This window comes from Dromiciops gliroides, chromosome 6, assembly GCF_019393635.1.
Source record: "Dromiciops gliroides isolate mDroGli1 chromosome 6, mDroGli1.pri, whole genome shotgun sequence".
In the NCBI taxonomy this organism is placed as follows: Eukaryota; Metazoa; Chordata; class Mammalia; order Microbiotheria; family Microbiotheriidae; genus Dromiciops; species Dromiciops gliroides.
The window spans coordinates 16921658-16993746 of NC_057866.1; the positions used below are offsets into that span (position 1 = coordinate 16921658).

At 39.0% G+C, this 72089-nt stretch overlaps 5 protein-coding genes across 5 annotated transcripts in view; 3 read left to right on the plus strand and 2 right to left on the minus strand.

Moving 5' to 3' along the window:
- Positions 1 to 9097: 9097 nt before the first annotated feature.
- On the plus strand, positions 9098 to 11841 carry LOC122732513 (olfactory receptor 1S1-like). Its single transcript, XM_043972717.1, has 2 exons — positions 9098 to 10024; positions 11824 to 11841. The coding sequence occupies exons 1-2, from the start codon at positions 9101 to 9103 to the stop codon at positions 11839 to 11841; spliced, it is 942 nt and encodes a 313-aa protein (XP_043828652.1). The 5' UTR covers positions 9098 to 9100.
- Positions 11842 to 18533: 6692 nt separating this feature from the next.
- LOC122732689 (olfactory receptor 9I1-like) lies at positions 18534 to 19523 on the plus strand. The gene has a single exon (XM_043973004.1). The coding sequence runs from the start codon at positions 18537 to 18539 to the stop codon at positions 19521 to 19523; it is 987 nt and encodes a 328-aa protein (XP_043828939.1). The 5' UTR covers positions 18534 to 18536.
- A 14728-nt stretch (positions 19524 to 34251) lies between these two features.
- Positions 34252 to 35238, minus strand: LOC122732521 (olfactory receptor 9I1-like). The gene has a single exon (XM_043972733.1). The coding sequence runs from the start codon at positions 35236 to 35238 to the stop codon at positions 34252 to 34254; it is 987 nt and encodes a 328-aa protein (XP_043828668.1).
- A 22044-nt stretch (positions 35239 to 57282) lies between these two features.
- Positions 57283 to 58224, plus strand: LOC122732461 (olfactory receptor 1S1-like). Its single transcript, XM_043972625.1, has one exon. The coding sequence runs from the start codon at positions 57286 to 57288 to the stop codon at positions 58222 to 58224; it is 939 nt and encodes a 312-aa protein (XP_043828560.1). The 5' UTR covers positions 57283 to 57285.
- A 13308-nt stretch (positions 58225 to 71532) lies between these two features.
- The window catches only part of LOC122732433 (olfactory receptor 9Q1-like), a 951-nt gene continuing 394 nt past the window's right edge, over positions 71533 to 72089 (minus strand). The window contains exon 1 of the mRNA XM_043972569.1: positions 71533 to 72089. This exon is cut by the window's right edge and continues 394 nt beyond it. Within this exon, the coding sequence (XP_043828504.1) occupies positions 71533 to 72089 (557 nt within the window).

Consider the following 72089-nt stretch of genomic DNA (forward strand, 5'->3'; position numbering starts at 1 on the left):
AAAGGGAAATTATAATACCTGAAAAAATACCACCGCCCAGGAATCAGCTGAAAATACGCAGCGGAAGGCCTGTAGCTTTCCAGCTTCCACCTAGAATGCCCGATTCTCCTCCCCCAAACCTAGAAACACCCCACACAACCCCAGCCAATGGGATGACCACTCTGACAGTCACATGACTGCCCTCACTAGGTTTCCAATCATATAATTTTGCCAGGCCCATGTAGGCATCAGTGAGTTGTGATGTCGTGAGGTGCCAGAGCCCTGGCAAGGGCTACGACCAGTGGGTGGAGCACCGTGCATTTTGCGGAGCCCCAGGCCAGTTTGTGCCATAAAAACCTCAAATAACAATTAATTCTTTACATTACAAAATTGTGTGATAAGGGGCAGCTAGGTGGCGCAGTGAATAGAGCACCGGCCCTGGAGTCAGGAGGACCAGAGTTCCAATCCGGCCTCAGACACTAAACACTTACTAGCTGCGTGACCCTGGGCAAGTCACTTAACTCCAATTGCCTCACCAAAAAAAAAGTGTGATAAGAAGGACAGAAGATAAAGTGTTTCTATATTATTGTAAACTATCCTGGCTTTTTCATGCCAAAATACTTTGGAGAATGTTTGAACTAAAATAATAAATTGACTTTTTCTTGCTAATAATAATAAAAAAGAAGCAAATTCATTTATAACAAAACTTTTCTTCTGAAACTTGCATAGTGGATGAATATTTCTTTAACTGAGTAGGTTAAATACATTAATGCAATGTCCTCAAAATTATACTCTGATCCAGAGACATAAAATAACTATATTAAAGAAAAAGAACTATAGATAACAAATTTTAAAAGTTAACACTTTAATATGTTTCTCAATTCTAAATATGCCTCATGAATAAAATTAAAGAAAAGTAATTACCTTATCATGAATCACTTGGCCAATCTATAGAAGCAATTCTTATATTGTTTTTTAAATGTAGCTATTTCTAAAAGAATGTAGCATGGTTGTGTGGACAGATCCAAGAATGAAAAGCCCAAGTGTGATACCAGTACCCATGGAATGTTAAAAGTCCTGGAGAAAAGCCTCTAGCTCATTGTACACGTGATACTTTATGTGTGGTTTATAGAAAGACATAGATGAAAACTAGACAAGATGATATAGTATGGAGAAGCTGCAATCTGCCCCAGTACTTTCTTTTTTTGTTGTTGTTTTGTTTTGTTTTTTAGTGAGGCAATTGGGGTTAAGTGACTTGCCCAGGGTCACACAGTTAGTAAGTGTTAAGTATCTGAGGCCGGATTTGAACTCAGGTACTCCTGACTCCAGGGCCGGTGCTCTATCCACTGCTCCATTTAGCTGCCCCTGCCCCAGTACTTTCAAAAGGCACAATGAGTTCACTGAAGTATCATAAACTGACCTGGGTTTCCACATACACTCTTAGGGTGTATCCATCTATACCACAATTCAGCCTGATTTTGATAGAACCCACATTTTACTACATATCTGTGGGATGAATAATGGCTGTCAGTGGAAGTGGAAAAGAGACATATTTGTCTCCACATAAGAGAAGATTTCCTAACAATTGGGGCATTTCTGAAGTGGAATCAACTGTTTCAAGTGTCAGTTCACTCCTCACACTGTAGGTCTTCCAGCAGGTGATGAATGACCATTTTAAGTAGATGGCTGTAGATGGGATCCTTCATCGGGTACAGCCTCTGAAGCCTCTACCATCTCTGAGATTGTCTTTTGCCCCAAAGGGCAAGGCACACCATCTCTGGATTTCTTCATCTATAAACTATGGGAATCAGACCAAATAAGGAATTCCCATTGCCTTGGGCCCAAAAGGATAGAACCAAAACCAAAGGACACCTATTTCAAAGAGGCAGATTTAGGGGCAGCTAGGTGGCACAGTGGATAAAACATTGGTCCTGGATTCAGGAGGACTTGAGTTCAAATCCAGTTTCAGACACTTACTGGCTGTGTGATCCTGGGCAAGTCACTTAACCCTCATTGCCTCATGCAAAAAAAAAAAATCTTTGGGGGGCAGCTAGGTGGCACAGTGGATAAAGTTCAAATCTGGCCTCAGACACTTGACACTTACTAGCTGTGTGACCTTGGTCAAGTCACTTAACCCTCATTGCCCTGCCCCCCCCCAAAAAGGAGGAAGATTTAAACATGATTGAAGGATCAACCCCAGGAATAACAGCTCCCCAGAAGTACAATAGGCTGCTCAGGCTCCCCCCTCACTATATTTCTTCTAGCATTACATCCTCTTACATCTTTTGTCAGGGAGGCAGAAGGGATCCTTGCTCATCTGCAGTCCTTTCCAGCTCTGACATTCTGAAATAGTGAGGTGTTTTGTAAAGCCTTGGGAACATTTCTAAGCTCCTCTTCTTTCCAGGACTGTCCAGCCAGAGGAGCCTCAGTCCTATTTGATGCTGTTCCTGAGGTTCCCTGAATTTTGTCTCTAACCTCCCAACCACTCTGCTCCTTCCCCAAACAATTGAATCCCTTCTAGCCAACCCTGAGAAGAGGAAAGCAATTGCAGATAAGAGGCCCATTTGTGTACGTGTTTAAAGAGGTGGGGGTGCAATCTGGCCACCAGGTGGTGCCAGCCACCAACTTGATGCTATTCAATAGGAAGGCTACAGAACTAGGTGATTCCCATACTCAACCTGACAGTTATGGCTATCCGCCCTGCTGCATGGAAATCTGGGAGAAATGCCAAGCTCTCTATGGATCTTGGAAGACTGATGATCTGCACCCCATCTCCACCTCTCTCTCAGTGGCCACATCAAGCAACAGCTTGTTTTTTACAGCAGGGCTTCATAAACTTTTTCCACTTGCCACCCCTTCTCGCCTTAGAAATTTTTATGATAGTTATATAAAATAGGTACACATAACCTCTTACTGTTGCCAAATTTTTCATGACCCCTACATTTAGTCATGTGACCCTATTGGGGGTCACAATCCACAGTTTAAGAAGCTGGGATCTAGAGCATATTGATTATTGAATCAGAATCAGCTCTCAGCTCCTACCTCTGGAAAACCCCATCTCTTCCCTATTGAAGTTGCAATAATTGAATTAGTCCAAGTTACAAAACCCTGGCATAATGGAATCTCTCTCCCACAGAAACAGAAAATGAATGTTCATCTGTATATGTTCAGTTTTACTCTTATTAAAAGATTATGTAATTATTGACTTTCATAGAGTCAATAAAAAGCAATACATGATGTACAATAAGCAGAAATCACATAGCCATATGTCCATAGGCCCTTCTAGAGCCAGGAATCACCAGGAAATATGTAAATTGCTTAGAAGCCAAGTTCTAGAAAATACACAGCTCAATTTAGTTGAGGGTCTCCCTTCAGGCCCATCACTGGTCTGGAAACCCAACTCCTGCTTCCCTTACAACTGGAGTTTCAAGTCTGACTCTCTTGTCCCACCACCATCCCTAGCACATACTACCCCCTTTTCTTCAAGCCTGGCCTCCATCACTTTGCTAAGCAACAGATACCTTTGAGTTCTGACATCATCCAATTTAGCTCCTGTTGACCTTTATCTTCCAACACCCTGACCCAAAGCATTCTCCTTCCTGGTGCAATGAGTTCAGTGCCAGACTCATGTGAAGTCTTTCTTTCCTTCCCATCTCCTGCCTTCCTACCAGAGGCCTACTATTGGGTTCTCTCTTCAATACTGTAATTTCTCAGTCAATCCAATTCTCTTGGTCACCTTTCTTCATGCCACATGACTTACACAAAGAGACGTCCATATTCTTCATCTTTCCATCATCCATAAGTGTTCCACTTCCTCCTTCATGAACTCTGAAGTTCTTTGTTACAAAAGAGGATTCTATGATGGGTCATGATATAATAAGAAATTACTTTCATTTGGGAAAACATAATTCAATTCCATTGAAACAACGAGAATAGATTAAGCAACTGTTGTATGCATGACCCATGAGCATGCACAGTCCTGTGATGGGTGCTGGGAATACAAAGGCAAAAAAATGAATCCATCCCTACCTACAAGAAGCTTACATTCTACTGTTCATACAGAAATGGTACCACCTCCACCTCAAAAAAAAATCTAAACCCCATGTAGCCCCTCCTTCAAGTTTCTAGGTACCAATGAGTTAACTGGGGAATTTTGTGAGCCTGATCCTCTTGTTATAAAGAGATTTGTTTCCATAATCTGCAGACATGTCATTACTTGAGTTCAGAGTCTGCATGAGGAGATAGTACTGAGGGGTCCTGATCACCTACACTACATTCTGGTTGAGAGGTTAAAAGACCTTTCTGGGAGCTATCAAGTCATAGTTTCATTTTATAACTGGTCCTATCTAGAACTTGAACATTTGAATTTAAGGCTCACTTCGATATTTCATTGGAACAATTCTATATCCAAGGATGTAAACTAAGGTCTTCTAAATGAAATTTTACTTCGTTTACTTGAAGAGGAGGGGACAGCTAGGTGGGACTAGAGATGAAAGTCTCACCTCCAAGCCAGCCAAGTAAGCATTGTTCTCAAGGATTTCAGTCAATACACATTTATTAAGCATCTGCTATGTTCTAGGCACCATGCTGAGTGCTTAGGATACAAAAAGAGGACTAACACACCTGTGCCCTCAAGGAGCTAACAATCTAATGAATTCCAACTTGGATATTGTCTGATTAGAAAGGGAAAAGTGATACCTAATGTTAGTGATACCTAATGATACACTTGAATTACTTAAATTCTATAAGAGGCATCAATACTGGATTTGAGGCTAGAAGACCCTGGCTTTAATACCATATACACTGTATAGTTGGTTGGTTGTTATTATCCTTCATTTTCAAAGGGCACCAAAATAACATCACTTTATCAGAGTCAATTTGCAATATGTCTGATTGTGGCTGATGAGACCAATGTGAGCTCTACCATAGGCCAGGCAGAAATAGTCCATGGGAACATTTGGGGTAGATTCTCTAAATTCACACATCTTGCATTTCTTGTGAGCTACTTTAATTCTGCTTTGCTTACAGAGCACAGCACCTTCTTTGACACAAATATTACATGCAGTCCTTTGCCAGCATCTCCCATGTCATGCAATCAATTCCAAAGTTCTTCAGAGACATCTAAAGAATATCCTCACACATCTGCTGTATATTAGCTGGGTGACCTCATGGAAGATACTTCCTGTCTCTGGAAGACAACTTTCTCATGTATCAAAAGGCAAAGTTTATACTAGACAATTTCTAGGTTCCCTTCAATCTCCAAGTTCTGTGACTTTCTATGAGTCCAGGATTCTGAGGACACTATGAAAAGATAGCACAATCCTCTTGGGGAAGCTTACAAGGTAATTCTTTGCCCCTTTCGCATCATAGTTCTATTAAGAAGAGATCTAGGGGGCAGCTAGGTGGCGCAGTGGATAGAGCACCGGCCCTGGATTCAGGAGGACCTGAGTTCAAATCCGGCCTCAGACACTTGACACTTACTAGCTGTGTGACCTTGGGCAAGTCACTTAACCCCCATTGCCCCACAAAACAAAAAACAAAAGAAGAGATCTACATGTAGAAATAGCAATAGTAGGTAATTGGTGGTATACCCCATGTGAATGGCACAGATAATAAATGTTATAAAAGAGGTTCATAGAAGGGAACCATCCCCAATAGTAGAAATTAGGCACCAGAACCACCTGAAAACTATCCATCCCACCAGAGAATATGACTCAGGAGGACTAGGGATGGGAGTATTTCTGAGTTTTCCTTTAATGAGATGTTACAGGGATCTATTCCCAGAAGTCTGAGAGCCCAATGAATAAACCAGACATGTTCTTCCATGTTCATCCACTCTCCTACACCCAGTGACTGAAGAATTAAGCTATTCTAGGTTTGCTCAAGGATTCTCACAGCTACTGACTTCACTTCTACTATGTTGCATTCAGGAAAAACCCTGGGTCTATAGATAGGGCCTTGCTAAGAATGGCTCATCATTTAACGGTAAGGTGTTTCTACATTTTCTATCAGCTTTGACCATCAGACAGAAAAGATAACTCTCCTCAAGGACAACTGGAGATATGCTTCAGGGTGGGAGGAGAGATAGGAGATTCTCACTCAAAGATGCATGCAATTGCTTCCCAGGCCAGTCCAAACTGGGCTCAATCCAAATCACAATCTTGCTCTACTGGACTATGAAAGTACCTCTTTGTCTTTGGTTCCCTCAATCTGTAAAATCATTCATTCACTAGCTAATCAAACATTTTAACTAAATTCTGAAAGAAACAGTGGGACATAATAAATAGTATTGGATTCAGAGTCAGGAAGCTCAAATACTTACTAGTTGTATGACCAAGATAAGTCATTTCATCGCTCCAGGTTCAGCATCCTCATAAATAAAACAGGAGTGATAATAACCTCTCCAGTCAACCAGTCACCACCTTAGTTACCTCTTACCTAGACTACTGAGGTGACCTCTATATTTTACATTGGTTTTCTCCATCAACTTCTTAAGATTCCATATCCTGCAATCCTTTCTTCCCATTTTTTTCTATTCTACCTCCTTATTCCAATTTTCTTCTAATCCTTCTATTTCTACTGCTTCCACATTTCTCTTGCCATGTTTCCTCAGATGCCAATTCCCCATATTTTATTCTCTATGCCCCTCTTCAGCTTTTCTTTCTCATAGAGCCTCTTTTGAAAAATTCAATTATACTTGATTATTAGCAGAAACAGTCCTGTTGAATTCATTGCTGTACTTTCTTCAGAGATGGAAGAAATCCTTGTAAGTAGCTGAGTAACCTCTTAATAGTGATGTTGTAGAGGAGATTGCTGCCCAACAATGGGTTGGATTAGCTGGCCTCTGAAGTCCCTTCCAGCCCTGAAAGACTCTTCCTTGCCAATCAGTAACAGCATGACCTGGGGCAAGTCACTTCCCATCAGTTGGTCTCAGCTTCTTCTTGTGTAAAAAGGGTGGGTAAAATTATCCTTGTAATGAAGAAATGATTTATAAACTATAAAGTCCCATAGAAATATGAGCAAGGATGTAGCCTCTTACATCTGTCCTCCACTGTCCCTTGGCCTTCTGTATTAGGGTCTTACCCTCCACTGCCCAAAATGATGTCTTCTGCTCCTGGAAGATACCATCTCCTTTGTCTTAACATTCATTAAGAGTGGGGATCGGGGGTGGCTAGGTGGTGCAGTGGATAGAGCACCGGCCCTGGATTTAGGAGTACCTGAGTTCAAATCTGGCCTCAGACACTTGACAGTTACTGGCTGTGTGACCCTAGGCAAGTCACTTAACCCCAACTGCCTCACTAAAAAGAAAAAAAAAAGTTTAATGGGGCGGCTAGGTGGCGCAGTGGATAAAGCACCGGCCTTGGATTCAGGAGTACCTGAGTTCAAATTTGGCCTCGGACACTTGACACTTACTAGCTGTGTGACCCTGGGCAAGTCACTTAACCCCCATTGCCCCACAAAAAAAAAAGAGTGGGGATCATGGGGCAGCTAGGTGGCACAGTGGATAGAGCACCAGTCCTGGATTCAGGAGGACCTGAGTTCGAATCCAGCTGTAGACCCTGGATACTTACTAGCTATGTGACCCTGGGCAAGTTACTTAACCCCAATTGCCTCACCAAAAATAAATTTTTTTTAAAAAAATTTTTAAAAGAGTGGGGATCATGATAGATCTTTTTTATATGCAATAGTTCAACCCAATAATAACAATGACATAATAATTGCAATTATAAGTGACTTACTAACAAATGTTAAATAGAAGGGGCAAATTTTAAACAGAACATAGAATGTTTGGGATGAGAGAAAGCATTTACTTTTTTAAAAACATAGAACATCAGGAAGGATGTTTGAAAAAATATATAGACTCTCAGGGCTGGGAGGCATCTTAAAGCAAAGAATATAGAATGCCTAGAATGAAAAGGATATTAAAACAAAGAACATAGAATATTGGAGCTAGGAGGGAACTTAAAGCAAAGAATATGCCATATCTAGGATGGAAGAGACATTAGAACAAGAAAGAAGATCAGATCTAGGAAAAACCTTAGAGCATTTTTGTTGTTGTCCAGTCATTTCAGTCATATCTGACTCTGACCCTATTTGGGGATTTCTTGGCAAAGTTGTTGAAGTGGTTTGCCATTTCCTTTTCCAGCACATTTTAGAGTTGAGAAAACTAAGGCAAAAAGGGTTAAGTGGCTTTCCCAGGATCACACAGCTAGTGTCTGAGGCATATTTGAACTCAGGAAGAATCTTCCTAGCTCCAAGCTCTATCCACTGTGCCATCTAGCTGCTTTAGGACATAGAACTTGAAATACCAGATCTGTACAGGACATTAGATCAAACACAGACCATCAGAGGTGGAAAAGACATGAGAGCACTGAAGATACAATGTCAGCTTAAAGAAACTTTAGACCATAGAACATAGAATACCAGAGCTCTAAAGGACCCTAGCAAAGAATAGAGAACTTCAGAGGTGGAAGGGACCCTGGAACTTTTTTTTTTTTCAGCTACTCAGAGTATGAGTAGACCACAGAGATCACCTAATCCCAACATCATCATTACAAATGAGGCAACAAAAGCTTACATTTGTTTTTAAAGAGGCATTCTAATATAGGCTAGGATAACTTTGAGAGGGAAAAAAGGTTATCTCACTGGAATAATGGGCTATGATCTCTAACTACTCCACAAATACCATACTACCCAGGTCCCCCATCTGGCTGGTATAAAGATCCTAGTCACTAGCATCAGCATGAAATAAGAGGCAAAGAAAACAGGAAATATTTATTGAATCCCTACTATGTGCCAAGCAGTGAGCTACAAATAACTGATTTGATCCTCACAACAACACTAGGAGGCAGGTACTGTTATTATGCCCACTTTGCAGTTGAGGAAACTGAGGCAGAGAGGTGTTAAGTGAATTTCTCAGGGTTCCCCCAGCTAACAAGTGTCTGAGGATGGATTTGAACTCAGGTCTTCCTCACTCTAGGCTTAATGCTGTATTTACTGCAGCACCAAGCTGTCTAAAGCATTAACCCTATACATCCAAGCCTATCAAATGATAGAAAACATCCAGTGGTTTTCTTTGTCAATCCATGTTCCTTCCCTCAGGCCTAGGACTATCAGAGACATGAACCAAGGAAACCAAACCAGGGTCTCTGAATTCTTCCTTCTGGGACTTTCAGAACAGCCTGAGCATCAGCAGCTTCTCTTTGTCCTCTTCCTGGGTATGTACTTGGTGACAATGGTCGGGAATATGCTCATCATCCTGGCCATCAGTCTGGACTCTTACCTTCACACCCCCATGTATATTTTCCTTGCCAACTTGTCCTTGGCTGATGTTTCCTCCATCTCCACCTCGGTCCCCAAGATGCTGGTGAACATCCAGACCAAGAGCCAATCCATCTCCTTTGGGGAGTGTGTCACCCAGATGTATTTTTCCATTGTGTTTGTTGTCATTGATAATTTCCTCTTGGGGGTGATGGCCTATGACCGCTTTGTGGCCATCTGTTACCCTTTGAACTATGTCACAGTCATGAGACCCAGACTCTGTACTCTACTGATGGCCACCTCCTGGCTTCTCAGCAACCTTGTTGCCCTGACTCACACCCTTCTGCTGGTCCAGTTGACCTTCTGTGATGCCAACACCATCCCTCACTTTTTCTGTGACTTGGCCCCTCTGCTCAACCTCTCCTGCTCAGACACAGTCATCAATCAGCTAGTCATGTTCTTCCTAGGTTCATCTGTTATTGCAGTTCCTTTTGGGCTTATCCTCTTTTCTTATGTCTGCATTGTCTTCACTGTCCTGAAAATCTCATCTGCTGAAGGAAAATGGAAAGCCTTCTCCACTTGTGGCTCCCACCTTTCAGTGGTGACACTCTTCTATGGGACAATCGTTGGAGTCTATTTCCTACCCTCCTCTGCCCAGTCAGACAACAATGAGAAGTTTGGGGCTGTGCTCTTCACTGTGGTGACCCCCATGGTCAACCCCTTTATTTACAGCTTAAGGAATAAGGACATAAAAGGAGCCCTAAAGAAAATCACCAGCAAGAAAATGTTCTCTCTGTGAGGGCCCTGAGAACTGGATTCTCCTCTCCCCACTGCCCTTACCAGTGACTCTGTGCATGCCATTCAGGAGGTGCGTGGGGCCCACCTGCTACCTGGATGAAATCTCTTCAACCTTCTCTTCTATCACTCCATGTCTGAGGGGTCTTTTTCATTTCTGTCTCTTTGTGTGCATCACCCTTCTCTTCACTCATCTTTCCTACCCAAGGCCTCTTAGTGGTGAAAAGAGGCCCAGATCAATTAAGTATGAAAACAAATACAGCAAACATTCATAAATCAATTACTGTGTGCAGACTATTGTTCTTCATGCTGTGGGAGGAGGCAATGTAGGCCAGTAAAAAGAGTGATGGAATTAGAATCAGAAAAATGAGCCCTGGGTTTGAATCTCATCTCTGAAACTTATCAACTGTATAACTTTAGGCAAGTGACTTATCTTCTCTGAGCCTCAGTTTCTTCATCTGTAAAATTGGTATGATTTACCTCAAGTAATTATTGCACAGCATCGTAGTAGAAATCAAAATGAGATAATATGTTTAAAGAGCTCTGTAGACCATAGAGCCTACATCAGTCAGTGATTATAATACAATTTTTGAAAAGTCATGGCCTATGAGTTCAATGAAATTTCATTCTAGATGGGAATGGGGAATGGCAGGGATAATTATAATGCATAACTTTACAGGATAGGGACATTTGGGAGGAGCAAGACAGGGTGGTATGTGAGCTCCAAGGGAAATCTTATAGGACACCGGGGTTGAGAGTTAAAAGGGACTTCAATAATATTATCCTGTCTTCAGTCATTTAGAACTCAATCAAAATTTAAGACAGCCACTCTCCCAGGTAATTTGCATTTTGAGGTTCATTTCTGATCACTGAAAGAAGGGTTTAATATCATCTTGGTTACATGTCAGGCATCTGTCAGTAGGTGGGCAATTCTAGGGGGATCACATAAGGGACTCTGCAAAAACTACTACATAATGTTAACTAAAGACTAAAAGAGAGGTTTCTTTTCCTTTTTATTGTTCAATGGGGAAGAAAGGGAAGTGAGAGATGATAAATGTCTGCAAAAATAAGTACATGTTTAAGAGAAAACACCGTAAAGAAAATACTCTGTCATGTTCAAGTATTCATATGATCCTCCAAGAACCCCTTGCTCAATAATGATTTGCTTTGCAAGACCAAATTAAAATAACAGAATCAGCTCCCTAACATTAAATAACAATACTGTTTTTCTGCACATAAATGGTGAGGACTTAGTGGAGATATTTCTCTGGGAACAGCAAATTCAAAGAAAACAAAATGTTTTGAAGGAGAAAGTGGGGGATACCAAGGCATTCTGGTGGAGACCCAGGACACGAGAACAAATTGTACACATGTGCTAGCTATATTTATGTGATATCATTCTTTGTTAACTCAGAAAAGGGAGAGAGATTTAAGAGAAATTGATTTAGTACTAATTAACACTGGTTTATTTTTTAAATGTCCAAAGGAAAAAAAAATGAATGCATGTACACAATTTTTTTTCCAAAATTCATTCCCAAAACAAGAAAAATGTCTCTCCTGTTATATATCATCATTTGAATATTTAGGGGAAAGCACAGAATGACAGAAGTCAGTATTTGGAAAGTGACAGCTAGTCTAGCTGCTGATCACTTTGCATTTAATCAATGAAGAGCAAAGTTGTAACTAGGGAGGGGTAGTAGGGCTTTGCCGCTATAGGGTATAGGCTACACTGTTTGAAGGATAGGCTGTTCTTTTCCCTGGAATGCCCACATTCATAGTCACCAACACACAGCCCATAGCCAATGACTGCCTTTTATGCTGTCACTGCTGCTTACCCCTTTGCCAATTCATTTTGAAAATAAGGATCCCAGGAGCAATGTTGCTGGCCCATGTCTCATCTGGTTAGAATACTGTGGCAATGGTATATCTGAGAGAAGAGGTCTTAAAATGCCACAGGCCTGCTGTTCTACTCCAGCCTGCTTTGTCCCCCTAAGGCAACACCCGGGACTGGAAGGTTTCAAGTGCCTTGGGGGCAAGGATTGGGGCGTGGTTTTTGTTGTCATATCTTCAGAACTTAGCACAGAGCCTTTCATGTTATAAGCAATTGATAAATGTTTTTTGAATTTGAAGTATTTTTTTGAGGTTGCCCCAGGGGACTATAGGAAAGAAGAAAGAATGACACAGACGTTTATTGATCCAGATACTAAAACACCACTGTGTGTAACCTGCTAGGATTTACTAGGGCAATGGGCATATTAACTTTACACAAAGTTCAGGTACAACCCTGAGATCTTGGAACCAAGAATTGACAACTCCCCAATATTCCAGAAGTGGATCAAAACTATGGGATGGAGGATAGTGAGAGAGGTGTTGCTAGTCACTCAAAAGGCCTACTCTAATACCGCATCCAACTGGGCAAGGTGCGGTGGAAGAATAAAAAGAGCTTATGTGATCGGAGGCCCTGGATCAAAAGACTTAAGCAGGAAGAGATTATAGAAGTCAACCCCTCCATTTTACAATAAAGGAATTAAATGAGAAGAAGGTGAAGGATTTATTTGGTGTAAAGTTCAAGGCCAGAATTTGAAGCTAGCTCTTTTATTTATTTATTTTGGGTGGGTCAATGAGGGTTAAGTGACTTGCCCAGGGTCACACGCCTAGTAATTGTCAAGTGTCTGAGGTCAGATTTGAACTCACATCCTCCTGAATCCAGGGCCAGTGTTTTATTCACTGTGCTACCTAGCGGCCTTGAAGGCAGCTCTTTTAACTCTAAATCCAGAGGTTCAATTATGGGTTTATTGGTGATATTTATATGAAGAAAGATGCTATCTGCATCCAGAGAAATAACTAATAAATAGAAGTATGTATAGAATAATTTATATATGTGTGTATATACATACATATATACATGTATGTATATATGTATGTGTTGTATCTAATAGCCATCTTTAGGGTGGAGGAGAGCAAGAAAAAAAGGGAGGGGAAAGAAATGTACTTAATGATCTCTTCTATATTTAAAAGGAGTAGCAAGTTGTGCATAGTAGATTTGCAGTTTCATGTGCAATCGTCTTTTTTATCATATTATATTAAGAAAATGCTTGTTTTATTCTATCAATTAAAAATAAAATAAATTTTAAAATAAAAATAATTGAATTGAATTTATCAGACTAACAGCATTTCAATACTTTGATGTCTTTTGCATTTCGGTGGGCACTTATTCCAATGATGAAGATTGCAACCTACCCATCCCATCTCTACTCATCCCATGCATCACATATTCATGTCCTCCAATAAATCTTACACAGTCTACCCAATATGCTTTGGGCCTTCTGCTGTATCTCTTTTTATTGTGCAAATACCACCAGCGGATGTTCTGTAATTTATTGCCTATCCTTAAACACCTATCATTTATTCCTCATTCATGCTTTGGGCTACCTGCAGTATCTCTCAATGTTGTGCAAATACCACTGGGGGATGTCCTATAATTTATCACATATCCTTAAATACTTATCATTCATTCCTCATTCTTAGTACGTCTGGTTCATTTTCTCAGATAACATCCTGTATGCCACTTTTCCAGTGTGATTCTCTTTTAACATTGTGTTACAGCCTGCTCAGGCTCACCATGATCATATTATAACAGATCAAGAGCTTGAAGAATCTTCAAAGATTATCAACTCCAACTCCCACATTTATAGATGAGAAAACTAAAGCTTAGGGGTATAAGCCAAGATCACATAGATAAAAAACAGTAAGCTGTTTCAGGTAAAATTTCAACCCCTGACTTCTAACTCCAGAATCAGGGCTCTTTCCACTATAATATAGCACTTGTCAGTATAGTAGCCTCTCCACTGCCTTTTGGGTGGGCCTCTTTTGAAGAGTGTGGTATTGCACACTCACTGAATAATGTGATTGTTAAAAATATCAATCTTTGTTTTTAGGAGAGGTTTAGGCTCACTAAAAGGACTGAGAAATTTCCCAAGGACAAGCTAGCCTGCTTTTATCTTTCTGTACATATCTGGTCACCCCTTACTGTCTATTTATAGTGTCCACAGGAGATAGATGTACTAGTGGCCCAGCTCTATGAATTGTCCATCCAACTGCATATCACAGTTTGGACAATTAGAGATTCCTCTTGAAATAAAATCAGATAAAACAGAAATAACTGGCCTATTCCCCTCAGATTGTTACTATCAAATGAGACATTGAAACATGAAAATAAATGTTCATCAAAAGTAGTTGCCGGGGGGTGGCTAGGTGGTACAGTGGATAAAGCACTGGCCCTGGATTCAGAAGTACCTGAGTTCAAATCCGGCCTCAGACACTTGACACACACTAGCTGTGTGACCCTGGGCAAGTCACTTAACCCCCATTGCCCCGCAAAAAAAAAAAAAAAAGTAGTTGCCATTGTCATAAAGGAATTTTATCACAAAGATTACATGGTAGAAGGATTCCTGGTACATTCCTAGTGGATTCCTGGGTTCTTCCACTTGTTCTTGTTTACAGAAAACAATATGAAACCTGTATAAAGCCTCTAAAGATGGCAGGAACTCTGAAATAAAATTTATAATGAGGCAGAAAAATTTGTCCTGACACTCTACAGTAAAAAAAAAGTGAATGAAATAATTAAAAAATCATCTTTGGAGATAGATCTAGTATGTATGTATATACATATATATCAGTTCTTTTTGTGGTGGCAAAAAACTGGGAAGTGCAGGAATGTCTATCGTTGGGGGAATGGCTGAACAAGTTATGATATGATTGTGATGGAATGCTACTGTGCTATAAGGAATGATAAGCTAGATGATCTTAGAAAAACATGAAAAACTTACATGAAATAATGAAAGGTGAAATAAGCAGAACCAAGAGAACATTGTATACAGTAACAGCAATATTGCTTTAAGAACAACTTCAAGCAAATATGTCACTTTTACTATCATAAATACATAAATTAACTACAAAGAACATATGAAAGAAGATGCTGTCTGCATCCAGAGAAAGAACTGATAAATATATAGAATGAGTTTACATATATATATATATATATATATATATACATATATATTTGTGTGCAATGGTAGCCATTTTAAGGGTGAAGGAATAAAAGTAATTTCCATGATAACATTATTATGTATTTAAATGGAATAGCAAGGTATACAAAATAGGTTTGCAGTTTCATGTGCAATCTTATCTATTATACTGTTATGGAAATGATTGCTTTATCTCATAAATTAAAAAATAAATAAATAAAATTTTAAAAGAAACTTAAGCACAGAGAGGAGAAACTGAGTATTTTCAGTCATATGTTTAGTAAATGGCAAAGCCAAGACTCAAAACCAGATATTTTTACTCTAAACCTACTGCTGCATTGGTTCAGCCACTTCTTTTGATGTGTAGAAACTGAGGTTTAAGGTTATTAAGTATATAGTTATTGTATGCCCTTGGCCTCACTTATCCACAATGTCAAGAGCTCTGGACCTTATTTCTAATTCTAGTTCTTTCACTTATTACTTGTGTGACCTTTCTCAACTGACTTTATCCCTCTTTGACTCAGTTTCCTGACACAGAAAGTGCCTGACACAAAGCTGTAAGAGCACAAATATGTTGCCTTCAACTCCCTTGAGCCTCATGATTTCCCAAGATGTAGATTCCTTCCTCTGTTGTGGAGAGGAGGAGATAATGAATTCCTTCATGAATTGTGCCTTGAATCTGAGGTTCTGTTGGCTTTCCCCTTAAGATTGGAAGTCTGTCATATTTCATTGGGATTTAACAAAGGTTTGGGCTTCAAGCCACTTACCAACACTTATCATGAGAGACAATTACATCCTTTTGGTATATACAGCAAGACAAGCTGTCACTGCCACCCTGAATTTTACCTAGACCATTGAGGGGTTTATGTAAACATATACATTTTAATTCAGAGGGGGAAATCAGTCTAATTAGTTGTTTGAATAAACAATTTAGCCAAAGTTATTTACGAATCACCCCTTTGAGACATCAGATAAAATAATATCCATTTAAACTAACAGCCAGCTCTGGCCATCTCAGCCTCTAGCCTTGTGAAAAACCTCTATTTCAGTAATTAACAGAAAAGGGAGAATGAAAACTTATATCTCTTGTGACTTCCAATCCTTCATGGTATTGTTCTCCTTGGACAAGTGTGTCATTGAGATCAGAGAAAATACATGCAGTATCTTACAAAGGGATTCTTCCACCTTCCAGGAGCTGCAGAAAAGGCTGTTTCCCAACACAGGTACTATAAATCCTGCATAGATGCCAAAGGGATCATAAAATATGGGGAAGAGTCAATAAGTGAGGTGATTTGGGATTTTTATAATATTATTTGCACGTAATGTGAACATGAAGACAGACTTGCATACATGTGTCTGATCATGAGAATGCAAACTAATTGGGAGTAGGGACCATTTCCCCAGCATCTGGTCTTCTGTTGATGAACCTCTTTGCCAAGGTTGGTCCTTGGCAAACAGTCTATAGCCAGACTGTAATGCAAACCCATGACAGCTTATGCTCTCTTGTCAGAGCCCCAAGGAACATAGGATCACCATCATGCCATTGTGAGTGATGAGAGGATTTCCAAAATTATTAATAAATTGTACATAGTTAACTAACTCTCCTATTATTAGAATAACTAAATTATTTTCCAACTTTTTAACTTTTATTTGAACCAGTGAAACCTGAATAAGAAGTGGGGTAGGGTAAGACCAAGGTTGTCATTGCCCTCAATTTGCTGAGAAGTAAATTGAAACCCAAATTGAATGCTTTGCCTAAATTGACACCAGAACAGCAGAGAAGGGAAGAGTACAACTTGCTGCCTGAGGCTGTTGATATAACATCATAGAATGCATTGTAGACAGTGAGGATGGCTGGGAAAAGAGCAGTGGATTTGGGGCTAAAAGGGAGTTTGGAACTGTCCCACAGAGTACTTGAACCTCTGTCCGATGACTTAAGGGGATAACTTCAGTTATACCCTGTGTGTCTGTGTTTAAACAAGGATGTAACTGAGGTTAGTTATTCCACATTGTTACTGAGGAGCTGGGAAAATGGCTCAATATTTGTCATAGAGGTAACTTTAACCTTAAGTCAGGAAGTGTAAGGGCAGAAAAATGCCCTTCAAATGGAAGAATGAGAAGATCAGAGGGAGGATATGAAGGTAGACCAGGTAGTACTGAATTCAATAGTCAGTTAGACTGTTAATAATTCCTTATTAAGTACCTACAGTTTGCCAGAAACTGCTAAGTGCTGGGTAGACAAAGAAAGGCAAAATACACTCACTGCCCTCAAAGGGCTTGCCTCCTAAGTAAGCAGGCAGAGGAATGAAGTAAAGTGGTCTTCTCAATTGCATGTCTATGTAATAATGAAGCCCTCAGTGTCTGCATCCTTTTAGAATCATGCAGAATCTTAAGAGTTGGGACAGATTTCAAACATCATCGGATCCAATTCTTATGTGAACAGGGCTCTCCTCTTAGGTGGTCTCTCAGGATTTGATTTAGAGAAAACCAGTGATGGACCTCTCACATTTCTCAGGACACTTCAGGAGGGTCATAATTCTTGGAGCCTTTTCTTAAAAGGAATTGAAATCTTCCTCTCTTTAATCTCAATCCATTGCTCTTAGGATGATCTTCTAGGGGAAAATAGATCCCTTCTTTGTCCAAATTCATGTCCCTTTATGCAGCTCCTTTATCCAGCTCCTTTAACATGCTCCATAGTTTGCCTCTTGATTCTTTTCTGACTTTTCATCCTGAATGTTCCACTGCTGGTTCTAGTTTTCCTGACTATCTTAGCCCTTTACATTTTTGAGCACTAAATATGAACTGGTATTGCTGTGGTGGGAGGTCTGCAGTCATGAAGGCCTGAGTTAAAATCCACCCACAGACACTAGCTGTTTCACTTTGAGCACGTCACTTAACCTCTGTTTGCCTCTATATCTTCATCTGTAAAATGTTAATAATAACATGGACATTTTAGAGTTGTTATGATGATCAAATGAAATAGTGATTGTAAAGTACTTAGCAACATAACACATAGTAAGAGTTTTATAAATGCTAGTTGTTGATATTGGTGCTATTGCAATGTCATTGTCTGGGGGCAGCTAGGTGGCACAGTGGATAGAGCACTGGCCCTGGATTCAGGAAGACCTGAGTTCAAATGCGGCCTCAGACACTTAACACTTACTAGCTGTGTGACCCTGGGCAAGTCACTTAACCCCAATTGCTTCACCAAAAAAAAAAAAAAAAAAGCAATGTCATTGTCTGGTTTTGACTTGCCCATTTCCTAATTAAGAACCCTTCTCTCCTTATCCCCACTAGTATCATTCTTGCCTTCTCACACTCTATGCCAACATTTTGGCTAATCATTAATTCATTTTGGCCCTGCCTAGTATGGGGTGAGATAATTATCCTTTCCTTGAAGTGCCCTTTAACTCCTCATTGCATTTCCTTCATAATGTGCTTGATGGTCATATTATGCCAGGTCCGGGGTCCTTAATGCCATTCTCTCCCTCACACAATCAGGCAGTAGTGGAGTCAATGGCTGAGCAGAATCACACCACTGTGACAGAATTCATTCTCATTGGCTTCACTGACCAGCCCAAGTTGGGAGTTATTCTCTTCCTAGTGTTTCTCAGTTTCTACCTCATCACTGTGCTGGGCAACATGGGCATGATCCTACTGATCTGCTTGGATTCCCATCTCCACACCCCCATGTACTTCTTCCTGAGCCACCTCTCCCTCTTGGATGCCTGCTACTCTTCAGTCATTATTCCTCAGATCTTGGTCACCCTGGTTATTGGCAGGACAAGCATTTCCTATCACTCTTGTGCTGCTCAGTTCTTCTTTTTCACAGTCTGTGCAGCCACTGAATGTTTTATGCTAGCAGTGATGGCCTATGACCGTTATGTTGCCATTAGCAGTCCTCTACTGTACTCCTCAGCTATGACAGTGGGCACTCGTTGGGGCTTGGTGGCAGGAGCCTATGGTGGTGGCTTGTCAGGGGCTATCATCCGTACAGCCTGCACATTCACACTTTCCTTTTGTGGGCCCAATGAGATCAACTTCTACTTCTGTGATCTGCCACCTCTGCTGGACCTTTCATGCAGTGACACCACCACCAGCCAAATTCTGATTATCTTCTTTGGCGACTTTGTGATTTTGGCCAATGCTCTGGTGATTCTGGTATCCTACCTGTTCATCATCAGGGCCATCCTGCAGGTCAAGTCAGTTGGAGGCAGAGCCAAGACCTTTTCTACCTGTGCCTCCCACCTCATAGCTGTGATCCTCTTCTTTGGGACTCTCACATTCATGTATCTGCGCAGCAACTCAAGTAAATCAATTGAAGAGGATAAGGTGGTATCTGTCTTCTATACTGTGGTCATTCCCATGTTGAACCCTTTTATCTACAGCCTGAGGAACAAGGAGGTGAAAGCTGCCTTCATAAAAGTCATCAATAGACTGCAGGTCTCCCAAGAGATTTAGTTCTGGCTGATCCATTATTCATTGTGACTGTATTCTTCTCCAAATAATGGAAATAATAGCAAACATTTATAAAATTCTTTTTCATGGATGCTGTCTTAGGGTCTGAGAGGGATCATAGGGTCTAGAACTGGAAGGGACTTTAAATATCATCTAGTCTAGCTCCATTTGTATATGTAAAGCACACTTCCTACCCTCAAGGAGATTGTAGTGTAGTAAGGAAGAAATTAAGACCAGTGAACATGATGTAGGAGTATGAAAGGCCACTAAACTGTGAGGCAGAAGACTGAGCTATGTAACTAACTTGCTGTGTGACTTGCAAAATGTCACTTCCCCTCTCTTAGACTCAGTTTCCACCTTTACAAAATTGAGAATTGGGCATTAGCGTGCATAATATTCCTTCCAGCTTTATTATTCAATTATTTCTGGTCACAAATACTATATGGCAAGATGAGTAGTGGTAAGTGCACAAGAGAGGCAGGTGCAAGGCACTATTCACCAAAACAGCAGGCAGTATGTTGGTGACCCATGTACAAAAGGTTTCTTATACTTATTGGAGATAATATTTGAATGATCCACTTATTGTTCTTTGTAAACCCCAAATTCTATAAATGTTTGTTATAAGAGTGAAAACAGTGACAAATCACATTATTGTTATCTTCATATCATCCAAGTTGGACTTTAATTCTATTTTGACAAGTACTGTGGTGGAGAGGAATCAGTGTTCTGATTCCAGGCATTTTGCACATGGGGAACATAATACAAACCACTTAAAAATTGCACCATTAGATGGGAAGAGTACGAGGGAGAAGCTGACCTTGGCCCATCACCAATTGACCTAATTACCAGGTATTCCTAATTATATTTATTATGTGCTAATGATTAGAAATATGTGTCAGCACACTCCCAGTTGAGCATATTGGGCAAAGTCCCAATCATACCACACTGTTTATCACTGTAGAAAAGTGAATTGGATTTAGAGTGAAAGAAACTGGTTTCAAATCCTGTTTCTGCCACTTACTATTTTTGTGACTCGTGTGACCATGGGTCAGTCATTGCTCTGTGGGCCTCACTGCAAAATGATGGCCTTGGAGCAACTGCCCTCTATGTCTACATGCTATGATCTCTCTGAAGACATATATCATCATCTTCTGTATTGTCCGTGAAATTTCTGAGGCTTTCTTTTATAAATGCTCCCTATGTGCTACCAAACCTCTGCTCTTCTACTGCTATAAGCTTCTGCTGCCTGCCTTGGGTCAAGTGATTCACTTCTGGAAGGTGGCTTCTTTGGAAGAATATATCTGGGAGAAAAAGAGAAACTAAGTCTTCAGTACTCCCTATAATAGCTCAGTCGAGGACTTGGAAGAGAACTGAACATAAGCATGAAATGATATTAGAGGATAGTGACCTATGTAATAATTCCTTTACATAGCACACTCCTAGGAGTAACTGGAAGAGATTCGTATTTCTGGGAGACACACCAACTCCACGGAAGGTTGGTCCATCCCAGTTGTCTATTTAATATAATCAGAGTTATCCATTTTACACCTCACTTTCCTCCATAAGTCTGATAAGTAATATGTTCCATGTTCTAATTTTCATGCAATCTCTTCATCTCTATGTCATGTATCCATTTTGACCTTATCTTGGTAAATGGTGTAAGATATTGGCCTATGCCCAGTTTCTAACAGGCTGCTTTCCGGTTTTCCTCCAAAAAAATATTTTTACCAAATAATGAATTCTTATCCCCAAATATTGTCTTTACATTTGTCAAATACAAGGTTATTATGTTTATTTGCTGCTGTAAATTTTATTTCTACTGTATTCCATTCATCTACTTTTATATTTCTTAGCCAGTACCAGATAGTTTGATAATTACTGCTTTTAATAGAGTAGAAGATCTGCTAGTGCTAAATCACCTTCCTTTACATTTTTATTAGTTCCTTTGATATTCTTTACTTTTCGTTCTTAATGAATTTTGTTGTTATTTTTTCTAATTTGGTCATTTTTGGTAATTTAATTGTGATGGTGTTAAATACGTAAATTGCTTCAGGTAAAATTGTCGCTTTATTTTCATATTAGCCTTGAAAACCCATGAACAATTAATATTTCTCCAATTATTTGAATCTGATTTTATTTATATAAAAAGATTTTTTTGTAATTTTGTTTATATAGTTCCTGGGATTGTTTTGGCAAGCACACTCCCAGGTATTTTATGTTATCTAGAGTTATTGTAAATGAAATATCTCTTACTATTTCTTCTTGCAGGGCTTTGTAATGTATAAGAATGCTGATGATTTATGTGGATTTACTTTGTATCCTACAACTTTGTTAAAATTGTTAGTAATTTCAAGTAATTTAAGTTGATTCTCTAGGATTTTCTCAGTATAACATCATGTCATCTGCAAAAAGTAATAGTTTTCTGTGTGACCCTGGGCAAGTCACTTAACCTTCATTGCCCAGCCAAAAAATAAATAAATAAATAAAAAGAAATCGTTTTGTTTCTTCATTGCCTATTCTAATTCCTTTAATTTCTTTTTTGTCTCTTATTGCTACAGCTAATATTGCTACTAGAATATTAAATAATAGAGGTGATAATGGGCATCCTTGCTTCACCCCTGATTGTACTAGGAAAGTTTCTAGCTTATCCCCATTACAGATAATGCTCACTGATGGTTTTAGATAAATATTACTTTTCATTTTAAAGTAAGCTCCATTTATTCCTATGCTCTCTAATGTTTTTAATAGGAATGGGTGCTGTATTTTGTCAAAGGCTTTTTCTGCATCTATTAAGATAATAATGTGATTTCTGTCGGGTTTGTTATTGATATGGTCAATTATGCAGGAAGTTTTCCTAATATAAATCCCACCTGATCATACTGTATGATCCTTGTGATATATTGCTATAATCTCTTTGCTAGTATTTTATTTAAAATTTTTACAGCAATATTCATTAGGGAAATTTTGTCTATAATTTTCTTTCTCTCTTTTGGCTCTTCTTGGTTTGGGTATCAGCACCATATTTGTTTCATAAAAGGAATTTGGTAGGACTGCTTCACCTATTTTCCCAAATAATTTACATAATATTGGGATTAATTGTTCTTTAAATGTTTGGTAGAATTCACTTATGAAACAATCTGCTCCTAGGGATTTTTTCTTAGGAAGTTTGTTGATCACTTGTTCAATTTCTTTTTCTAAAAGTGGGTTATTTAAGAATTTTATTTCTTCTCTTACTCTGGATAATTTACATTTTTGTAGATATCCATCCATTTCATTTAGATTGTCAAATTTATTGCCATATAATTGGACAAAATAACTCCTAATAATTGTCTTAATTTCCTTGTTATTGGTGGTAAGGTGTTCACTCCTTTCGTTTTCTTTTTTTTCTTTTTTTTTTTTTTTGCAGGGCAATTGGGGCTAAGTGACTTGCCCAGGGTCACACAGCTAGTAAGTGTTAAATGTCTGAGACCAGATTTGAACTCAGGTACTCCTGAATCCAGGGCCAGTGCTCTATCCACTGTGCCATCTAGCTGCCCCCACTCCTTTCATTTTGACACTAATAATTTGGTTTAATTTTTTTTCTTTTTTGGTTAAATTAACTAATGGTTTATCTATTTTAATGGTTTTTTTCATAAAGCCAACTTCTGGTTTCATTTATTATTTCAATGATTTTCTTTCAATTTTATTAATCTCTCCTTTGATTTTCAGGATTTCCAATTTGATTTTTAATTTGTTCATTTTCTAGGTTTTTAGTTGCATGCCCAATTCATTGTTCTGTTTTTCTATTTTATTGATGTAAGCAGTTAGAGATATACATTTTCCCCTAAGGGAAAATGCTTTGGCTGCATCCCATAAACTTTGACATGTTGTCTCATCATTTTCTTTAATGAAATTATCAATTGTTTCTGTGATTTGTTGTTTGACCAACTTCTTTTTTAGGATTAGATTATTTAATTTCCAATTAATTTTTTATCTCTCTTCCAATAGGCCATTATTGAATGTAATTTTTTGTTACATTATTATTTGAAAAGGATGTATTTACTATTTCCATTTTTCTGATTTGGTTGTAAGGTTTTTATGTCCTAATACATGGTCAATATTTGTGTATTTGCCATATACTGCTGAGAAGAAGATATTTTCCTTTCTATTCCTATTCAATTATCTTCAGAGATATATCATAATCTAACTTTTCCAGAATTTCCTCTTCTTCCTTTCCTTCTTTCCTGTTTATTTTTTCAGTTAGATGTATCCAGTTCAGAGAGGAGAAGGTTAAGGTCTCCCACTAGTGTAGGTTTATTATCTATTTCTTCCTGCAACTCATTCAACTTTTCCTTCAAAAATCTAGATGCCACTTGACACTTACTAGCTGTGTGACCCTAGGCAAGTCACCTAACCCTCATTGCCCTGCAAAAAAAAAAAAAGATTTCAAAAAACCTAGATGCTATACCATTTTGTGCATATATGTTAAGTATTGGTATGACTTCATTACCTATAGTGCCTTTCAGCAAGATATAATTTCCTTCTTTGTCTCTTTTAATTAGATCTATTTTTGCTTTTGTTTTGGTTGAAATCATGATTGCTACCCTTTCTTTGCTTCAGCTGTACCATAATAGATTCTGTACCAGCCCTTTTATCTTTTGTGTATCTCTCTACTTCAAATGTGTTTCTTATAAACAATGTATTGTAAGAGTTTGGTGTTTAATCCATTCTTCTATCCATTTCTGTTTAATGGGAAATTCATCCCATTTGCATTTATACTTATGATAATAACTGTGTATTTCCCTCCATGCTATTTTTTGCTTGTGTATCCCTGCCCCCTCTCTTATTCCCCACCTATTCCCTCCTCAAAAATATTTCACTTTTTCTATGATGTTCCTAGGAGTTTTCGTTATGGGATCTCTTTAAGGTGGGAATTAGTGGATTCTTTCAATAATTATTTTACCCTCTGGGCAGTTTTGATAATTTCTTGAAAGATATTATCCAGTCTCTTTTTTAATCATGGCTTTCACATAGTGCAATAATTCTTGTATTATCTCTTCTGGATCTATTTTCTAGGTCAGTTATATTTCCAATAATAAATTTAACATTTTCTTCTTTTTTAAACTTCTTAATTTTATTTTATTGTATCTTGATGTCTCATAGAGTCATTAGTTTTCATTTGTTTAATACTAATTTTAAGGAATTATTTTATTCAGTGACTTTTTGTACATTAGGGAGTTATTTTTCCCTGTAAATTTTTGTATATTTTTTTCCATGCTATTGACTCTTTTTTCATGATTCTCTTGCATTACTCTCATTTCTTTTACCAATTTTCTTCTACTTATCTAATTTATTTTTTTTAAGTCCTCAGGAATTCTTCTTGGTCCTGAAACCAAATTACATTTTTCTTTGAAGTTTCACCTGTAGCCATTTTAGCATTATTGTCTTCCTCTAAGTTTATGCCTTGATCTTCCCTATAACCATAGTAACTTTGTATAGTCAAGCTTTTTTATGGCTCATTTTTATGCCTTTTTTGTGACTTGGTGTTTTTATGTGAAAGTTGGTCTATAGTCCTGCACTGTCCCAAATTTTTGTACTGGAACTCTTGGTCTTACTGGTGGCTTCCACTGGGCTTCAGGGCTTCACTGTTTACTTTCTCTGTAGGACAAACTTCCCTTCTGGCTTGTATTGGGGTAATGGATCCTCTCTGTTGACCTCCCCTGAATGTGAAGTTTAGCTATTAGCCTGATCTAGAAATGGGTCCTTGTTGCTGTGTTACTATAGTAATAGAGTCTTTCTGGTGGCTAGCCCTGGAGGAGGGATCTTGTTGCTGGTCTGGCTTAGGGGTGGTGACCTGCTGCTGGGTTGCTATAGTAAATGATCTTTCTACTAGCAGGCTCTGAAGGCTTAATTCTGTTTGCAGATTTGCCTGAGGGTTGGTACACGCTACTGTTGGTTTACTATGGAAACAGAGTCTCTCTGCTGATAGGCCCCAGGGTCAGGATTTCACTGTTGGCCAGCCTTGGGGTTGGGTCTTACTACTGGTCAGCAGTGGGGTCAAGACCTCCCTAGTGGCTTGTGCTGAGGATGTGGCTGCCTGGGTGGGGCCTTTCTGTGTTGCCCAGACTGCTTACTTGCCTAGGGAGTTGCTGGTTTTCAGGAGGGCAGAACCTTTTTGTTGGATTTCCCCAGGCTTAGAGTCTTGCTGCAGACACCCTACTATAAGGCTGGCTGCTGCTAATGCCTTGCCCTCAAACCTTATTCCCCTCCCACCCAGGTAAGATAGACCATTCCTTCCAGGCTGGTAAGCTGCTCTCCTGTTTGTGGAACAATTCTGAGGTGGTTTTCTAATTGTTTGGAGTGAAAATTTGAGAGGGCTTCAGAGTGTTTCTTCCTCATTCTGCCATCTTAGCACTGGAAGTCAGGTCCAATGGATTTACAAGTGAATTTTATCAAAGATCTAAAGAACACTAATTCCAATAATAAATAAATTATTTGAAATAACAGGCAAAGAAGAGATCCTACCAAAGTCCTTTTATGAAACAAATATGATACTGATACCTAAACCAAGAAGAGTAAAAACAGAAAAAGAAAATTATAGATCAATTTCATTAATGAATATGGATGTAAAAATCCTAAATAAAATACTAGTTAAAATATTATGACAATATATTACAAATATTATACATTATGATCAAGTGGGGTTTATACTAGGAATGCAGAGATGGTTTAATATAAGGAAAACAATTAACATAACTGATTACATTAATAATAAAAGTTTTTAAAAGCTTATGGTTATCAATAGATTCAGAAAAAAGCTTTTGATATAACACTCATTGCTCTTAAAAGTACTTGAAAGTATTCGTATAAATGTATTTTCCTTCAGTTGATAAAAAGCATTTATCCAAAACCATCAGCAAGCATTATTTGTAATGGCAATAAACTAGATAAACATTCCCAGTAGAACCCAAGTGAAACAAGGATGTCCACTGTCACTAATATTATTCAATATTGTATTGGAAATACAATAAAAGCAATAAAAGAAGAAAAGTAGAAGGAATCAGAATAGGGAATGAGGTAATAAAAATCTCTCTTTTGCAGATTATATACTTGGAAAATCATATTCAACTAAAAAGTTAGTTGAAAAAAGTAATACCTTTAGCAAAGTAGCAGGATGTAAAATATATCCATATAAATCATCAGTGTGCCTACATGTCACAAATAAAACTTTGCAAGAAAAGATACCTCATTTGAAATAAGAATACAGTTCAATATACCTGGGACTACACCTGTCAAAACAAAACTAGGAACTATATAAACAAAATTATTTTTAAAACTTTTTTATATACATAAAAATCATACTTACATAATTGGAGACATATTAATTGTTCATGGGTTGGCAGGGGCAAAATAATTAAAATGACTATTTTACCTAAACTAATTTATATATTCAATACAATCCTAATTAATTTACGAAAAATATATATATTACTAAATTAGAAAAAATAATGACAAAATTCATTTGAACAAACAAAAAAGCAAAGAATAACAAAGGAAATAATAAAAACAAATAGAAAGGAATGGAAGAAAATTGGGAGATAGCAAGGTAACAAAGTGGATAAAACACTGGCCCTGGATTCAGGAGGGGCTGAATTCAAATTCAGCCTCAGACACTTGAGACTTACTAGCTGTGTGACCCTGAGCAAGTCACTTAACCCTCATTGTCCAGAAAAAAAAGAGGAAGGGGAGTTAACAGAACCAGACCTTAAACTTTATTATAAGATAATAATTATTGAAACTATCAGGTACTGGTGAAATAGAAAGGTAAAGCACTGGAACAGAATAGATATACAATTTCTAGCTAAATAAATAAATAAATACAATAACTTTGTATTTGACAAGTGTAAAGACAAGATTTGTGGATAAACATCCATTATTTGATAAAAATTGTTGGGAAAACTGGAACACAGCCTGATAGAAATTGGACATAGACCAATATCTTACACCATTTACCAAGATATGGTCAAAAAGGATACATGAGGGGCAGCTAGGTGGCACAGTGGATAGAGCATTGGTACTGGATTCAGGAGGACCTGAGTTAAAATCCTACCTCAGACACTTGACACTTACTAGCTTGTTACCCTGAGCAAGTCACAACCAAAATTACCTTACAAAAAAAAATTTAAAAATGATGCATGACAAATATAAAGAAAGAGATTACAAGAAAATTAGCAGAACAAGGAACATATTACTTATCAGATTTGTGGATAAGAAATCAACTTAAAAATAAGGGAAAGAAAAAACAGTTAGGTGTAAAATGGAAAATATTTATTACATTAAATTAAAAAGATTTTCTACAAATGAAAGAACTATCACCAGAATGAGAAGGAAAGTAGAAAATTGTGGTGAGGGGAGAGGGGAGGTTAATAAATGGTCAAAGGATATGAAAAGGCAGTTTTCAGACAAAGAAATCAAAGACATCTATAATCATATTTAAGATGCTCTGGATCACTACTGATCAGCAAAATGCAAATTAAAACAACTCAGAGTGGCAAATATAACAAAAATGGGAAATACTGGATGTTGAAGGGGATGTGGGAAAACTAGGATGTTAATCCACTCTTGGTGGAATTATGAAAAGATTCAACCATTCTGGAGAGCAATTTGGAATTATGCCCAAAGGGCTATAGAATTGTGCATACCTTTTGATCCAGCAATATCACTGCTAAGTTTATATCCCAAAGACATTCCCAAAAAGAGAAAAAGACCTATTAGTACCAAAATATTTATAGCAGCTCTTTTTGTGGTGGCTAAGGATTGGACATCAATTGGGGAATGGCTAAACAAGTTGTGGTATATGATGGTGATGGAATATTATTGTGGTATAAGAAATGACAAGCAGAATGACTTCAGAAAGTCCTGGAAAGACATGTATGAATTGATGTATAGTGAAGTGAGCAGAACCAAGAGAACACTGTGCACAGAGACAGCCATATTGTTTGATGAAGAACTGTGAATGACTTGACTATTCTCAACAATACAATGATCCAAGAAAATCCCAAAGGATTATTGAAATATACTATCCACCTCCAAAGAAAGAACTGATATTGATGGAATAGAATGAAGCATTTTACTTTTCACTTTCTTTCATTTTTTTCTTTTATTCAAGTTTTCTTGTACAAAATGACTAATATGATCATTCTTTACATAATCTTACATGTATAACTCATATCTGATTGCATGCCACCTCAGGGAGAGGAGGAGGGAAAGAAGGGATAAAAATTGGAACCTAAAACTATAAATAAAAATGTTTATTACTCTCAAAAAAAGAAAATGGGGGAATGTTTATAAACAGTTTATCACACAAAGGTGATATATCTCAAGTATATAAAGAAGTTTGTCAAATCTATAAGAATATGAGTCATTCCCCAATTGATAAATGGTCAAAGGATATGAATAGGCAATTTTTCAATGAAGAACGCAAAACAACTTATAGTCATATTTTTAAAATGCTTTAAATCATTTTGATTAGAGAAATGTTGATAAAAATAACCTTGAGATATCATTTTACACATACCAGAATGGCTAAAATTATTGAAGGGGAAAGCAACAAATGTTGGAGGGGATGTGAAAAAATTGAGACACTAATTCATTGTTGGTGGAATTGTGTACTGATCCAAACATTTTGGAGAACAATCTGGAATTATGCTACCCCTTGATCCAGCAATACCATTACCAGGTCTATTTCTAAAAATAATTAGGGTAAAATGAAGAGAACTTATACATTCTAAAAGGTTTGTAGCAGTTCTCCTTGTGGCAAAGAACAAAAAATTGCCGTGATGCCCATAAATTGGGGAATGGCTGAACAAGTTGTGGTATATGATTGTGATGAAATATTACTGTGCTATGAGAAATAGTGAACTCAATGATCTTAGAAAAACATGGAAAGCCTTGCATGTAATAATGAAGAGTGAAATGAGCAGAAACAAGAGAACATTGTGTATAGTAAGAGCAATATTCTTTTAAGAATGACTTTGAGTGGGGGCAGCTAGGTGGCGCAGTGGATAGAGCACTGGCCCTGGAGTCAGGAGTACCTGAGTTCAAATCCGGCCTCAGACACTTAACACTTACTAGCTGTGTGACCCTGGGCAAGTCACTTAACCCCAAGTGCCTCACTTAAAAAAAAAAAAGAATTACTTTGAGCAATTAAGTCATTTTGACCATTATCAATACCCAAGTTAACTATAAAGGACCTATGAGGAAAGATGGTATCTGCATCCAGAGAAAGTATGGATAAACAGAAGTATTTATGGAATGATTTTATTTACATATACTCATATGTGTCTAATGGCAGCCATCCTTAGGGGGAAGTGTGGAGAGTGTAGGAAAAAAAGGAGAAAAAAAAATAAATTTACCTGATAATTTTGTTCTATATTTGAAAGGAATAGCAAGTTGTGCATACTAGATTTGAAGTCTCTTTCATGCACATTCATCTTTTATTGTTCCAGGTTGTGGAAATGCTTGTTTTATTTTATAAATATGCATTAATGTAATTAAGAAAGGAAAAAAAAAGAAAATGCAAAAAAAGAACAATAGAGAAACAATCTCTGACCACATGGAACTTACATTCTAATGGAAGAGACAATGTATATAGATAAGTGTGTACAAAATATGTACAAGGCAATTTCGGAAGATGGGGTGCTGGGATGGGCAAGGGGAAAAGAAAGACTTCATATAGGAAATGACACTTAATCTGAATTTTTGGAGAGGTGAGGGAACCTAAGAAGTAAAGGTGAGAAGGAAATGCATTCTAAGCTGGGAGGCAATTACATCCAAAGGCACAGAGATCTCCTAAACTGGACAGTTCTAGTCACCATACCTAGAATAGGTCTTGTTCTTACTTATTGCCTCTTTAAAGACCCTTTTCCATCCTGGGCATGGTGGCACATACTTATGATTACTACTAGGGAAGCTAAGGCTGGTAGATTGCTTGAGCTCAGGAGTTCTGAACTGCAGTAGGCTAAGCCAATTAGGTGTCCAAACTAAATCTAACACTCTTATGTGAGCTCTTGAGACCAGGGAGTTACTAGGATGTTTAAATAGGATTGAGCCAATTCAGGTCAGAGACTTAGCAGATTTCTTCAGAAGTGGGATCAAGCCCATGAGTGGCACGTCCAACCTGGGAAAGATAGGGAGAACCAGTTTAAAAGGGAGGCTGAAGCAGGCTTTTCTTTTCTTTTCTTTTCTTTTTTGCAGGGCAATGAGGGTTAAGTGGCTTGCCCAGGGTCACACAGCTAGTAAGTGCCAAGTGTCTGAGGCCGGATTTGAATTCAGGTCCTCCTCAATCCAGGACCAGTTCTTTATCCACTGCGCCACCTAGCTGCCACCGAAGCAGGCTTTTCCTGTCCTGACCCTCCTACTCCTCCATCTCCAAACCTTTCTCATACTTCAGGGCCCAGATCCGAATCCTCTGAGAAGCCATCACTGATTACACAGCTAGCAGTACACCTCTTCCTTGAGCTCCTATGGCCCTCCCTATCCACACTGTGCCTTGGACACTTGGTATATGCATATGGTCTCTGCCTGGGCTCCCAAACTAAAATGAAAACTATGAGGGGAGATTTGAGGTCTGAGGCAGGTCCTGCTTTATCGTGTGTCCAACTGCTGGCAAAGTCCTAAATCCCTATGCCAGATGACAAAGGGGCAGTGTGGTTCAGGAGTCATGGCACTGAACTCGGAGTCAGAATGCCTAGGTTTGAACCCTATTTCTGCCACTTATTGTCTCTGTGCCCTTGGGCAAATCTCTTCACCTCAGGTTTCTCCTCTGTAAAGTGAGGAGGTTAATCCCTAAAGCCTCTTCCAGATTTTATATTCTATGATCCAGAGAGAAATAAGCTTTAAAAAACTACATCCAACAAAGAAATAGATCTTAGTGATTAAAACTCCTACTCAGTTGGACATGATAGACAGCAGATTCTGTCCTGAAAGCAGGCTTTGGTAGAGGGCAAGGGGAGAGATGCAGGGGTTTGCTGGCCAAGAAAAATGGAGACACAAGAAGTATGCCAGAGTTGGGAAAAGGGGACACAGTAAAGAAAAGGCATGTGAAGTCCCATGAAAATGTACAATAGCAACTTTTCAATTCTGGTCAGATAATAAAATCAGGGATTTAAAGCTAGAAGGAAAATTATAGACCATCAAGGAATGGGTGGATGTAAAAATGGTGGGCATAGACACAAGAAAAGGTGAGACTCAATTTTTCACCACCCAGGGAGATGTCAGTCAAGATGACACCATGACATAATGGGAAGAACAATTAATTTTGAATAAAAGACCAGGTTCCTGGATGGTGAAAAATTGAGTCTAGCCTTTTCTTTTGTCAAAATCCACCATTTTATACCCATGCATTCTTAAGTTAATTGACCAGGGGGTAGAGTTTTGCATCTGAGACCAAGATTATGGGCCCCAATGTTTAGCCCTGCTCCAAGGGCACAGAGATAATAAGTGGCAGAAATAGGGTTCAAACCTAGGCATTCTGACTCCAAGTTGAGTGCCAAGACTCCTGAACCACACTGCCCCCTTGAATGGTACACATCCTAGATTAAGGCCTTCCCTACGCTGAACATCAGATTTAGATCCAGTGACCTCTAAGGTCCCTTCCATTGCCGTATTTCTTTTTGTTTCAGGAAGTATCCTCATGGAAAATGAAAGCAAGAAAGTCATAGTCATGCTCTTTTCTCTTACTTACATCAAACACAGTATCTCCTCCTTAGTCCTTTGGTCAGTCAAAAAGCATTTATTAAGTGCTAAGTGCTCACTAGGCACTGTAAGAAGTACTGGAGATACAAAAGAGGCAAAAATATTGGTTTTGCTCTCAAGAGCTCAGAGTCCAATGGGGAATATAACATGTAGCACTACTATAAGCCCACATTCACTCACCTAACTGTGAAAGAAATTCCTTCTGCTACCACTCTTCCCATAGGGATACTCGAAGATGGTTAGATCAAAGAACTTTCTCTGTTAGACCTGCTTTTCCCCTGTCTCCCAATCTCACTTAGAGATGTCCCTTCACAGAGCTTCTCACACTTCTGGAAAGGAAAACAGACTTGACTATCCTGTGGGGAAGGGCCTTGGCTCAACAACACCTGGTTTCCTCTCAGTTTTGTGTCCCAGATGTGACCATGGAAGAAAAGGGTTGGGGTTAGTAGGAGACAAAGGCATAAAGAGTCCTTTGTTTCTGAGCAAATATGATAGACAAAACTTCCATAGATGGGGTAGGTCTTTCAGAAAGACAGATCTCACCCACTTATCCCCAGGAGATCACCATGTGAAGAAGTGATTACAGAGGTCATTCTCCTTCTCAAACACCATTTCATTCTCATGTTCAATTCTCTTCCAAGCCCTTGACTGAGCTACTGCTGGGAATACTAAAGACTTGGTTTCTTTTTCCCTCCCAGACTACATGCCCCTGCAAAGAAGCCACCTTCCAGAAATAAACCACTTGCTCCCCAGGAAAGCAGCAGAAGCTTGAATGGTTAGAAGAACAGAGTCTTGTTAACACATAGAGGGTGTTTATAAAATAAAACATCAGAAACATTGTGAACAATACAGAAGAAGGTTACATGTCTTCAGAGGAATCATATCATGAAGACATAGAGACCAGCTCCTCCAAGGTCCTCATTTTACAATGAGGCCCAGAGAGCAATGGCTGCACGATGGTCACACAGGTCACAAAAACAGTAAGTGGCAGAGCCAGGATTTGATACCAGACCCTTTAACCCAAACTTAATGTGCTTTTTCAGGGTGGTTTGATTAGGACGCTGTCCAATGTGCTGAACTTGGAGGGTGCTGACACTATTTCTGATACTCAGCACATAATAAGTATAATCAGGAATACCTGGTAATTAGGTCACCTACTGAATGGCTAAGGTCAGCTTCTCCCTCACTTCTGCCCACCAAAAGGTCCATTTTCCATGGGTTTCTATTATGTTCCCCAGGTACAAGATGCCTGTACCTGTATATTGTTTGGACTGTGGTGCATACCACAGTACTTTTCAGAGTGCAGTCAAATAAACTACAACTGGGAAGGATGATATGAAGATAACAATATTGAGATTTGTCACTGTTTTTTCTATTATAACTAACGTTTATGGAATTTAAGATTTAAAAGGCACTATAAGTGGGTCACTCCAATATTATTTCCAATAAGTTTTAGCAGCCTTTATACATGAGCACCAACATGCTGTTGCTGCCTGCAGTTCTGGTGAATTGTGTCTTACATGTGCCTCTCTGCTGCACTGTTCATTCTTCATATTGAAGTATATTTATTTGTGTACTTAAAATAATTGAATAATAGAGCTGGAAGGGATCTTATAGACACCCATGCCCAACTGTCAGTTTTATAGATGTGGGAACTGAGACCAAAAGAGGGGAAGTGACATTTTCCAAGTCAAACAACAAGTTAGCGACACAGCTGGATCTTCTGCCACCTAATTGTGACCTTTCATATTACTGCACTATGTTTATTTGTCTTCATTTCCTCCCTACTGTACTATAATCTCCTTGAAGTTAGGGGCCTTGTCTTACATATACAAATGGGACTAGATTAAGTGATCTCTAAAATCCTGTCCAGTTCTATGATCCATCTCAGAAACTAAGAGAGCATCCATGAAAAAGACTGTAATAAATGTTAGCTATGATTATTTCCATTATTTGGAAGAGAATACGGTCACAATGAATAATGAATCAGCCAAAACTACATCTCCTGGGAGACCTGCAGCCTATTGATGACTTTTCTGAAGGCAGCTTTCACCTCCTTGTTCCTCAGGCTGTAGATAAAAGGGTTCAACATGGGAATGACCACAGTATAGAAGACAGATACCACCTTATCCTCTTCAATTGATTTACTTGAGTTGCTGCGCAGATACATGAATGTGAGAGTCCCAAAGAAGAGGATCACAGCTATGAGGTGGGAGGCACAGGTAGAAAAGGTCTTGGCTCTGCCTCCAACTGACTTGACCTGCAGGATGGCCCTGATGATGAACAGGTAGGATACCAGAATCACCAGAGCATTGGCCAAAATCACAAAGTTGCCAAAGAAGATAATCAGAATTTGGCTGGTGGTGGTGTCACTGCATGAAAGGTCCAGCAGAGGTGGCAGATCACAGAAGTAGAAGTTGATCTCATTGGGCCCACAAAAGGAAAGTGTGAATGTGCAGGCTGTACGGATGATAGCCCCTGACAAGCCACCACCATAGGCTCCTGCCACCAAGCCCCAACGAGTGCCCACTGTCATGGCTGAAGAGTACAGTAGAGGACTGCTAATGGCAACATAACGGTCATAGGCCATCACTGCTAGCATAAAACACTCAGTGCCAGCACAGACTGTGAAAAAGAAGAACTGAGCAGCACAAGAGTGATAGGAGATGCTTGTCCTGCCAATAACCAGGGTGACCAAGATCTGAGGAATAATGACTGAAGAGTAGCAGGCATCCAAGAGGGAGAGGTGGCTCAGGAAGAAGTACATGGGGGTGTGGAGATGGGAATCCAAGCAGATCAGTAGGATCATGCCCATGTTGCCCAGCACAGTGATGAGGTAGAAACTGAGAAACACTAGGAAGAGAATAACTCCCAACTTGGGCTGGTCAGTGAAGCCAATGAGAATGAATTCTGTCACAGTGGTGTGATTCTGCTCAGCCATTGACTCCACTGGTGCCTGATTGTGTGAGGGAGAGAATGGCATTAAAGACCTTGGACCTGGAACAACATGACACTCAATCACACTGTGAAGGAAACTCAATGAGGTGTTAAAGAATATGTCAAAGAAAAGGTAATTATCTCACCCTGCCTTAGGCAGGACTAACATGTATAAATGATTAGCCAAAACCTTGGCACGGGGTATAGAAAGGCAACAGTGATTACTATTGAGGGGAAAGAGAGAAAGGGTCTTAATCAGGAAGTGACCAAACCAAAACCAGATAATGAGATTGTAATAACAACTAACATTTATAGAGCTCTTACTAGGTGCCACACTCAGGATTACATACCTCAAAATTATTTTCTCATTTGATCCTCACAACTCTAAAAAGTAAGCATTATTATTTTCATTTCACAGATGAGGATACTGAGGAAAAAAAAAAAAACAAGTGACTTCCTCAAGGTGAAACAGCTAGTGTCTGAGGCTGGATTTGAACTCAGGCCTTCCTGACTACAGGCCTTGTACTCCACCCACCACACCAATATGAGCTTATGTTTAGTGTTCAAAAATCTAAAAGGACTAAAATTTAAAAGGATATTCAGACTGGAAAATCAGAAAGGCATCAGGAGGCAAAATATGAAGCATGTTAAAGGAGCTGGTCATTTGTTTGATAGTCCTGCAGAAAGGAACAAGAATTTGGAAACAGATGGAATCTATTTTCCCCTAAAAGATCATCCTAAGAGCAATGTATTGCTCCTCCAGGGCCCAAATGACACAAAGTGAGTAAAAAAAAAAAAAAAGGAAAAAGGTTTGACTATTGACAGCTACTTCAATAAAAGGAAATCTCAAAACACAAATATAGAGGAGGACAGTAACAAAATGATTACAGCTTAACCTTCAAAGAGAAGTACAAATTGGTCTCAGGCCCAAAATAAATTCCTGGAAGAGCTTACAAAAGACTTTGAAAATTGAATTAGGGAAGTTGAGGAATGATTGAAAGTGATGCAGAAGAACCATGAAAAACAATTACAAAATAATAATATAAAAATACAAAAAATTACTGAGGAAAAGAATTCCCTAAGGAACAGATTTGGCCAAATGGAAAAGGAATTACAAAAAGTAAATGAATAAAATAATGCTTTAAAAATTAAAATTGAACAAATGGAAACTAGTGACTCTATAAGACACCAACATACAATAAAACAAAATCAGAAAATAAAAAAATAGAAGAAAATGTATAATTTTTCATTAAAAAAATGACCTAGAGAATAGATCCAGGAAAGATAGTATAAGAATTATTGGACTACCTGAAAGATATGATAAAAAAAAAAAGCCTGGACAATATCTTTCAAGAAATTATCAAGGAAAATTGCCCTGAAATATTAGAACCAGAGGGCAAGATAGATATTGAAAGTCCACTGATCACCACCTGAAAGAGATCCCAAAATGAAAACTCCCAGGAACATCATAGTCAAATTTTAAAACTCACAGTTCAAAGAAAAGGTATTACAAGCAACCAAAAACAAACAATTCTCATATTGTGGTGCTACAGTCAGAATTACACAGGATTTGGCAGCTTCTACATTAAAGAATCTCAGGGCTTGAAATATAATATATCAGAAGGCAAAGAAGTTAGGTTTACAACCAAGAATTACATACCCAGAAAAATTGAATATAATCTTTCAGGGGAAAAAATGGAAATTTAATTAAATAGAGGAATTCAAAGAATTTTTTATTAAAAGGCCAGAGTTGAATGGGAAATTTGACTTCCAAATACAAAATTAAATATAAGTACAAGGTTCAAGTGAAATATTAAAAGCTAAAAAAGAAACAAGAAAGAAAAACTGTAAGAAATTTAATAAGGTTATACTAGTTCTAATTCTATTTGATAAAATAATATTTCTAATTCTCAATGACTTTATTGTAAATGTAATTTTAATGCAATTAGGAGTATATGTAAAGAGCTTGTGGTCTAAGGTAATATTTAAAGTATAATAATATTTGTAAGTCTAAAAAATGTAAAATAAGAATGATTAGAAAAAGTTTATGTAGACAGAGGGTGTGATCATAAGGTGACATTGATGATATAACACCATAGAAAATAAAATAAAGGGCTAAAAAGAAATTTCATGAAAGAAATAGGAAGGGAGAAACTGAATGGGGTGAACACACATATACACATGTAGGCATAAAAATAAATAAGCAAAAAAGCAAACAAATAAATAATCATAATGGAGGGGAACATAGGGGACATGGGCAAAGATTAAACCTTACTCTCATCCAAGTTGGTACAAAGAGGGAACAACAAATACATTCAGTTTGATATAGAAATCCATCTTACCCTATAGGGAAGTTCAAATAGGGACAGTGATAATGGAGGGGGAGGAGAGACAGATATGGGGGAGGAGATATTGGGGAAGGTGGTAATCATAGGTAAGGCAGTTGTCAGAAAGGAAAGGGTGGGGGGTCAGAATGGGAAAGATGAGCAGATGAAAAATAGCATAGAGAGATAGAGACAGTTGATCATAACTATAAATGTGGCAGAGTGTTACACACAGGGTGAAATGTAGAAAGTCAGCAGGATCTATTATGCTTTGGCTGGAGCAAAGGAAAGTAGGGGTAGCAATTATGATTTCAGACAGAACAGAGGCAAAAATAAATCTAGTTGGGGGAGATGGGGAGGGAAACTATATTTTGCTAAGGGGTACCTTGGAAAATGATGGCATATCAATACTTAACATCTATACACCAAGTGGTATAGCATCTGTGTTTTTGAAGAAGTTGAATGAGTTGAAAAATTTCTAGGACCAGATGGATTCCCAAGTGAATTTCTACCAATTTTTTAAAGAACAATTAATCCCAATGCTATATAAATTATTTGAAAAATAAGAGCTTCAAAAAATCTTGGAAAGACATATATGAAATGATGTATTGGGAAGTGAGCAGAACCAAGAGAACATTCTACACAGAGACAATATTACTTGATGAAGAACTGTGAACGACTTGACTATTACCAGCCATGCAAGGATCCAAGTCAATCTCAAAGGAATATTTATGAAACATACTATCCACCTCCAGGGAAAGAACTGATATTGATGGAACACATTGGAACATGCTATTTTTCACATTCTTTCATTAAGTGACAAATATGGTGATGTTTTCCATGATCATATATGTATAACCCATATTGGATTATTTACCACCTCAGGGAGGGAGGAGGGAAGGGGACAAGAGAGGGATAGAGATTGGAATAGAAAAATATAAATAAAAATGCTTAATCTGGAAAGGTGGGGGAGGGGTGTGCTGTGAAGGGTACAGGAGGTATATATGTATATACACACATATATGTGTTGGGCATTTATGAGTTATTTAGATATTATTTATATAGTAATTATATTTAAATAAATTTGTCATATAAATTATTTATGTGAATTGATATGTATTTGTTATTTATAAAACAGTTATTTATGGAATTAAAATACTAGGTTATATGTATTAGAATATATCTAGGTATATATAAATGTAATAATAAGGGGCAGCTAGGTGGCACAGTGGATACAACACTGGCCCTGAATTCAGGAGGACCTGAGTTCAAATCCAACCTCAGACACTTAACACTTACTAGCTGTGTGACCCTGGGCAAATCACTTAACCCCAATTGCCTCACCAAAAAAAAAAAAAAGGTCATGTATAAATGTAATAATATAGAAAATTTACATTATATATGTTATATGTCTTTGTGTATATATGTATGTTTGATATATGTATAAAATATAATTATATATCACAAATAAAATTTAAAATTTAAATTAAAAAAGAAATTAAAGAGATGAAGATTTCAATTCCTTTTCTTTCTTTCTTTCTTTCTTTCTTTCTTTATTTATTTGGGGGGGGGGCAAGGCAATGAGGGTTAAGTGACTTGCCCAGGGTCACACAGCTAATAAGTGTCAAGTGTCTGAGGATGGATCTGAACTCAGGTCCTCCTGAATCCAGGGCCAGTGCTTTATCCCCTGTGCCACCTAGCTGCCCCCTTCGATGCCTTTTAAGAAAAAGGCTCCAAGAATTATGATCCTCCTGAAGTGCCTTGAGAAATGGTGAGAGGCCCATCACTGGTTTTCTCTAAATCAAATACTGGAAGACCACCTAAGAGGAGATCCCTGTTTAGATAACAATTGGATCATATGATGTTTGAAATCCATTCCAACTCTAAGATTCTACATGATTCTAAAAGGATACAGACACTGAAGGCTTCCTTACTAGATAGACATGCAATTGAGAGACCACTTTGCTTCATTCCTCTGCCTGCTTAATTAGGAGGTGAGGCCCTTGAGGGCAATGATTGTATTTTGCCTTTCTTTGTCTACTCAGCACTTAGCAATTCCTGGCACACTGTAGATGCTTAATAAAGATTGATTAATTGTGAATTCAGTACATTGTTCTACCTTCACATTCCTCCTCCTTGATCTTCTCATTCTTCTCCTATTTGAATGGCATATTTCTGCCCTTACACTTCCTGCCTCAAGGTTAAAATGACCTCTTTGACAAATATTGAGCCATTTTCCCAGCTCCTCAGCAACAATGAAAAGTAACTAACCTCTGCTACATCCTTAGTCAAAGAGAGAGAGAGAGAGAGAGAGAGAGAGAGAGAGAGAGAGAGAGAGAGAGAGAGAGAGAGAGAGAATAACTCAGGTTATCCCCTCAAGTAATGAGAAAAAAGCTCAAGTACGCTGTGGGAAAGTTCCCAAATTCCATTTTACCCCTTCCAACTCTGAATCCACTGCCTTTATTCCAGTCCTCATTGCTGTCTCAATACACTCTACAATGATACAACAATAGCCCAAGGCAGCAAGTTATACTTTTCCCTTCTCTGCTGGTTTGTTGTGAACTTAAACAAAGCATTCAGTTGGGGGCTTAATTTACTCCGCAGCTAACTGGGGGCAATGAAAACATTGGCCCTCCCTATGCCACTTCTAATTCAGATCTGACTGCTTCAAATTAAAGTCAAAAGGTTGGAAAATAAAGTCAAGATATTCTAATAATAGAAGTCCATTAACTGTGAGAAATTTATCAATATTTTGAGAATCCTATAATCTCTCACCATGGCCTGGTGGTAACCCTGTCTTCCTTGGGGCTATGACAAGAGAGCACAGGCTCTACCAAGCTGTCAGGGGTTTGCATTGCTGCCTGGCAATATACTGTTTTCCAAGAACCAACCTAGACAAACAAAGAGATTCATCACCAGAAGGCCAACCAATAGGTGAGGAGTTTCTTCAGACATAATAACTTGCAAAAAGTATGTGTTATGATAGGCAGCAAGTGTGACTTGTGTCCATGGGGAAGAACCTAGATTGATGAAATTATAAATCTATACTCTACTAAGATATTTAAAATATTAAAAACTTTCTCATGCAGAAACTCCAGCTACCATATGATCAAACAACCAACCAACTAGTATTTGTTACGTGTCTACTATATGCAAGACACTGTGCTAGATGCTGGGGAAATAGTCTCTACTCACTTGATTTCTAATGATCGGACACATTTATACAAGTGTGTCCTCACATTCACATTATCCATGACTATCAAAAATCCAAAGTCACCTCAGTTATTGACTCTCCCCCATATTTTATGATCCCTCCAGCATCAATGCAGGATTTATAGTACCTGTGTTGGGAAACAGCCTTTTTTCAAGCTTTCACAAAGTTGAAGGATCCCTTTGCAAGACACCATATATATTTTCTCAGAGCTTCTCAATAACACAATGGTCCAAGGAGATCAATGCCATGGAGGATTAGAAGTCACAAGAGATTTAATTATTCATTCTCCCTTTTCTGTTTAATTACTGAAATCCAGACTCTGAAGAGATTTTCCCCAAATTTACAGGCTGAGATGGCCAGAGGTGGCTGTTAGTTTGGATGGATATTATTTCAGTTGATGTTTCAGTGGGGTTACTCATTGACAACTTTGGCTGAATTGTTCAATTGAACGACTAATTAGACTGATTTTCCTCTCAATCCCAAAGATATGTGTCTACATGAAACCCACCATGGTCCATGGGAAAATCAGTGGCAGTGCCAACTTGGCTTGCTGTATAGACCAAAAGGATGTCATCACTGTCACTCTAATGAGTGGCTTGAAGCCCAAAGATTTGTTACTAAATCCCAGAGAAACATAACAGCTAGACTCCCAAGTTTAAGGGGAAAGACAGGAGAACCTCAGATTCAAGACACAACTCATCAAGGAATTCATTATTTTCTCTTCTCCACAACAGAGGGAGGAATCTATATCTTGGGAAATCATGAGGCTCCAGGGAGTTGATGGCAGCATATTCATGCTCTTACTGCTGTCAGATGCTCTGTGGGCCTTGTGAAAGAGAGAGCTGTCAGTGTCCTACTAGACAGGAGGGTGCACCCCTGGATCCACCAACACAATCAGGACAGCATTCCTGCATGGATGACACCTGAGCAGGGAAGCCAAGGCACACCTCTCCTGAAAGAAAATTATTATACCAATATCACAGATAAAGAACCATTCTCAAAATAACTTGCCCACAATCATTCCATGTTCTTTAAAACACACTGCCTCAGTAAGTGCTTACTGAAGGCATGAAGAGCACAGAAGGCAATTCTACAAGCCATCCTTCTCTTGAATACCCGCGTTGGCAAGGTACCATTCTCCATATCTAACTGACTCCTTCATGTTTTAGTTTCATTCATTTCCTTTTGTATCAAACTTACTTAACCTATGCAGGCTTTCCAAAAGGAACATCTTCAGGTGCTGAGCCCAGAATTGGACTTGTCGCTCCATTAGCAGTCTGAGAAGTGCTGAGTTGAAGAATCATAGGTTTAAAACTGGAAGGAACTCTAGAGGCCACTGAGTCCAAGCCCTTAATCTTAAAACTTGAGGAAACTGAAGATCAGAGAGGTAAAGTGGCTTGTCCAAGTTCACACAAATAGTAAGTGACAGACCTAGTATTGAAACTATGTCATCCAACTCCAAGTCCACCATTCTTTCTACTGTGCTACAATGTCTCCCAATAATAAATTAAGAACTGGAAGGATTGATCATCAGAGGTGATCTAGGACAATTCATTTGTTTTACAAGCACAAAGAGGTTAAATTATTTCTCCACAATCACACAAGTAGGAAGTAGCAAAACCCACATTTAAACTCAAATCTTATGACACTAAACTCAATGCTTTTTCCATTATTGGAAGCAGAACCAAGATGGTGGAGCAAAAGCAAGGATTTTTCTGAGCTCTCTGAAACTTCCTTCTGAACAACTTTAAAATAATGCCTTAAAATGGATTCTAGAGCTGCATATGTAATGTATCAATAGATTTCTATTTGTGCATTATACTTTTTAATATTTGAAACCCATCTTTGCAGATTTATGGTAAAATTGTGGTTAGAAATAATTTTTCCCAAAGACATTCTTTATCTTGTCTCTGTGAAGAACTGTGTAGATGCTGATAAAATGGAATACCTTGATCCAAGATATAATTTATTGATCTAAAGCTGAGATAGACATTAGCCACTGTGGAACAAAACTTTAAGGACCTCCATCAGAAGTGGCTTTCTTTTGATTCTACGTTTAATTCACAATGCTTCCTTGGGAAGATAGAATGAAGTAGTAGAAAGTGGTGCAGATTGAGTCAAATGATCATAAATTTAGAGCTGGAAGATATTATAAAGACCATAGTGTTCAAACCCTTAATTTCATGGATTAGGAAAACTGAGGTATAGAGGAGGCAAGTAATTTTTCCAATCATACAGCTAATGTGTCACAGGCAGGATTCAAACCTAGGTTCTCCTGACTGAAAATCCAAGTCTAAACTCTATCCAAAACCTGAGCTAAAGTTATTTAACCATTTATTACACATGGAACCTTGGACAACTCACTTAAAACTTTGATGCACAGTTTCCTCATGTCAAATGAGTATAGTACTACCTTGTACTACTTGCCTCACAGGGTATCCTTAAGAAAGTATTTTTTAACTTTAAATCACCATGTAAATGTGAGTTATTATTTCTAACTGGGTTCTCTAGATCTAATTTTCTAATGGGGTATCATAACAGTAAGGCATCTATGGTGGAGAAATGAAGAAAGTAGAGAGCTTTCAAGGCATCTCCCTTGAAGACAATATTATAAAAGTTTAATTAATTTCCTTTATTTTTATACACTAGCTATTTTCCAATATGCCCCCTCAACATATTATTTAGCCTCCTGTCAGTGCCTCACACCTAGTAGATGCTTAATAAATGCTTGTTCTCCTCTCCTCCTATATCCTTCTTGTAACTAATAAAAACACTTAATGAAAACTGACTGGCCAAAACACCATCCCTGTCAGTGTGAACAACTTTCTGCATCCATGGTCCCTCCACCTCTCTCCAAAGAGCTAGAAAACATATTTCATCATCAGTACTCTGGAACCAAGTTTGGTCATAACAGTTAATTTGAGTTCAACTGATTTTTAGTGTTGTGGAATATTGCTTGAATATTGTAGTCAGTAAGTTTCTCATTCTCCTGGCTCTGCTTGCTTTGCTCTGCATCATTTTATACAAGTCCTTAAGGCAAGATCGGTCACAGATGTTTTTCCCTCTTCAGGACATTAGAGATTGTATTGGAGTTTTCTGGTGAAGCTCCATGGTGTTAATTGGCACAGGATGATCTCAATGATAAAGCCCTATGTTCCAGACAATCAATAAGGCTGAGGACCCAGTCCCTGAGTAAGGTCTGTAAATACAAAATTATGTTCGAGTCTCCTATAGTTACTAGGGAGCTTGAGATATGAACTGAAACAATTCTTTTCTTTGGGCCTCAGAATACCTAATGTAAATGTCATGTTCGGCCTCCAGTCAATCAATCTGTCAGCCTAGAAAGAAACAATTTGGCTTTCATATGAGAATTTGTTGGTTGGAATAAAAAGGTCATAGATTTATAGGAGGAAGGGACTATAGAGCTCTAATCCAAGCCTTTCATTTCACAGACAAGGAAACTGACTCAAAGAGGGTTAAACTGACTTGAGAAAAGTCACACATGTATTAAGTGAAACAACTAGGATTAGAAATAAGGTCCAGAGTAAATCAGTATGGCAGAAATTAGATATAGACCAATATCTCACACCATATATCAAGATAAGATCAAAATGGGGTACATGATTTACATATAAAAGGTGATACCATAAGCAAATTAAAAGATCATAGAATAGTTTATCTGGTAGAACTATGGATAAGGGAAAATTTTAGAACCAAAAAATATAGATAGCATTACTAAATTTAAAATATATAATTTTGATTATATAAAATGTAACAGTTTTTGCACAAACAAAACCAATGCAACCAAAATTAAAAGGAAAGCAGAAATGGGGGGGGGGGGATTGCAACAGGTATTTCTGATAAAGGCTTCATTTCTCAAATATATAGATAACTGAGTCAAATTTTTAAAAATACAAGTCATTCTCCAACTGATAAATGGTCAAAGGATATGAACAGTTTTCAGCAAAGAAATCAATACTATTTATAATCATATGAGAAAATTCTCTAAATAATGACTGATTAAAGGAACACAAATTAAAGCAATTCAGAAATACCACTTCACACCTACCAGATTGGTTCATATAACAAAAAAGGAAAATGTTAGATGTTGGAGAGAATATGGGAAAACTAGGATATTAATGCACTATTGGTGGAGGAGTTCACTGATCTAACCATTCTGGAAAGCAATTTGGAATTATGCCCAAAGGGCTATAAAATTGTGCATCCGGACTTCCGGGGCAGAGCCAAGGTGGTGGAAAGAAGGAAACAGGAAAGAAAGGCAGTGAGCTCCCAAACTCATGACACAATCACTCCAAAAACATCCAAATAAGGTCATAGGAAAATGCCCAGAGCAGCAAAACTCACAGAAGAATGTGCTGAAATCATCTTCTAATGAAGAACAGCTTGGAAGGTCAGAAGGAGGGAGCTGCTGTGCTGATACAGAAGTTGAGCCCAACCCCACAGTCACCCTGACACAGATCCAGTCTCAGGAAGTCCTCACCAGAGAAGGAGACCCCCAGAGCCTCTGAATCAGCTGAAGCACCAGTGTCATCTGGAACTAAGCTCACAGTCTGGTGAGTGGGCTGAGCCCTGGGCAGGGGAGAGACTATAGGGGTCTATGCTGGTGCCAAGGCAGAACTTGGATTTTACACCCATACTGAGAACCAGGTGGTAGGCTCAAGTAGAAGTGGCCCAGGTTGGGGAGGGGCACAGGCTCATCAGAGCTAATAACCACAACACACAAAGCTGGTTGATTGGCAAGTTGGTCTGGGGTCATCTAGGACCAGGAAACAAGCCCGGTGAGGGAAGAACCTGATTCTCCTTAAATCATACCACCTGGGACTTCTTAAACTTGGGATACTGCAGCCTGGAAACAGTGCCCCACTTTAAGGAGCTAAAAGTCTAGTAAAAGAAAGGCAAGATGAGCTGACAGAGAAAGGTGAGGACCATAGAAAGTTTCTTCAGTAACAAGAAAGACCAAGGGGCACCCTCAGAGGAAGATGTCAACATCAGGGCCCCTATATCTAAAGCTTCCAAGAAAAATATGAATTGGTCTCAGGCCATAGAGGTACTCAAAATGGACTTTGAAGATAAAGTTAGAGAGGTAGAGGAAAAAATGGAAAGAGAAATGAAGGTGATGCAGGAAAGACATGAGAAAAAAAGTCAACAGCTTGAAAAGTCAAGTGGAAAAGGAGGTACAAAAGCTCTCTGATGAAAATAATTGCCTAAGAATTAGGATTGAACAAATGAAAGTCAGTGACTTTATGAGAAACCAAGACACAATAAAGCAAATCCAAATGAATAAAAAAATAGAGGGCAATGTAAAATATCTTCTGGAAAAACTGCTGACCTGGAAAATGGTCCAGGAGAGATAATTTGAAAATTATTGGTCTACTTGAAAACCATGATCAAGGAAAGAGCTTAGATACCATCTTCCAAGATATTCTCAGGGGAAATTGCCCTGAAATTCTAGAAGAAGAAGCTAAAATAGAAATTGAAAGAATCCACCGATCACCTCCAGAAAGAGATCCCAAAAGGAAAACTCCTAGGAATATTATAGCCAAATTCCAGAGCTCTCAGGTCAAGGAGAAAATATTGCAAGCTGCCCAAAAGAAAGAATTCAAATACTGTGGAGCCCCAGTCAGGATAGCACAAGATCCAGCAGCTTCTACATTAAAGGACTGGAGGGCATGGAATATGATATTCCAAAGGGCAAAGGAAATGGGATTACAACCAAGAATCACCTACCCAGCAAAACTCAGCATTATCTTTCAGCAGAAAAAATGGGACTTTAATGAAAAAGAAGACTTTCAGATATTTGTGATGAAAAGACCTGAACTTAATGGCAAATTTGACTTTCAAATACAAGACCCTAGAGAACCATGAAAAAAAAAAATTGGAGCTGGGGGACATACCTGGGATCGTACAGTGGGTGACTGTCTTGTGTCTGAGGCCAGGTTTTGGCTGGGATCCCCCTGGGTCCAGGGGTGAAGATTTGTCCACTGTGTCACTTAGCTAGATGGTAACATCTTTAGGGTTAAATTGAGGGGTGAAGGGAATTCATTGGGGGAGGGGGAAGGGCAGAAGCGAAATCCTACATGAAAGCAACAGGAAAAGGCTTATGGAGTGGGGGAAGAGATGGGAGAGGAGCAGGGCAGTAAATGAATTTTACACTCATCAGAAAAGGCTCAAAGATCTTAAACTCATCAGAGCTGCCTCAAGGAGGGACTAATAGACACACCCAACTGGGTGGAGTAATCTATTTAATCTGGGCAGTAAATGAACCTAACACTCATCAAAATTGACTCAAAGACCTCAATCTCATTAGAATTGGCTCAAGGTGGGAATAATGTACACACTCAATTGGGTGTAGTAATCTCTCTAACCCTGAAGGAAAATAGGAGGGGAAAGGGATAAAGAGAAAGGAGCAAAAGAAGGAAGGGCAGAGTGGGGGAGGGGACAGACAGAAGCAAATCCCTTTTGAAGAGTGATAGGATGAAAGAAGATGGATAATAGAATAAATATCATGGGAAAGGGAATAGGATGGAAGGGAAACAGTTAACAATAGTAATCATGAAAAAGAGAAAAGGGGGAAAAATTGTACAAAACATATTTATAGCAACTCTTGGTGGAGGCTAAGAATTGAGAATCAAGGGAATGTCCATCAATTGAGGAATGATGGAAAAAGCTGTGTTATATGATTGTAGTGGAATGGACTTGTGCTACAGGAAATGACAAACAGGATGATCCCCGAAAAACCTTGAAAGACTAATGAACATTGATGTATAGTGAAGTGAGCAGAACTGAGAGGACATTATGCATAGTGACAGCAGTATTGTTCAATGAGTAATTGTGAATGACTTAACTACTCTCAGCAGTGCAATGATCCAAGACAATCCCGAGGAACTAATGAGGAAGCTTACTATCCACCCGCATAGAAAGAACTGATAAAAAGAACACTTGTGGATTGTACATATATAACCTGATTGTGATCTTGTGGAGGGGGAAAGAAAGGGAGGGAGGGAGGGAGAAAAATTTGGAACTCTAAATCTTATGAAAATTAATGTTGAAAACTACCCTTACATGTAAATGGAAAATAAAATAAATGTTTGTTAAAAAACAAAAAACAAACAAACAAAAAAACTGTGCAACCAGCAATACCGCTGCTGGTTTATATCCCAAAGATATCCCCAAAAAGAGAAAAAGACCTATTTGTGCACAAATATTTACACCAGATCTTTTTGTGGTAACTAAGAATTGGAAATCAAAGGGGTGCCCATCAATTGAGGAATGACTAAACAAGCTGTGGTATATGATTGTAATGGAATATTATTGTGCTATAAGAAATGACAAGCAAGATGATTTCAGAAAAACCTGGAAAGATTTACATGAACTGATAAAAAGTGAAGCAAACAGAACCAGAAGAACATTGTATACAAGCAAGGTTGTATGATAAAGAACTATGAATGACAGCTATTTTCAATAATACAATAACCTAAGATAATACCAAAGGACTAATCATGAAGCATACTATCCATCTCCAGAGAAAGAACTGATATTGTTGGAATTAAGACTGAAGAATGCTATTTTTCACTTTCTTTAATTCTTTTTTCTTTTGAGTCTTCTTGTTTATGACTAATATAGAAATGTTTCACATGATTGTACTTGTATAACCTATATCTGATTGCTTACCATATCAGGAAGCAGGAAAGGAAAGAAAGGAGGGAGAGAAATAATTTGGAACTCAAAACTTTGTTTAGGGAGCAGCTAGGTGGCACAATAGATAAAGCACTGGCCCTGGATTCAGGAGGACCTGAGTTCAAAAATCTGGCCTCACACACTTGACACTAACTAGCTGGGTAGCCCTGGGCAAGTCACTTAACCCTCATTGCCCCACAAAAAAAAAAAAAACTTTATTTAAAAAATGTTTCAACATGTAATTGGGGTGAAGAAAATATATATTTTAAAAGAAGAAGAAATAAGGTCCAGAGCTCTTAACACTGGGGAAAGAGAAGGCCAAGGACCTAGGATAGCTAGACACTTCACAACCTTGAACCTCAGTTTCCACACTGATCATGAGAAATGGCTGAAGCAATGGAGCAATGGATTTGGAATCAAAATATCTGGTTCTGAGTCTTGGCTTTGTCACTTAGTAAATGTATGACTGGAAATACTCAGTTTCTCCTCTCTGAGCCTCAGTTTCTATGTTATCTTAACAACCAAACCTCTATCTGAGGTATGTAGGAAAGACGTTATCCCCACTTGACATATGGAGAAACTGAGGCTCAAATCTCATAAGTATGTTGGTTAGCAGTTGGTTCAGTGGAACTAGATCTGGGACTTCAACCCATTTGTCTGGTCCTCCAGCCAAGGGCTTTCTTTATTTGAGAAGCAGGGTGGTATTGCTAAAGGAGCCTTAGAGTTAGTCATAAGGTGCAAGTTTGAGTTTTGACTTTGCTCTTCATGAGCTGAACAATCTTGAACAGGTCTCTCTCTCTCTCTCTCTCTCTCTCTCTCTCTCTCTCTCTCTCTCTCTCTCTCTCTCTCTCTCTCTCTCTCTCTCCCTCTCCCTTCCTCCCTCCCTCCCTCCTTCTCTCCCTCCCTCCCTCTCTCCTTCCCCTCCTCTTTCTTTCTGTGTCTCTCTGTGTCTCTGTCTCCCTCCCTCCCTCTCCCTCTATTTTCAAATATGGAAAATATATGGGACAATAAGGGACAAAAAAGAATTACACTAACCCATATCTTGGGGTTATTGTGAAACTCAAATATATGGATAATCATGAAAGCACCTGATCAGCACCTGATCCCATAATTCTCTTCCTACCTGTCTGACCACAACTTCTCTGATCATCATCCATAACCACCCCAAACTCCCAGATCTCAGTCCTGGGCCCTTTCCTCCCTTTCTATCCACTCTCTCCATCGTTTCATCAACTTCTAAGTTTTTAATCATCCCTATATCAATTACTCCCAAATCCAGTCCTTATGTCTTTCATGAACTTACTTCAGTCTGGCATCTCAAATAGATTCTTTGACATCTCCATCTGGATCTCCCATAGGCATCTCAAACTCATGACTCAAACTTAATATTTCTCATGAAACCCACCACTTTTCATAAATGTTCTGTCTTTTGGGGGCAGCTAGGTGGCACAGTGGATAAAGCACCAGCCCTGGATTCAGGAGGACCTGAGTTCAAATCCAGCCTCAGACACTTGACACTTACTAGCTGTGTGACCCTGGGCAAGTCACTTAACCCTCATTGCCCCGCAAAAATAGAAATAAAAATAAAAAAATTTTCTGTCTTTCAAGGGTATCACAATCCTTTCAGTCACCCAACTCTACAACATAGGAGTAATCCTCAGTTTGTTGCCTATATTCACTCCCCTCATCTCAAATTAGTTGCCAAGTCTTGTTGATTCCTTCTCTTCAACAGCTCTCCCATTGGTCCCCACGACCATCATAGCCCTGATTCCTATCACTTCTATCATGCACTATTGTAATAGTCTCTTAATTTAATTCCTTTAGCCTATTCTTCCTTCTCTAATACATTTTTCACATGGTTGCCAAATTGGTATTCCTGACTTGGAAGACTGATGATCTGCACCCCATCTCCACCTCTCTCTGGGTGGTGACACCAAGCACCAAATTGCGATCTAGAGCATATGGACTATTGACTCAGAATCAGCTTTCAGCCCCTACCTCTTAAAAACCCAATCTCTTCCCTATTAAGGTTGCAATATTTAAATTAGTACAAGTTACAAAACACAGACATAATGGAATCTTTCTCCCATGGAAAAGAAAATGAATGTTCAACTGTATATGTTCAGTTTTACTCCTATTAAAATATTATGAAATTAGTTACTTTCAGAGTCAATAAAAAGTAATAAGCAATACATAATAAGCATAAATCACATAGCCATATGTCCACAGGCTCTTTCAGATCCAGCAATCACCAGCCAATATGTAAAGTTCTTAAAAGCCAACTTCTAAAAAATACACAGTTCAGTTGGGTTGAGGGTCTCCCTTCAGGCCCACTACTGGTCTGGAAATCCAACCCCTGCTTACCTAACTCCTGAAGTTTACAGTCTGATCCTCCTGTCCCACTACCATCTCTAAAACATAATGCCTCTTATGCTTCAGGGTGACCTTGCCCCAGGACCACCTCCAGTATCAAGGCCACCCACTGGGCACAAGATCTTTTCTATATACTTCCCCTCAAGGTCTTCTCTAAGACAAGCAAGTCAAACCTGCTTCTTAACTGTTTTTTCTTACCCCAGCTTACTCCTGCCCCTATAAGATGGACCTTTTGGGGTCTCACAAGATTCATCTCCACCTCACATGTTGAATTTCAAGGGAGGAATTTGAACTGTCTGATTGAATGCTTCCCTCAGTGGACCTCTTTCCGATTGCTAATACTCTGCCTAGACTTACTTCTTAATGGTTAGCATACTCCAATCCCATAATACTGCCCCATCCCAGTGAATCTGTATCCCTGCCTACTGGTGTAAAAACTCTGTTCCCTATTCTCAACCCATCAATCTCTCACCTCTATCCCACCTCAGTCATAATATTACCACCACCCAACATCCTACTCAACTCCAGATCTGTCTGCCCCTTCCACTATGCTCTGTAGTATACAACTACTCCATGACTACCAACTTCCATATTAAACCTATTCCTTTCTCACTCCTTCCATCATCTGTCCTTTATTTAAACATGGTTTCTCATTTCTTCCCCCCCTTCCCAGTACAGACTATGCTTTTTTTTTTCATATTGCCCAGTTCAATGTTCACTGTGAGGGAGTAGGAATTCTACCTGCATCCTACTACCAATTGCAGAGTTCACCTCTATCACTCTACTAAACAAGAATTTACTTTGAGGTCCAACTTGTTACCCAATTTAGCTCCTGTTGACCTTTATCTTCTGACACCCTGCCCCAAAGCATTCTCCTTCCTTGTGCAATGAGTTCAGTGCAAGGCTCATGTGAAGTCTTTCTTTCCTTCCCATCTCCTGCCTTCATACTACTATTGGATGCTCTCTCAAATATTCTAACTTCTCAGTCAATCCAATTTTCATGGTCAAATTTCTCCACACATCAGTTACACAAGAGATGTTCATCTTTCCATAATCCATAAGTTCCACTTCCTCCTTCATGAACTCTGAAATTGTTTGTTAGAGAAGAGGTTTCTATAATGGGTCAGGGAATAATAGGAAGTGACTGTGATTTGGGAAAATATAATTCAATTTTATTGAGATCAACAAGAATATATTAAACAACTATTGTATACTTGTCCCATGAGCATGCACAGTCCTGTGCTGTGTGCTGTGAATACAAAGACAAAAATAAAATTAGCCCCTGCCTACAAGAAGATTGCATTCTACAGGTCATACACAAATGGCACCACCAACATCTCAACAAAATATCTAAACCCCATGTAGCCCCTCCTTCAAGTTTCTAGATAGTAATAAGATGTCTGGGGGGGGGGGGAGGCGCGGGTTATAATCCTGATCCTCTTTTCATAAAAGAACTTGTTTCCATAGTCAGCAGATATGTCATTAGTGGAGTTCAGAGTCTGCATAAGGGGATGGTGCTGAGAGGGCCAGACCACCAGAAATTCTGGTTGAGAGGTTAAAAGACCTTTCTGGGAGCTATTAAGTCATAGTTTAGTTTTATGAATGATCCTAGAACTTTCCCAACTAAAGCTAGGAAATTTGAATTTAGGGGCTCACTTAGATATTTTGTCAGAGCAAGTGTTTCTAAAGATGTGAACACAGGTCCCAGAAATTAAATTTTGCTTCACTTACTTGAAGGGAAGGAAAAAGCAAGGTGGGACTAAAGATGAAAGTCGCGGCTCCAAGCAATCCCAGTAAGCAGTGCTCTTGAGGATTTCAATTAACACACATTTATTAAGTACCTACTATGTTCTAGACACTGTGATAAATGCTGAGGATTCAAAAAGAGGCCAAATATAGCCCCTGCCCTCAAAGAGCTTACAACCTAGTGAATTCCAACTTGGCTACTTTCTGATTGGAAGGGAAAAAGTGATCCTAATGTTAGTGATACCTAATGTTACACTAGAATTAAACTCTATAATAGGTATCAATATTGCATTTGAGGCTAGAAGACATAGGCTTTTATTTCATATCTGCTATTTATTAGCTGGATAATCTCATGTAAACCCTTTCCTTATGGGACTCAATTTCCTCATGTATAACTATTAGATGGTAGGACTAGACAATGTCTAGGTTCCTTTCAATCTCCAAGTTCTATGATTTTCTATGAGCCTTGTGTTCTGAGAACTATATAAAAAGATGCCACAATCCTCTTGGGGAAGATTATAAGGTAAGTCTTTGCCCCCTTAATAGTCCTATTAAGAAGAGATCTACATGTGGAAATAGCAATAGTAAGTAGTTGATGGTATGCCCCATGTGAATGGAAGATAATAAATGTTAGAGAAGGGGTTCAGAGGAGGAAACTGTCTGTAATTGTAGGAACTGGGAACCAGAGCCACCTGAACACTTTCCATCCCACCAGAGAATATGACTCAGGAGGACTAGGGATGGGAGTATTTCTGAGTTTTCCTTTAATGAGGTATTACAGGGATCTATTCCCAGAGGTCTGATAGCCCAATGAATAAACAGATATATTCTCCTATGTTCATCTACTCTCCTACATCCAGTGACTGGAGAATTAAGCTATTCCAGGTCTACTCAAGGGTCCTCACAGCCACTGACTTCACTTCTTCCATGTTGTATACGGTAAGAATCCTGGATATCTAGATAGGGTCTTGCTGTGAATGTCTCATCATCTAAAGGTAAGGTATTTCTACATTTTCTATCAGCTTTGATGATGAGTCAGAAAAGATCATTCTCCTCAGGGACAACTGGAGACATGGCTCAGGGTGGGAGAGGAGATAGGAAATTCTCTTTCAAAGATGCATATAGTTCCTTTACAAGCCAGTCCAATCTGGGCTCACTCCAAATCACAATCTTGCACTTCAAGTCTGGACTTTGAAAGTGCCTCCTTGCCTTGAGTGCCCTTGAGTCAGTAAAAATCATTCATGCACTAATTGATCAAATACTTAAAGAAACATTGGGGCATAGTAAATGGTGGCAGACTCAGAGTCAGGAAGGTTGGGTTCAAATCCTACCTCAAATACTTAGTATTTGTGTGACCAAGATAAGTCATTTTCTCTCTCCTACTTTAGCATTCTCATAAATAAAACAAGGCTGGTAATAATCTCTAGTCACCCAGTCACTACCTTAGTTACCTTTCGCCTAGACTAAGACTTCTTAAATTTTTCCACTTACAACCCCTTTTTGCCCAAGAAATTTTTACATGACCCTGGGGATATAGGTATATAAAATAGGTATGTTTTCTTATTGCCAATTTTTCACAACCCCCACATTCAGTTATGCAACCCCTTGTGGGGTCATAAACCATACGTTAAGAAGCTAGGACCTAGACTATTAAAGTAGCCTCTTAATTGATCTCCCTGCCTCAAGTCTCTCTCTACTCAAGGCTTTTCTATACACAGATGGCAACATGATTTTCCTTAGAAACAGATGTGAACATAGCATTTTCCTATTCAATTAGTTCCATTGGCTTTCTTTTGCCTGTAGGTTCAAACAGAAACTGTCTGGCTTTTAAAGCCCTTCACAATCTGACTGCAAACTATCTTTCAGCCTTATTTTAAATTATTCCCCTTCCCATACTCTATGATCCAGCCATATTGGCTTTCTCTCTTTTCCTCATGCACATCATTTCATTTCCTGTCTGCTTGATTTTGTAATGGCCATTTGCCTATGCCCAAAATTCATTCTTTCTTCCCCTCCAACTCATGGTATCCCTCTCTTTCTTCAAAGCTCTACTCTCAAACCACCTTCAAAAAGGAGCCTTTACTGTGCCCCCCTCCCAGCTGCTAGTGGCCTCCCCACAACCATCTTGTGTTTACTTTATGTTTACTCTATTTTTATTCTGCATATATTTACATACACACACAGATTCTCCCTGACAGAATATAAGGTTATTGAGAGCAGAGATTGTTTCATTCTTTGTGTTCCCACTCCCAGTATAGTGCCTGGCACATAGTAGGCACTTAATCAATACTTGATGATTGATTGACAATAGCATCTACATAAGAAGAATGTTGTATACCATATTGAATTGCTTCTCCTATCCACCATTATGTATTTGGGGAGTTTATTTTTCTTAATTAAAATGTAATACCCTATTTACTTTATTATACTCATTTCAATGTTCTAATCTGTTGAAATCTTTTGGAAGCCTGATTCTATCTCCAGTGTGTTACCTTTCAATGATGAGCTTCCTCATATCTTCCGCAGACTTCTCTTTTCTAGCCTAAAACATTCCCAGTTCCTTTGCCAGATCTTTTGTTACATTATAGTCTCCATTCATCTCAATTACCTTATTCCCCAGAAGCACTTTCTTATCCTTCTATTAATTGAATAATAGGAATTGGAAATCAAAGTCCATTATTGTATTTTCCATTACCAAACATAGTACATGAACTGCCTTTGATCTTCATGGGCCATTTTATTCCATCAGACTTGAAAAGATCCACAGCTCTAGGAGTTCTGAGCCTTCAGACAGAAGACCGTGGTTTGGGACATTTTATTCCATCAGACTGTGAAAAAGATCCACAGGTCTAGGAGTTCTGGGCCTTCAGACAGAAGACTAGTTTGATTCCTGACTTTACTGGGAATATTTAGCCTAACAAGACTTAAGGAAAACATGGTATCAGTATTGAAGAGCTGTCCAGTGGGAGATAAGTTATTTTTGTTCTGCTTTCCTCCAGAGGACAGAACAAGGAACAATGCGTAATAATTGTCAAAAGGTAGGTTTCTATTCTATATAGTAAAACATATCCTAGTAGCGAAAGGTATACTAATGTGGACTGAAAACTAATGAATTCCTCTTCAATAAAGGTTTTCAAGTGGAGGCTGAGTAACCTCTTAATAGGATGTTGTACAGGAGCTTACTACCCAGGGATGGGTTGCACTACCTGGCCTCTGAGCTCCCTCCAAGCCCTGAAAGGCTCTGTTTTTGCCACTCACTAGCAGCATGACCTTGGGCAAGTCATTTCCCATCACTTGATCTCAGCTTCTTCTTGTGTAAAATGGGTGGATACAATTATCCTCATAATGAATAAATAATTTATAAACTGTAAAGCTTTATGGGAATTTGAGAAATGGTGAAACCTCTTATACCTGTCTTCCACCCTCCCTTGGCCCGCTGTGTTAGGGTCTCACCCTCTATTGACCAAAATGATCTCTTCTGCTGCTGCTGAAAGAGACCATCTGCTTTGTGTCTCCATTTATTAAGAGTGGGGATCTTGATAGGTCTGTTGTATATGAGATAGCTTAAACTAATAATCATAATTATGACAGCAACTATATGGGGCTTAAAACCAAAGATTAGATGAGAGCAAGGCAGATCTTAAAACAACCATATAATATCAGAGCCAGAAGGAGCATTAGAATAAAAACATAGACTGTCATGGTTGGGAGGGACCTTAATGCAAAAAACATAGAATGCCTGGGATTCTAGGGATATTAGAACAAAGAACATTGAATGTCTGTGATGGTCTGTGATGGAAAGGACCTTAGAGCAAAGAACATAGAATAGCAGAGCTGGGAGTAACTTTAAGCAAAGAATACACCACATCTGTGATGACAGGAACCTGAGAACAAAGAAGAAGATCAGAGCTAGAAAAACCCTTAGAACATGGAACTTTGAAAACCAGAACTTGACAGCACATTCGAATAAACAATATAGAATGTGAGAAAGACCTTAGAGCATTGAAGATACGATGTCAGCTTAAAGAAACTTTAGACCATAGAACAAAGAATACCAGAGCTCTAAAGGACCCTAGCAAAGAATAGAGAACTTCAGAGGTGGAAGGGACCCTGGAACTTTTATTTTCAGAGTAAGAGTAGACCATAGAGATCACCTAATCCCAACATCATACATTACAAATGAGGCAACAAAAGCTTACATTTGTTTTTAAAGAGTCATTCTAATATAGGCTAGGATAACTTTGAGAGGGAAAAAAGGTTATCTCACTGGAATAATGGGCTATGATCTCTAACTACTCCACAAATACCATACTACCCAGGTCCCCCATCTGGCTGGTATAAACATCCTAGTCACTAGCATCAGCATGAAATAGGAGGCAAAGAAATCAGGAAACATTTATTAAGTGCCTACTATGTGCCAAGCAGTGAGCTACAAACAACTTTTTGATCCTCACAACAACACTAGGAGACAGATACTGTTATCTCCATTTTGCAGTTGAAGAAACTGAGGCAGAGAGGTGTTAAGTGAATTGCTCAGGGCTCCCCCAGCTAACAAGTGTCTGAGGATGGATTTGAACTCAGGTCTTCCTCACTCTAAGCTTAATGCTGTATTTACTCCAGCACCAAGCTGTCTAAAGCATTAACCCTATACATCCAAGCCTATCAAATGATAGAAAACATCCAGTGGTTTTCTTTGTCAATTCATGTTCCTTCCCTCAGGCCTAGGACTATCAGAGACATGAACCAAGGAAACCAAACCAGGGTCTCTGAATTCTTCCTTCTGGGACTTTCAGAACAGCCTGAGCATCAGCAGCTTCTCTTTGTCCTCTTCCTGGGTATGTACTTGGTGACAATGGTCGGGAATATGCTCATCATCCTGGCCATCAGTCTGGACTCTTACCTTCACACCCCCATGTATATTTTCCTTGCCAACTTGTCCTTGGCTGATGTTTCCTCCATCTCCACCTCGGTCCCCAAGATGCTGGTGAACATCCAGACCAAGAGCCAATCCATCTCCTTTGGGGAGTGTGTCACCCAGATGTATTTTTCCATTGTGTTTGTTGTCATTGATAATTTCCTCTTGGGGGTGATGGCCTATGACCGCTTTGTGGCCATCTGTTACCCTTTGAACTATGTCACAGTCATGAGACCCAGACTCTGTACTCTGCTGATGGCCACCTCCTGGCTTCTCAGCAACCTTGTTGCCCTGACTCACACCCTTCTGCTGGTCCAGTTGACCTTCTGTGATGCCAACACCATCCCTCACTTTTTCTGTGACTTGGCCCCTCTGCTCAACCTTTCCTGCTCAGACACAGTCATCAATCAGCTAGTCATGTTCTTCCTAGGTTCATCTGTTATTGCAGTTCCTTTTGGGCTTATCCTCTTTTCTTATGTCTGCATTGTCTTCACTGTCCTGAAAATCTCATCTGCTGAAGGAAAATGGAAAGCCTTCTCCACTTGTGGCTCCCACCTTTCAGTGGTGACACTCTTCTATGGGACAATCGTTGGAGTCTATTTCCTACCCTCCTCTGCCCAGTCAGCTAACAATGAGAAGATTGGGGCTGTGCTCTTCACTGTGGTGACCCCCATGGTCAACCCCTTTATTTACAGCTTAAGGAATAAGGACATAAAAGGAGCCCTAAAGAAAATCACCAGCAAGAAAATGTTCTCTCTGTGAGGGCCCTGAGAACTGGATTCTCCTCTCCCCACTGCCCTTACCAGTGACTCTGTGCATGCCATTCAGGAGGTGCGTGGGGCCCACCTGCTACCTGGATGAAATCTCTTCAAGCTTCTCTTCTATCACTCCATGTCTGAGGGGTCTTTTTCATTTCTGTCACTTTGTGTGCATTACCCTTCTCTTCACTCAACTTCCCTACCTCTTAGTGGTGAAAAGGCTCCTGGATAAATTAACTATTATAACAAATACAGCAAACATTTATAAAGCACTCACTGTGCAGACTGTTATTCTTCATGATGGGGAAAGAGTCACTGTAGTATAATGAGAAGAGTGGTAGATTTAGAATCAGAAAAGTAAGCCCTTGGTTTGAATCTCACTTCTGAAAGTTACTATGTAACTATAGCCAAGAAATTCAAAACCAAGAAAACCATAGGCTAATATCCCTAATGAATATTAATGCAAAATAATTTTAGTAAAATTTTAGCAAAGTGACTGTCACAAGGGAAATGGTTGGTGTTGGGGTCCTTAGGTAATCCTCTTTAAAGAATTACACTGTAGGGGCAGCTAGGTGGCACAGTGGATAAGGCACTAGCCTTGGATTCAGGAGGACCTGAGTTCAAACCCACCCTCAGACACTTACTAGCTGTGTGACCCTGGACAAGTCACTTAACCCCCATTGCCCTACAAAAAAAAAAAGAAAGAAAGAATTACACTGTGGGCAGCTAGGTGGCACAGTGGATAAAGCACCAGCCCTGGATTCAGGGGTACCTGAGTTCAAATCCGGCCTCAGACACTTGACATTTACTAGCTGTGTGACCCTGGGCAAGTCACTTAACCCCTATGGCCCCACCAAAAAAAAAAAAATGAATTACACCCTCTAGCACACAAATCCAATTAGAATAAAATAATATTTTATTTAGGCACTAGAGAAAGGAAACCAAGAAAGAAGTCCTTGGTCTTCTCTCATAGGGAGATATCCCAGAGACGCATGATTCTCTGAGATACCTATCTCCTTGAGTAGGAGAAAGGCAAAAGCTTTTATAGAGGATGGATGGTGGAGGGACATATGGGGTGATCATCTGACTGTAGAAAGTTCCCTTTGAGTGTGGGAGAAGCTGGAATGAGGGGAGATGGTCCTAACTTATGGAGTTGTCTGTCCCCTTGGCGCCACTCAGGCAGCAGCCATGCCTAATGGTCTTATTTCTCTTGCTTCAAGGTGTCCTTCAGTTTAGCTGGCCAGTTTTAACTTTAATCCTAACACCATAATGGTGAGTAAAGCAACATATAACAAAGAATATATACTATGACCATTTTAGACTTATACCACTAGTTCAGAGTGGGTTGAATATTAGAAAAACTCTAATCATAGTAGACCACATCAATAGCAAAAAACCAAAAATCATATAATTTTATCAGTAGATGCAGAAGAAACTTTTGACAAAATAAATCACCCATTCCTGTTTTTTAAAAAAACACTAGAAAGCATATGAACAAATATTTCCTTTATGTGATAAGCAGTATCTATCTAAAACCAAGAGCCAGCATTGTCTGTAACGGGAACAAATTAAAGATCTTTCCAGTAAGGTCACAAGTAAAACAAGTATATCAATAATCACCATTACTACTTGATATAGTCCTGGACATGCTATCTCTGGCAATAAAAAAAGGAAAAATAAACTGAGGGAATAAACATAGGTAAAAACAAGGAAATAAAATGATCACTTTTTGCAAATTATATAGTGGCTTACTTATAGAACCCTAGAGAGTCAACTAAAAAACTAATTGGAACCAATTAACAATTTCAGCAAAACTGCTGAATATAAAATAAATCCACATAAATTATCAATATTTTGCACATTTCCAACACCCAGCAGAAGGAGTTAGAATGAGAAATTCCATTTAAAATAATTGCTCATACATAAAATACTTGGGAGTCTACCTGCCAAGACACATATAGGAATAAAATGAATACAACAACAAAATATTTCCCACAAATAAAGAGAAATCTAAATAATTGGAGAAATGTTAATTGCTCATGAGTAGGTCAACCCAATATAATAAAAAATGGTATAACCTCCTAAAGCAATATATTTTTTTGGTGTCATACCACTCAAATTACCAAAGGATTACTTAGAAAATAATAAAGAAATTTATCTGGAGGAACAAAGGTCAAGAATCTCAAGGGAAATAATGGGGTCTACAAGTATCAAATCTCAAATTAGACTACACAGTAGTAGTTATCAAAATGGTTAATAAATGAGAGAGAGGTTGATAAATGGAATGAATTAGGTACATAGTATACAGAAGAAAATTTACATAGTAGCCTAGTGTTTAATAAATCCAAAGATAACAATTATTGGTGTGAAAACTCACTATTCAACAAAAACTTCTGGGAAAGCTATAAATAAGTATGGGAGAAACTAGGTATAGGTCAACCTAGATAAGATCCAAATGGGTACATTACTTGGATCAAAAGAGTGACATCTGATAACTACAAATTTACTGAGAATTGACAGATTCTCCACCCAGTCCCCCTACCCTGGCAGGGGAATTGCCTAGGGCTGACAGTCTTTGTCAATTCCAGGCTCTTGATTGATTTATGGACCTCCCCCCAAGCAAACTATCCCCTCCCAATGGTTCCCCACCTTACTTCCTGGATTTTATGTTATTATGTAAAAGGGTCCACCTACATTAAGTAGTTTCTATTTAGAATTAAGTAGTGTCTATACTTTACTCAGCAGCAGTTTTATGGTTTCTTTTGTTAAAGGTTCATTTACATTAAGTTCTCTTTCTGTTACCCCATAAAAGCCCTGTCCAGGGTTCCTATCTTTGGGTATTCCTAGCTTCTAGCTCTGCCCAGATCAGACTTTATTTTCTCCTATAGTGATTGTTTCCTTAATTCACAGGTTAACACATCATAAGCAAATTAGAAGAGAAATGAAGAAATTATCTGTCAAATCTTCAGATTGGGGAAGGAATAGCGAATAGAAAGGATCAGAGAGGGTAAAAAGAACAAGTTTGATTAGGCAAAATTAAAAAAGGTTTTGTAAAAAAAAGCAATGGAGCTGTTAAGGGCTAAAATTCTAGCTAGTCTGTCTAAAATATCTAATGAGTGGTCGCCAATAAATTATAAGCTTTAGCAAGAGTTACGTTTTAAGCATTTATTAAGGAGAATAAGAATTTGGTAAAGAGAGAGAAAGGCCTAAATTCCTGTCTATTAAAGGGAGAGCACATTTCTAGCTCCGCTCTCCACCAGAGTCCAAAGGCAAGCGAGTGAGAGCGAGCGCCAGTCTCTTCCTTCTTCCTCCCACTACCCAACGTCACTTCCTGATGCCAAAGAAAAGACTCCTGGTCTTGCCCTCAAAGACCTTTGCTTCGTGGGCGGAACTCTTCTACAGTAAGTCTCCAGCAGGTGGTGTCATTCCAATCGTTACAGAGCTAAAATTAGAAGAGAAGTTAGTAACAAAAAAAAAATCTTTGCAGTAAGGTTTGGGGTTTTATTTACACCCTCCCACACACAGATCCAATCAGAACAAAATAATATTTTATTTAGGTACTAGAGAAAGGAAACTAAGAGAAAAGTCCTTGAATTTTTCTCATGGGGAGAAGGCATGGCACAGAGCCATCACTTAACCCCAATTGCCTCACAAAAAAAAAAAAAAAAGGAATTCCTCTTTAAAGAATTACACCATCTTGCACACAAATCCAATGAGAATAAAGTGATATTTTATTTAAGCTCTAGAGAAAGGAAGCAAGAGAGAAGTCATGCTTCTCTCAAGGGGAGATAGCACAGAGATGATTCTCTGAGATACCTATCCCCCTGAAAGGTCATAGCTCTTATAGAGGATGGATGGTGGAGGGACAAATGGAGTGATCATCTGACTGAAAAGTTCACTTATTTTTTTTTTGAGAGGCAATGGGGGTTAAGTGACTTGTCCAGGGTCACACAACTAGTAAGTGTTAAGTGTATGAGGCTGGCTTTGAACTCAGGTCCTCCCAAATCTAGGGCCAGTACTTTATCCACTGCACCACCTGGCTGCCCCAAAAAGTTCCCTTATTGGGGGCGATTACCCGAGGGTGGAATGTCTCCCCCTGGTGGTTGGCTGAGAGAAGTTGGGAGAGAGGCAGCTCTGATCTCTCAAGCCATCTCGGTCCCCCTGGTGCCACTCAGGCAGCAGCCATGCCTAATAGGCTTATCTCTCTTGCTTCAAGGTGTATCTGTCTTCTCAAAGAAAGTTACCTCAGATCCATGCCCTAATCCCCATAACATATACTGTATATGATGCTATGGTATTGTAAATTAAAAACCAAAATAAAGGAGTTACTAAATATTCATGAATTTTGGCCCACCCTGTATATTACTAGAATAGGACAATAACAGTAGAAGCATCATCACAAAGATAGGCAGCTAGGTGGTGTGCAGTGGCTAAAGTGCTGAGCCTGGAGTCAAGAAGATGAGAGTTCAAATCTAGTCTCAGATACTTACTAACTTGTGTGACCCTGGGCAAGTCACTTAACCTCAGTTTCCTTACCTGTAAAGTGGGGATAATAATGGCACTTACCTCCCAGGGTTGAAAGTAAGTGCTATATACAAATTGTAATACAAAACATAATTATATAGCAAAGTGGTATATAAAATGCTAATTATTATGATTATTATACAAGGCATCTCCTTCATTTGCTACTTTAGGAAAACTTCCCTCAGGGATGAATATGAGCCTTGAATTATTCCAATGGGCCACATAATTTGGCCCCTGAATAAACGGCTTTCATGCCCAACAGCCCCGACTGGTCTTTTTGTGTTCCCATAACCAAGGGCTATGTCAAAGATTATTTGTTCTGGAGCCAGGAAAAGCCACTCACTCTGAAGGCTGTAAGGAGAGAAAATAGGTAGCTTATAGCCTCTTTCAAACATCTTTACTGGAACACAGCCAATACTGAATCTCCCTTGGACTTCCAGTAAGGAGGTAAGGAATTTATCTACTCATTCTGACCTGCTCCCTAACAGCAAATGCTACTTCATGGACATGGAAGCCAAGACATGTTTGCCTGGTGGAACACAAGAACCCTTTTAGTAACTTTGTGAGTTTAATAGGTTGGGAGCTGTTTGCCCTGTAAGAGACCATTTTCACAACTCCTTGGAGGAGGAAATGACTGCCACCAAGAGAAGACTATACCTGAAAGTACATGAGTCTCACCTGATTCCCTCTTTACCTTATCTCTACCAAAGTTTCTGTCTTGAGTGGGGCTCAGGTTCCTTGGTCACAGAGCAGTGACCCCTAACTGCCAAAGGGCTGACTATTATGAGAGTATAGGTAGAGGCCATTTCTCCTGAGGATGGGTGCAGCCAGACTTCTATGATGTACCATATGGGGATGCTTGAAGATGAGAAAAATATTATTCCTCTCGTGATAGCAATAAGCCCCTTGAGTCTGTAATGGGTAAGCAGAAAGTGATCTAATGGGGGAAGAGGGGTACCCAAATGATATAGAAAATGGCCATATCTCTAGACGATGCTTATGGTTCCACTAGTCACCCAGAGGTGTTGCCCTCTAATGTCTCATCTTTGATGTGGAGTTTATAAAACTGAAATGATAAGAAGTGTTTCTTCCCCTAGCTCCTTGTTCTTAAATTGGTCATAGGTAAAAGTCTCAACCTCAAGAAGAATGCACAAAGGGAGCAGCTAGGTGGCGCAGTGGTTAAAGCACCGGCCCTGGATTCAGGAGGACCTGAGTTCAAATCTGGCCTCAGACACTTGACACTTACTAGCTGTGTGACCCTGGGCAAGTCACTTAACCCCCATTGCCTAAAAAAAAAAAAAAAAAAAAAAAAAAAAAAAAAAAGAATGCACATGACTTTGTTGTGGTTAGTGTTGTTATTATTGTTATTTTTGTTATTGTTCTTACATTACAAACACTTCCGTGTTACTCCTACTTCATGAGAGGTCTCCTATAACAAAGTTAAACTCTTGATTAACACAATGATCTCATCTAATACATTTCACATCTGTAACAACTCTACTCTACTTTTTTTAATTAATAGAAATCTATTTTCTCTCAGAAAAAAAGAAATATAAAGTTTTATAACTAATAGAGTCAAGCAAAATAATGGCTGTACTCAAAAATGTATGTATTATATAATTGTACATATCCAATAATCTTGCATTATATGTCTACATATACATATATACATATATTCTGTAACCTAAATTTACCACATTTCTGTAATGGATAATATGTTTCATCATAAGTCCTCTGGAATCACAAATGGTCATTGTATCAGTCATAATTATTACATCTCCTCACAGTTGTTTATAGTGTTGTTATTATAAACAAAAAAAGTCTCTCTCCTTGTTCTGCTCATATCATTCTTCATCAAATTATAGAAGTCCTCAAAATTGTTAATTTTTATAATGTTAATGTTAAAATATAAATTATCCTTCTAATTCTTCTGATTTTGCTTCACATCAGTCACATAAATCATTCTTTGAAACCATGTACTTCCTTATTTCATACACCGCAATAGTATCCATCCCATTTGTATACCACAATTTATCCTACAGTTATCCCTCAGTTAATAGATATCCCCTTAATTTCCCGTTTTTGTCACCACAATGCTAATATATATGCACCCAGTAGCATGACTTTTAAATACTTTTTAAAAGCTAGATGAATTACAAGAAGAAACAGACAATAAAGCCTAAATACTGGGGGAGTTCAATTTCCCCCTATCAGCTCTGATTCTGCAACTACCTAAATTCCAAGAACTTGAATTAATTGTTAAATTAAATGTATTAGTTGTAGAGATTTTCAGAACAATGAAAATGCAGTCACTCACACACACACACACACACACACACACACACACACACACACACAATTGTGTCTTCTCAAGGAAAAAAAAAAAACCTGATGTTGGTCAATAAGGCTTCATAACATCTCCTGGCTTTCATGCTCAGCTCTCCTTCTTCTGATATCACCCCCCACCATCACCTTCCTTCTCTCCCTACTCTCACATCCATTTTTTTTGTCCTTTGTAATGATTCTGCAATAGCCTAATCAAAAGGTAATCAGAGTGTCATTAGGGTGATGACTTTGTCAAAGGACTGAAGGGGTTTTATATGTATAATTCTGTGAAGGTAAAAAGACATGATTTGGCAAGAGATTTGGATATGTGTGGTGAGTAACTGAGGAGCCAAAATGACACTAAGGTTATAAGACGGTGACTAAGGGATGGTGATAGTTTAGAAAGAAATTTAGGAAGAGGCAAGGGTTCAGTGGTAAGAGTGGAAAGATAATTAGTTCTCTTCTGGACATGCTGAGTTTGAGATGCCTAAAGGACATCCAGTTCAAGATGTCCCACAGGCAGTTGGTGACACAAGATAAGAACTCTGAGAATAATGAAGTTGATAATTGAACACAGGATTCGTAATGAGATCTGAAGGATGTTTTTCTTTCTCTCTGTTTTATCATCATCCAAACCTCAGTTCCTGAAGTCCTATCACATAGCTTGCCCCAACAGAGAAGAAATTCAATGAACCTATATTCTCATCCTGCATTGGTCCATGACTCATTGTACCCTGACTGTAATGCTTGAATTTTCCCACTTGGAAAAATGTCAGTAATTCTATTTGTTGATAGCTTTACCTCAAATTATAGAAGAGGGACATTTTGTAAATACAAGGCTTAGCTTGGCTTCAAATCACCTAGAGAGAACCTAATTGGCACCTCTGCAGGCACACTGATGATGAGAACAAAATGCTCTAAAACTTTGAAATGTGTCCTCTCTTGGGGTCATGCACTTCATTAAATGCTGGCATCCTAAGCATGAGTGTCCCCTAAGGCTCAATCCTGGATCACTTTCTCTATGCCCTCTATTCTTTCTCTCTTGAAGATCTTATCATCTCCCATGAAATCAATTATTATCTCAATGCAGATGTCTTCCAAACCTGTGCAGCCATAATCCCTCTGGAACTCTAGGCTGGTATTGCTTACTGCCCATTGGAAATCTCTCAGCAGCATCTCCCTTTAATATCTCAAACACAACATATCCAAAAGAGAGCTCATTATTTTCCCCATTAAATCTACCCCTTTCCAAACTTCCTCAGGATTTCTCTTGAGAGCACCACCATCCTTCCTGTCACTTTGGTTTATTACCTTGGAGTTACCCTTGGCTCTTCATTCTCTCATTCTCATATCCAGTCACTTGCTAAGCTTTACTGATTTACTCTGTATATCTCTCATCCAACCCCATCTTTCTACTTCCATGACTACAACCTTCATGGAAACCCTCTTTCTTGTATTGTGTCTATCACTTCCTAATTATGCTAAATGCCTATTTCCAAATCTTCCTGTCTCTAATTCATCCTTCATTTAGCTGCCTATATGATCTTCCTAATTCACTTTAGGGTACTTTAAACTTTTTTCCAATACTTTGTATCTCATTTTTGTCTCCATAGCAGCCTGGTAGGGCAAAGAGAGTAAGCACTGCCCCTCAATACTAAGACATAGGAACATGAAAAGTGATGCTAATTCAACAGAAATGTATTGAGTCCCTAATAAGTGCAAGCCACTGTGCTAGACACTGGATATTCAAAGAAAAAAAATAGTCTAGTCCTCGAGGACCTTACATGGGGGGGAGGGGTGAAAACCTAGATAAATGCTCTTCCTACTAGACCCCACTACTGCCTATTTAGGTTGATAGAATGTAAACTCTTGGAGAATAGGCTTATTTCAGTCTTTGAATTTGTGTCCCCAGCACTTAGCATAGTCCCTGACATATAGCAGGTGCTTAATTAAACCTTGTTCATTAGTTAATTGATTTAGGCCATGGGACCCTAGCAGTGAACTACAAACTGTTGGAGAAATCTAATCTCCTGTCTCCTCATGAAGCACCTTGTTCCCTAAACCAGGCTGTCCTGCGATTCTTTAGGACTGGCTCATCCCCAACCAAATCCAGAAACAAAATGTCCACCTGGTGATAGATTCAAAGTGTCACATTATAGAATGCTAGTGCCAAAGGGGACATTTGGACAAAAAAGTCAGAGCTAAAAAAGACTTTGGAATATAGCACATGAAAAAGCATTGCTGAAAGGGTAGTAAATACAATGAATACAGAACAAAGAGTGTCAGTTTTCAGAGGAGTCAGACCCAAATAGAAACAGATCCTTCTGGGACAGTGATTAATGTAGGAAACCACAAATTAACATCATCTGTGTTGTGGTGTATCTTTATTTTGTTAAATGTTTCCTAATTACATTATAATCTGGTTCTTATAGTCAGTGGGATGAGTTTGACACCTTTGCTCTAAGACACCCTAGAACATAGAAAATCAAGAAGGTTCAATAGATGGTAAAACTTCAGAGCAATATATCAGATTTAGGAAGCTTAGAACATAAAATATAGGATATCAAAACTTAGATGAGCCTGTAGAACAGAGAATGTCTTTGTTTTAAAAGGACTCAGCACATAGGAAATCAGACTATAGACTATCAGCATTAGAAAGGGCCTTAGGAGGCAGCTAGGTGGTGCAGTGGATAAATCACTAGCCCTGGATTCAGGAGGACCTGAGTTCAAATCCAACCTCAGACACTTAACCCTTACTATCTGGGTGACCCTGGGCAAGACACTTAACCCTCATTGCCCTACCAAAAAAAAAAAAAGGGAGGGCCTTAGAATATTAGAGAGAGGGAAAGAATCTTGAAAGATAGAACAGAGAATGGCTGTGTTCTAAGGCAATCTGGATAAAGGAAGGCTTTTGAGTTTTGCCTCTGTTCCAAAGGATGCTGCTGGGTACTGGAGGGGTAGGGAGAATTGAAGGATTCTTCAGCTAGGCAATTTGTTCATGTTACATGCATTAGGGGTAAGAGCTATGCTGTTGGAGCTATATGTTAACTTATTTGGAAAAGGGTAGACCCAAAAAGGGAGAGGCTTGAAGGCAGGGAAGACAGTTAGGAGACTATTACAATAGTCCAGACTAAAGATAAAGGGGTCCTGGATGGAGGGGAGGTTACAGTGTGAAAAGAAAAGAAGGTTCAGATACATGAGATTTATTGAAGCAGAAGTCACAGAATTTTTCAATGTTCCAACTACTTTGATGTAAGAGTAGGGAAAGAGAGAAGAAGCAAAGATGCTCTAAGTTTTCAAGTTTAAGTGTAAACTGAAAACACTGGACTGTCTGACCCCTGTCATACAGTCTGGCTCTGTCTCCATGTTCTCTGTTCTAAGGCCCCTGTAAGATCTGACATTCTCTGTTCTAAGGTCCCTGTCAGCTCTGACATTCTCTGTTCTAATATCCCTCCCAGTTCTGACCTCCTGTATTCTAAGATTTCTCCAAGTTCTGATATTCTATGTCCACATTCTGCATCCTAAAGTTCCTCAAAGCTCTCTATTCTCTGGTCTAAATGTTATCTAAGCACCATTTGTTGTTGTTCAGTTGTCTCAGTCACGTCCTACTCTTCATGACCGTATTTGGGGTTTTCTTGGCAAAGATACTGGAGTGGTTTGCCATTTCCTTCTCCAGCTCATTTTAGAGATAAAGAACTGAAGTAAGCAGAGTTAAATGACTTTCCCAGGGTCACACAGTTAATAAGTATCTGAGACCAGATTCGACATCTGGAATGATGCATCTTCCTGACTCCAGGTCCAATATTTTATCCCCTAGCTGCCTGTATAAATACCAAGCTTGCTTCTAAAGAAAGCCATAAGGGGTAGCATGCCTAGAGCTCTTATCTGAAAGGTCATTGAGGCTGAGGGTGACTCCACGATGTGAAGGTTATAGGCTCTGGGTACCTTTGCCCATCACTAAGTTTGCTTTGAAAAACCCAGTTTAAAAAATCAGACTCAGCTCCCTCCCCACCCCAATGAGGTAACAGGGTTGTTTTTCACAAACCTGGGCTCCCGGAGGAGATATTTCTCCAGTAATAACAAATTCAGGGAGCTTGCAATGATTGAATGGGGAAAGCAGGGAAGGGCACTGAAGAAACCACAAGAAAATAAATTTTACAGTTGGTGCTAATATTTGCATAATACCATCTTTTAAATCTAGAGGAAGAAATCTCTAAGAATTTTTTTTTTTTTTTAGTAAGGCAATTGGGGTTAAGTGACTTGCCCAGGGTCACACAGCTAGTAAGTGTTAAGTGTCTGAGGCCGAATTTGAACTCATGTACTCCTGACTCCAGGGCCAGTGCTCTATCCACTGCGCCACCTAGCTGCCCCTCTAAGAAATTTAATTGCATTCACAGAGATTACATCATTCCCCAAACCCATTCATTCTCAATGCTGGAAAAAATGTCAGCCATAGTATAGCCTATCATAGGAAATCCCTAGGAAAAGGTCCAAAATTATAGAGACATCCTCCAGCTGAGGAGCTGATCACTTGTGATCAATGAAGAAGACCCCAGAAGCAACATGATAGACCAGCTCCAGGTACAGAGAGAACACCATGGAGACCCCCTTTGAACAGCTCAGGTCTGGAACAGCACTTTCTGTCCTCATCCTGCCCTGGAACAAAAATTCCTGCAGGAACTTATCCCATTTAATTAGTTTCATTACCCCAGAGTCTAGCATAGTGACGTGTATATAGTAAATTCTTAATGTTTTTTTAAAATAATTTGAAATGTTAATTCCCTGACATTGTCCCAAGGCCCACAGAGTACCAGAAAGATCCACTGAGTTATGTAATTGCACAATTTGGGGTGAAGGGGTAGATCCATTAATTTTGCATGAATCCTAGGGGCACAAAGTGACTCACTAGCCCATACCCTGAGATCTTGAGGCCAGGAACTAACTAGTAGCCCCCTAGGACTTGTGAAGCAAATTGAAATTATGAGATTAGAAGGGGACAAACATGGAAGGGAGAGTCAAGTCTCCTACCTGAGCAGGAGATGGTCAGGGGAACTTGAACTATAGTTATCCCTGAAAATCCATGATGATTCTAAACTAGGTAGCTAGGTAGCACGGCAGATAAAGCACTGCTCCTGGAACCAGGAAGACCTGAATTCAAATCCAGCCTCAGACTTGTGACCTTGCACAAGTCACCTAATCTTTCTCTGCTTCAGTTTCTTCATTTGAAAAATAGGGATATTAATACAACCTATCTTACAACATTATTGTGAGGATCAAATGAGTTATTATTTGTAAAGCACTTTGCAAATATGAGTTTTATACGATCTCCAGGTATATTAGAGACTCCAGTGGGACTGGCAAGAAGTTGGGAAGATTGATGAATTTTCAGTTTAGGGGACCAACTGCCCTACATCATAGGATTTAATGGTAAAGAAGAGACCTTAGAGATCATCTTATCTCACCAATAGTGAAACTGAGGCCTAGAGAAGTGAAGAGATATGACCCAGATCCCACACTTAGATTTGATGTTAAGGTACACAGACAGCATAATCCAGTGCAATACATTTTTTTCCTCTTTCCTTCTCCAGTTGAGATACAAATAGCTGGGGATTAGGAGACTTTAAGTAGGAATTTATTCCTCTTTGGTTTGATTAACAGCTAATTCATTTTTGTTGTACTTGTGGAATTTATAGTGATTAACAATAAATTTAGTTGGCTGTGCTCTTTGCCCAAGTGATCTCACCACTCTATCACCTGGGCCTCCAGTTTGCAAGAGACTCCACTCCCATGATGCTAAATAAATAAATAAATATTTTTTTAAATTTAAAGCCTTTGTATCTTCCTGTGTCTCTTCTGCTGAAAAAACCAGCTCCAGGCCATTTTTATGTGCATGCATATGAGCATGAGTTTCTGGAATGCTCAGGCCCTTCCTGCCCCATCCTGGGATCTTAGTACATCTCTTTATCATTGTAAATCCCAAATAGATATGACACCCAGGTTTCCCTGAACTGAAGTTTCCAGCAGCTGCCATGAATGACCACTTAAAGATAGTTTCCAGACCCATATGTCATGAGAATAAGCAGCTGAGCTGCTATGGAGTCAAGTAAGAAGCCACAGAAGGGAGAAGCACCAAGGTGAAGGGTCAGACAAAGAAGAAGACAACAGAAGTGGGGAGAAAGACGAAAAAGACAATGCATTACCAGGGCCTTCTCGACAGTCATATTCCATCATGCCTGGGTATTGTAATTATTAATATTTTCTTTTTTCTGTTGCTAATAGATGGGAAGGTTAATGTAGTATCAACAGGGCAATCATGTTTTAACCACTCCTGCTGATGTTACACCTGAGAATATGATGCAATGGTCTATTGCTTGAGATCTCACCTTTTGTATAGGACTATGTGGCCATGGGACTCTCGAGGTACAAGAGATAATGGGTACAGACCAAGGCAATGGGGTTTCTTTCAACCTAGCTCCCTCCTGAAAACCTTTGTGCTCCTCAGAGCTTTTCTCATGGCCTCCTTCACCTCCTTGTTCCTCAGACTGTAGATGAGGGGGTTCAGCATAGGGATGATCATTGTGTACATCACAGACACTATCCGGTCCTCCTGCAGAGAATTCCCTTCATTCCAGCGCAAGTACATGAAGATGAGTGTGCCAAAGAAGAGGGAAACAGCTATGATGTGAGAGGCACAGGTGGAGAAGGTCTTGGCTCTGCCCCCAGCCGAGGGGATCCGCACGATGGCCCCGATGATAAACGAGTAGGAGACCAGGATCACCACCATACAGGCAGGGATCACGAAAATGGCAAAGACAACAATCACCATCTCCTGGGTGTAGCTGTCCCCACAGGTAAGCTTCAGCAGCGGGGGAAGGTCACAAAAGACAAAATCAATCTGGTTGTCACCGCAGAAGGAGAGTGTGAAGGCAGCTGCGGTGCGGATGATGGCAGCAGACAGGCCGGCAGCATACGCTGCGGCTACTAGAGCCACACAGGTCTTCTTGGTCATGATAGTCACAT

Excerpts from the sequence above, each read along its gene's own strand:
- LOC122732513 (XM_043972717.1), top strand. The coding sequence starts at position 9,101 with ATGAACCAAGGAAACCAAACCAGGGTCTCTGAATTCTTCCTTCTGGGA.
- LOC122732521 (XM_043972733.1), bottom strand. The coding sequence starts at position 35,238 with ATGCCATTCTCTCCCTCACACAATCAGGCACCAGTGGAGTCAATGGCT.
- LOC122732689 (XM_043973004.1), top strand. The coding sequence starts at position 18,537 with ATGCCATTCTCTCCCTCACACAATCAGGCAGTAGTGGAGTCAATGGCT.
- LOC122732461 (XM_043972625.1), top strand. The coding sequence starts at position 57,286 with ATGAACCAAGGAAACCAAACCAGGGTCTCTGAATTCTTCCTTCTGGGA.